This window comes from Phoenix dactylifera, unplaced genomic scaffold (genome assembly GCF_009389715.1).
Source record: "Phoenix dactylifera cultivar Barhee BC4 unplaced genomic scaffold, palm_55x_up_171113_PBpolish2nd_filt_p 000051F, whole genome shotgun sequence".
Taxonomy (NCBI): Eukaryota; Viridiplantae; Streptophyta; class Magnoliopsida; order Arecales; family Arecaceae; genus Phoenix; species Phoenix dactylifera.
The window spans coordinates 99,905-171,993 of NW_024067670.1; the positions used below are offsets into that span (position 1 = coordinate 99,905).

The window sequence follows — 72,089 nt, forward strand, 5'->3', positions numbered from 1 at the left end:
TGTATTCATCCTATGATCAATCAGTACCATTCAGTATGTGCACTGGAAATTGATTACAGAACCACTAATGGAGTTGAATTTGGTGAGACTAATCCATACAGATTAATATGCTTTTTGGGAAGGATACCTCCTAGAACTGGACTGCATATGCAAGAATCAAAAAAGGTACAACAAGAGATGGTTCATTTGTTGGACAAATGTTTATGATGGAAAAATGCCACTTTGATGATTTTTAGCCTTATAGTTTTGCATTATGTCTTGGAACAATAAGGATTAAGCAAACTCCTTTATTGTTTGACACATGGCCCATTTGCTTTTGTTAATTTAGACTAGTTAACAATTTAATAGTATCTCAAATACTAATTCATGACTAGTAGGTCCTTCTCTTTCCCAAGTTGGATTGTCCAGGAGTTCATCACCTATGCTAGGTTTGGCGTTCTTCACGGTTTCTCAAAACTTGATGTGATACTTTATTCCATAGAGTCGACCCCACAGAGAGGATAAATCTTGCTAATTAAGCTATTCTTTTGAGATTATTATTATGTAATGATACTAAGGAGATTATTGAAATGGATTTGTAGTTGATTGTTTCTGAATGACACTTTGGACATTCTTTAAAGAAGTTGAGCGAAACCCGAAACAAAAAATAAAAGGAATCGAACCTCTGTCGGGAGTCGGGACTCACCGGAGTCGGGAGTCAAGAGGCGGTGCTCGGAGGAGGAGGCCCTCGGAGCCGGAGGAGGGGCTCGGAGGAGGAGGCGCTAGGACGAGGCGGAGCTCGAAGGAGGGGCTCGGAGGAGGCGCTCGGAGGAGGAGGCGCTAGGACGAGGCGGAGCTCGAAGGAGGGGCTCGGAGGAGGCGCTCGGAGGAGGCGACGCCCGGAGGAGGGGCTCGGAGCAGGCGCTCGGAGGACGAAGAATGGCGATAGGGACTCGGGAGAAGAAAACTTTAGCGCTGTGCTTTTGACGTTTGGCGCTCCATTTCGGGTTCGGGTCGTGGGTCCAGGCCGCAGGGGAAAGTGCGGAATTTGGGGTTCGGATCGGGTCGGGTCGGATTGGATCCAGATCCAGTAAATTCAAATCCAACCTATAAAATGGTTCGGGTCTAATTTTAGACATTTTGTTTTTATTTTTTGTTTTTGTTAAACAAGAATTTATTTGACATGGGTGGGACATGTCAGCTTGTACGGGCAAAAACTGGCTCCAACTCGAAAAGAAACGGACAATGGAGGCCTCAATATATTTATGTAATTGGCATGAATTTAAATTTTAACAATTAAGCATTAAAACAACTATAGTCAAATTTCCTAAATACATTCAAGTGAAAGCAGTAATATTCACCAGCAGTTTGTTTCTGGTTGCTCCAAAAATTGCACTATTTCTAGCAGGACCAGAAAACCCATTAACAGGGGACATTAGTGCAGCTTTTACCATGATCTCCGTTCACCAAGATGGAGAATATTGATGGTGATCTTGGTGATATATTGCAATTTCGGGATGGGCAAAGATATCAATCTGTATTTGCAAAGACTAAGTCACCAATTAGTTCAGTTGGTAAAGTTATTCTGCTACGGTATCCAAAAACCTCAGTTCAACCCTACCTGCAGGAGGCTGGATGGACGTCGCCCCATCCCTTGGATACACACACACATGCATATGTTCTCATCTCCTTTTTTTTTTTTTTTGCTTAAAACGAATGCTTCATACAGTGCGTGTACGAATACACCCAATAAAGTCAAAATACAACTCATGGAGTGCCAATGGTAGCTCCCCCTCCCCCGACCAAAGGGCGTACCTTGAGTGGTAGGCCGCATAGGCAGCCACCCAATCGGCTGCCCCATTGGCTTTCTTAAATACATGCTTGGCCTGGATGGCCCCTCCATCTCTCATCATCATCCCTATGTCGCGAATCAAGGGGGTAGTCTGTGCTCTCACCCCTCGACCCTCTCTGAATCCACCTAATGACCGTGGTCGAGTCGCCCTCCAGAATGATCGAACTGGCCTACAGCACCACCCGCGCATCTCGAAGATCCGCCCAGGCAGCTCGCAGCTCTGCTCCCGGAACCGACGTGTCAAACAGCTGGTAGCCACCTACTGCCACTGCCCTGGGTGCGGGCCTCGTATGACAAAGCCTGCACCGCCCCGCATACCACCATCCAACATTGACTCGTCGAAATTGATCTTCAGGAAACTCGGGGGTGGGGACTCCCATGTGACAAACACCGTCTGAGGAGCTGCCATAGCAGAGAGGGAACTCTAGGTGTTCCGAGCTGTCAAAGGTCTATCTGAAGAAGGGATGGGCCTGATCTCCATGGCCTGTGCTCGTATGTTCTCATCTTGCTGGAACTTTGATATCACACGTAATTAGAAGCTTCCTATAAACACATGCCCAGAAATTGAACACATGGTGAATCACAGGCTACAAGGTATAAGTAACTAGTACTCGATGAATATGCCATTAGTTACTGTGTCAATCTTTGATACATTGTGCTAAAACTGCTGGCAAACAGCTATTTTCATTTATTAAGAAGACAACCAAAGTGTGAATTACATACCCCCTGAACATGAAATGTTCGATAGTTTCTGAACAAACTGATCAGACAAAAGACCAAATTTAACAAAGCACCTTATATAACCATGAATGGAGTTCACCGGCGCTGACCAACATTCCAGCCACGAGGCTGGCCGCCACCTGCACCACTACCACCACCTCCTTGTTGATCTTGCATCTGTGCAGCCTTTTCAGCTTTCATGTTTCGCGCAATCTCAAGTATCTTGAGATTAAAGAAACGATCATGAACATATTTCTTCTCCTCTGCTTGTATCTCTTTGATGGCACTTGGGTATTGTTAGAATAAGTGGCTCATATTAAGTGGTATTCTTATTTGAGTGGTACACTGGTATTCTAACGGAGCGGAGTGAAGCGACGAGATATATTTATTTTTGGGATAATTATGTAATATTTTATCTTACCAGAGATGCTGATAGGGATTGGGACTCCAGGGTTAGGGTTTAGCTATAAATATCTTGTAACCCTTGTTACTTTGGTGACAGAAGAAAAGTTACGGCCGTTTCGCTCCCGTGGACGTAGGCATATTGCCGAACCACGTAAATCCCTGTGTTCTCTTCTTCTTCCTCTTCTTCTCTTAATTCTGTGCATTGTTCTGTTCGCCATTTGGATCCTGTATTTTCGCAACAATTGGTATCAGAGCCTTAGGTGATATTTCCTGCGGCTGTGGGCGGTGTTCTTCCCGTGGGGAGATTAGAGGCGTCTTCTCCCAAGCCGAGAAAACGCAAAGAAATTTTCCTCCCGTGGGTGGTCTTTTCCGTGCCAGGTTGGTTTCACAGGAGGGGTTGCTTCTTGAAGGCCGTGAAGAGAGGGAAAGGGGAGATCAGTCGTGGAAGGTTTTGCTTCAACGTGAAGGTAGGAGATTTTCCTTTCACGTCGGAGGGGTTTTTTGAGGGTTTTGTGTCCTCTCTCCCAAGCACAGGGAATACAATTCTTCACGTGGGCGTTCCTGCTTCACGTGGAGGGGGGGCTCGTGGGTTTCTTCTTCCCAACCGAAACCCCATTGTTCTCTGGTTCGTCGTGGCTCCCGTGGAGAAAAGAAAACCCCATCGCAGAGAGCATCTTTCCCCGAGCACGCCGTCAACCCCGCAGCCTCCTTCCCGTCGTGCTCTTCAACGGGAAGCAGGAGATCAAGGAGGAGAGGAGCGCTGTCCGAGCAAGGAAGCCCAAACCCCCATCGTCGACCGACGCAAGCGAGGAGAGGAAGAACTTCCCGTCATCCGCGCGCCACCACCGCCGTCCGTGGCGGGATCCAGTGGAGAAAGAGGCCATCGCTAGCGCTCCGCCCGCCGGTCCTCTCGTCGCGAGGAGGGGGGTTCTGCCGTTGCTAGCGTGCATTCTGACCTAGGAGAAGAGGGGCGTTTCTGGTATTTTAATTTTTCAACAGATCCTATTTTTTCTCTATTTTATTTTGCAAAAAAATAAGATTGTAGGGATGTCTTCTGCAAAGTTCGATGTGATAAAGTTCGATGGAACTGGGAATTTCGGGCTATGGCAGAGGAGGGTGAAGGATCTGTTAGTATCACAGGGTATGGTGAAGGCCTTGTATGGAAAGAAACCAGATGATATGGGTAATACAGAGTGGAAGGAATTGGAGACTAAGGCTGTTTCAAATATACGACTTTGTCTGGCTGATGACGTGATGTATCATGTCATGGACGAGGAATCACCGGCAGCAATTTGGTCAAAATTGGAGAGTCGGTACATGTCCAAGTCGTTGACGAACAAGCTCTATCTTAAGCAGAAATTGTACGGTCTTAAGATGACAGAGGGTGCTGATTTAAGCCAACATATCAACGTGTTCAATCAGATTATCAGTAATCTGCAGCGAGTTGATGTGAAGTTCGAAGACGAAGACAAAGCGTTGATGTTATTGCATTCTTTACCTGCTTCTCCTACGTACGAAAATTTGGTTACAACTCTGACGTGGGGAAAGGAGACCCTAGAGTTAGAGGACGTCATTGGAGCCTTGTTAGGTTTTCATCAGAGGAAGAAAGCCAGTGCTGAGAGTTCTCAAGGAGAAGGCTTAGTGGTGAAGGGTAACCAGGAGCGTGGAAGAAGCAACACAAGGAATGGATCAAATCGCAGTAAATCTCGGTCTAAATCCAGAAAAAAGAAGAGCATAACGTGCTACAAGTGTGGAAAACAAGATCACATAAAGCAGAATTGTCCTGAGAAAAAGAAGGATAAAGATGATGACAGATCTGAAGGGTCCAAGTCTGCAAATATAGTGAAAGAAGACACAGAGAGCAGTGATGGTGATATACTTTCAGTTTCGTCCAGTTCAAATCATCTCGCGGATTCTTGGATTCTAGATTCAGCATGTTCCTATCACATGACGCCCAATAAAGATTGGTTTGACACCTACAGGTTAGTTAATTCTGGTTCTGTTTTGATGGGTAATGATGCATCTTGCAAAGTCATTGGAATAGGTAATATCAGAATTACTATGTTTGATGGTGTGGTTAGAACGTTGTGTGATGTTAGACATGTTCCAGATTTGAGAAAGAATCTAATTTCATTGGGTACCTTAGACTCTAACGGGTTTTGTTACAAGTCTCAAGGTGGAGTAATGAAGGTTAGTAGAGGTGCTATGACAGTGATGAAGGGGCAGAAAGTAGCAGGGAACATCTACAGGTTGATAGGAACTACTGTTGTAGGTGGAGTTGCTGCTGCAGAGTCTGAGTCTGATAATACAGTCTTGTGGCATATGCGTTTGGGTCATATGAGTGAACGTGGTATGCTGGAACTGCATAAAAGAAATTTCCTGAAGGGTATTAAAACTTGCAAACTGGATTTCTGCAAGTATTGTGTTCTTGGAAAACAGAACAAGGTTCAATTCAGGACTGCCACGCACAAGACAGAGGGTATTCTTGATTATGTTCATACAGATGTTTGGGGACCAGTCAGAGTAGCATCACGGGGTGGACATACATATTTCGTAACTTTTATTGATGATTTCTCGAGAAAGGTCTGGGTGTACTTCATGCAGCACAAGTCAGAAACGTTTGCCAAGTTCAAGTTGTGGAAAGCTGAAGTAGAAAATCAGACAGGGAGAAAGATCAAATGCCTCAGGTCAGACAATGGGACTGAGTACACAGATTCAAAGTTCATTGAGTTTTGTGAGCAGCATGGGATTAAGAGACACTTCACAGTACGCAAGACACCTCAGCAGAACGGTGTGGCGGAAAGGACGAACAGGACTATAGCTGAAAGAGCACGGTGTCTCAGGTTAAATGCAGGGCTTGCAAAGAACTTCTGGGCAGAGGCAGTGAATATGGCATGCTTTTTGATTAACAGGTCACCTAGGGCAGCACTAGATGGTAAGGTTGCAGAGGAGGTATGGACAGGTAATGAGGTAGACTAATCAAGTTTGAGAGTATTTGGATGTCCTGCCTATGTGCATATTCCTAGTGAGGAGAGGTCAAAGCTAGACCCGAAGTCTAGACAGTGTATCTTTCTGGGGTATCAGAAAGGGGTGAAAGGGTACAAGCTTTGGGATTCGAAGGCAAACAAGGTGGTGATCAGCAGAGATGTGGTTTTTGATGAGAAAGCCATGTTGAAAAGTACTCAAGAAGAAGAGAAGCAGATGCCAGAAAGTTGCACCAGCAATAAGCAGGTGATGCAGGTGGAGTTAGAGAGTTCTGTCAAGGAAAATAATGTTCAGGGTACAGAGACTTCTACCTCAGCCGATCAAGAGCAACATAATATAATCACAGACAGACCCAAGCGTACTATCAAGCCACCAACTAGGTATGGTTTTGAAAATTTGGTTTCCTATGCATTAATCACTAGCAGTGGAGATCCTACTACTTTTCAGGAGGCAGTACATAGCTAGGAGAAGAGTAAATGGATGGGTGCTATGATGGAGGAGATGGAATCTTTGAATAAAAATCAGACATGGAAGTTGGTGGAGCTTCCAAAGGGGAAGAGAGCGATAGGATGCAAGTGGGTGTTCAAGAAAAAGGAAGCAGTATCAGAAAAAGAAGGGGAAAAGTTCAAGGCACGTCTGGTAGCAAAGGGATACTCACAGAGAGCTGGGATTGATTATGATGAGATTTTCTCCCCAGTGGTCAGACACACTTCCATCAGGGTAGTGTTGGCATTGGTAGCACATTACAATATGGAGTTAGAGCAGATGGATGTAAAGACAGCTTTTCTTCATGGTGAGTTGGAGGAGCAGATTTACATGCAGCAGCCAGAAGGGTTTTCAGAACCTGGACAGGAGCACTTAGTCTGTAAATTGAGGAAGTCACTTTATGGGCTAAAGCAATCTCCGAGGCAGTGGTACAAGCGTTTTGACTCCTACATGATTCGGATTGGCTACAAGAGATGTGAGTATGACTATTGTGTTTATGTGAGGAGCCTTGATGATGGTTCTTTTATTTTTCTGTTACTTTATGTGGATGATATGTTGATTGCTGCAAAGAGTATGAATGAAGTCAACAAGTTGAAGACTTTGTTGAGTAGAGAGTTTGACATGAAAGATTTGGGCGCGGCCAAGAAGATTCTTGGGATGGAGATTCGCAGGGACAGAGATTCCAGGAAATTGTGGTTATCTCAGGATAGTTATATACAAAAGGTGTTGGAGAGGTTCAGCATGAGTAATGCGAAGCCAGTGAGCACACCTTTAGCGAATCATTTCAGATTGTCTACCTCACAGTGCCCAAAGACAGAAAAAGAAATTGAAGACATGTCAAAGGTTCCATATGCTAGTGCAGTGGGGTGTCTGATGTATGCTATGGTTTGTACTAGGCCGGATTTAGCGCATGCAGTTAGTGCAGTGAGCAAGTTATATGGCGAATCCAGGAAGACAGCATTGGGATGCAGTCAAGTGGATTTTCAGATACTTGAGGAGTACTACAGACCATGGTATCATGTTTGTCAGACAGCAGGATGATCCTTCAGTCGTGGGGTATGTTGATGCAGATTATGCAGGGGACTTGGATGACAGGAGGTCGACTACAGGCTATGTATTCACTCTTGCAGGAGGGCCTATCAGTTGGAGGTCCATGGTTCAGTCTCTAGTTGCACTATCTACGACTGAGTCCGAGTATATGGCAGTGGCTGAGGCTGCCAAGGAAGCATTGTGGTTGACGGGATTAGTCAAAGAGCTGGGTGTTCAGCAAGGTGGAGTTCAGTTGCATTGTGACAGTCAGAGTGCGATCTATTTGGCGAAGAATCAGGTATATCATGCGAGAACCAAGCACATAGATGTAAGGTATCACAAGATCAGGGAGTTGGTTTCTTCCGGTGACATATTGCTCGAGAAAGTTCACACTTCTGAAAATGCAGCAGACATGTTGACAAAACCCGTTACTGCAGATAAGTTCAAGCATTGCTTGGACTTGGTTAACATCTCTAGGTGCTAGAGAGGATGTGTTCCAACCTATCAGCGTCAGGTGGTATCCCAGGTTATTTTTCTCCTAAGGGGTGAATATTCGCCAAGGTGGAGATTGTTAGAATAAGTGGCTCATATTAAGTGGTATTCTTATTTGAGTGGTACACTGGTATTCTAACGGAGCGGAGCGAAGCGACGAGATATATTTATCTTTGGGATAATTATGTAATATTTTATCTTACCAGGGATGCTGATAGGGATTGGGACTCCAGGGTTAGGGTTTAGCTATAAATATCTTGTAACCCTTGTTATTTTGTGACAGAAGAAAAGTTACGACCGTTTCGCTCCCGTGGACGTAGGCATATTGCCGAACCACGTAAATCCCTGTGTTCTCTTCTTCTTCCTCTTCTTCTCTTAATTCTGTGCATTATTCTGTTCGCCGTTTGGATCCTGTATTTTCCGCAACAGGTATGGGTTTGGAGGTGGTGCCTTCCCCTGGCGGCGTGCAATTTGCTTCAACTCGGCGTATGCCTTCTTCATTGCTTTCTTCTCAGCCCGATATTCCATCTAACAAAAAAGGAAAATTGTTAAGACAAGGATATGAAGATTCAGTGAAGTAAATCCAAGCAAAGTTCCTGGTCATAAGAGCTAATGGACTTGTAAAAATGGAAGGATATGGGGGTAGATTAATGTTTCAACTTTTGACCATGTGCTCCTGAAAAAAAAAATTATGAAGAATCAAAAGAAACGGGGATATACATCAGCTACAGCCATGGCCTCCTCTTCACAGACACCCGGTCCTTTTAGTTCCAGCACGCGCCAAGCAAAAACTCGTGCAGGAGGGGGATCAAATCCACTTATCCTGATGAAAATGAAAAATTCATTATTCTGACTTCCCAAGGCACCAAATTCACTCGTGATACAAAGTAGTTAGGGAAAAAAAATGGTCAAGACTAATAATTATTAATATGATTTTATTTGAATGATACCAATTTAAAAAGGCAAAAACTGTGAAAGCTGGTCCGACTAGATGAAGGATTTAAGTAAAAGCCTGTACAAGAGATGACAAGGTTTCTGACTTTAAGATTTCAGTTTCATCTCGACTGAAATGCAACACCGATGAAAGTTTAACCAAGAATCTGAATGTCTTGGACGATGGAAAACAACCCGGAGATGAATTTATCAGTCAATATAGTATGTGATCCAACAATCAAATGAAGGCACTTGTACACAATTATTGATCAGCCATTATCTAGTGATATTTCAGATTATCAACCAAGACATCCAGGGCTACTTTTCTGAGCATTGTAAGGAATGAATAGCATAATATTTTTTTAAAAACAAATATGATTGACATTATATTTTGTAATACCATAATTTGTAATGCATTTAAGACAGATATAACATCCCATATAATAACATAATGTAGCAGATTCGCGGAGATGTTACTGCCCACCTCCAAAGATACATTTAATGTATTGCAAAACATGGAATTCTCGGATTTTACATAAGTTTTAAAATTGCATATAATGATTTTATAATACCAGGTGTTTCCTTGTGCCATGAAATTACATAAAATCCCTATAGGGTCATATACCTCTACAACACTTCACCATAAGAATATTGCCTCATTTCAGGCATGCGCTCATCTACAGGATAAGATGTGACTCAGTAATATCTAAAGAATATGGAGATTTCCGCATTGAAAGAAAGCGAGGATCTCTGTCCCAAACAATTATGTGGATCCTGCATAATTTTCAAGAGAATTCCACCTGAAGTCCCCTCTAACAAATATTAAGTAGATAACACCCTACCATAAGAAGGATAAATCAAATTCTTGTTCAAAAGAAAGGTGAAAAGTAAATATTATCAAGCATATGCGCTGTAGACTAAAACCACTATATCCTATCTCTGTGTCTATCAGTCTCTCGTTCCTAAAGATTTGTACTAATGCTAATCATTACCTCTCATTGAATGTGTTGCTGGAAATTGGACCCGGGGGTGACCACTGGCTGAGAAGGTGGAGCTCCGGCAGGTGGTGTGTCTGCGGGATGCGTCCTCCGGAGGATCTGCAAAAAGCTGATGGCCGGGGTTTCCGGCGCCGGCCTAGCTGTTGCTGGAAATTGGACCCGGGGGTGACCACTAGTTGAGAAGATGGAGCTCCGGCGGGTGGTGCGTCGGCGGGCTGCGTCCTCTGGAGGACCTGCAAAAAGCCAATGGCCGGAGTTTCCGGCGCCGGCCCTTCGATGCTTAAGTCAGAGGGGAACTTTTGTGGAGAAAGGAGATGACTTGTAAGTAGAAGTCAGAGCCAAAAATCAGAATCTTCCTTCAAGAGGAAGCGATTCTCCTTTTATAGGAGGGATACATGGTTATCTGTGACGTGACTGGACGAATTAAATGAGTTACTGTCATGATTGGGCATGATCGTGTGAATTAATGAACTGCCGTGGGTGACTGGATGGAGTTGAGTGAGTCAACTGGTTGCCGTGGATGGTCTGAGATTTTGAGTAAGCTGGAAGTCCGTGGAGATCGTGCACATTTAATGGCTGACAGTGGCTCAAGTAGAGATCATGGGATTGGGTCCCATATGAGGAGGGGAGAGTTTTGGTTCCCAGCAGGGTGAAGGAGTTTGCTTCGTCCTTTAACCGGGTCTTCTTTGGGGTTGAGGTCGATCGGGTTCAGCTTGGCCGAGACCAAGGCCGCGAGGCTGTGAGCTCTGAAGTCGGGGATGCCGAGGTCGGGCACTTCGAGGTCGGGCGCTTTGTGGTCGGAAACCTCTAAGGTCGGGCGTGTCCGCGGTTGGGCCCCCCTGAGGTCGGGCGCCTTGTGGTCGGGCACCTCGTGGTTGGGCGCCTCTAAGGTCGGGTGCCTCAGAGGTCGAGTGCCCTGAGGGTTGCTGCCGGGGCGTCTGTCATCACGTGCCGGCGAGGCATCTACGTGTTTCGGGGCAATCCATTTTTTTTCCAACACTATTCCCCAACTTTCGAGTTCGAGCCGTTCACGAGCTCGGGCGAAGGTAGTAGCTGCCTTTATTATGCTAATGGGGCCAAGCAGCTTTAAATTGTTCCACCATTCCGCACGCTTCGGGGTATTTTTAATGAGAGGCGACGGGGCGATGCCCTTCTGCTTTTCGAGGTTGCTTCGAGCCGTGGGCTCATGATGAGGCTCCAGGATTCGACGAGACGCCGCTTCGATTTTGCTTTAGAAGCGTCGATCCAGGTTGATATGTCGCTTCAGTTTTCGGGGCCGACATGTAGCGCGATCTAGGCGGAAGGCGGAATTTGGCTCTGTCGATCTGGACCGTCGGAAGGGTCTATATAAACCCCAGACCTGGCCCTAAAAGCTTCTATTTGGCCGCCGCTGCTGCTGCCTTCCCCTTTCTCCATTTTCTTTCTCTTCCTTCTCCTAGCCGTCGCCCAGTTCTTCCCGGCGGTGCCTCAAAGCGTTTTCTTCACCTTCGGCCGGCGGTATTTTTGGGGAAACTCGCAATAGGTCTTTCTCCCTCATTTGCTCGGAGGGTTTTTGCCCTTCTTCCTTTTTTTGTCTTCCTCCTTCTCTATTTTTTCTCTTGGGGATGGGTCGCGGTCTGGACGAAGTCGGGTCCGATTTGACCGAGGAGTTGGAGTTGATCCGCGGTTGGTTCTTCCCTCCATGCGGGTTTCGCCTTGAGCCCGCAGGGTCGGAAGACCGGATGACGAGACCTCCTCTAGGCCGGATCGGGATATACGTAGAGACACTCTGGGCCAGCCTGCGATTCCCCTCGCACGGGTTCATGAACGAGTTTCTGGCGGCGTACCAGCTCGTCCCAGCGCAGCCCGCTCCGAACTCGTAGAGGACCATTGTTGGTTTTTTATCCCTCTGCCTTGTGCATGGGACATCGACCTCGGTAAATGTCTTCCGCCGGTGTTTTATGTTGAAGTCCAACCTGGCGGATGGGGAATGGCTCTACCTCGCCCTTCGGGGCGGTAGGCCGTTCTTCCGAGGTGCTCCTTCCTCCATTTGTGGATGGAAGAAAAAATTTTTCTTTCTCTCCTTCAAGTGCACGTGGGGATTCGACCCAAGGTGGGGACATCCCCGGCTCAAAGCCGCCAACAAGCTCCCTAGACTTTCAGAGAGCGAGCAGAAGGCCCTCGATGCTGTCCACGGCCTCGAGGAGAATATTCTTCTGAACGACCTCCTGAGCGAGGAGGCTTTGGTGAACGTCAGCCTGAGCTCGGCGCGCCCCCGGGGTAAGGGCAGTTGCATTGTTCCTCTTGTGTTTTGTCGTCTCTTGTTTTACTTATTCTATTTCTTCTTTATCATTATTCTTTGGGGACGACCTGACACTTAGGCCTTTTTTCTTCAGATATTTCAAGGATGGTGACCAGCGACTCAGCTCTTTATGCCCGGTACAAGAAGAGGGCAGCTGAGGCTGGCGGGGCTCCACCCGAGCCCAGGAAGAAGGCTAGGTTGGCCTCAACTTCTGCTCTCGTCGAGATGGTGGGTCCTGAAGCTGGAACTTCCGGGTCCATCTGGAAGGAGGCTCCGTCCGCCGGGCATGCGAGCTCCCGCTCTAGGGGGCATTGCTGTTGGGAACCCGCCCATGCCGCAGAAAATTCAAAAAAAATTCAGATGGCAGCGGAATCAACATAAGCGGGATCGACATTCATCTCATGAACGTTGTTTCATGAACCGTTCGTAGATGGGTAAGGATTAAATACTTTTTAAAACATTAGAAGATCAGATCTTCACCTTGTGCGGGTAGATGATCACCGCAAACTGATGATCGTGGTTTTGGATGAAGGTTCGCTTGAAGCCGTTCAAGTGCCCGGCCTCTACGGGTATCCACACGAAGCAGGAACCGATCCAAGCTTTCTATCTCCCCGGGGTGCTAGCTCCCTTGCAGAGATAACTTTGATGGCTGATCTCCTCCCTTATAATCAACCCTTGATTGTGCTTAGGAGGAGGAGGAAGAAGGAGCAACCAAGGAAGAAGATCACCTGGCTTTTCAGCCTTTATCTTTTCCCTGCATTGGAAGAAGGAAGGGTGGACGAAGAAGGCCGCCAAGTCCTTCTTTTGTTCTTCCTTGCTTGCGGCTGAAACAAGGAGGGGAGAGGGGTGGCCACGGCTTGGAGGAAGAGAGCTTCACACATTTTAGGGCGCCGGCCCTTGCTCCTCTTTTAAAGCCATCTAGGGCTCCTACAATTTAGGAGCCCTAGATTAACTTCCTAAGAGGGGGCGCCGGCCCCCTCTCTTCATGCCACACCAAGAAAAGGAGAGGGGCTTATGCCCCTCTTATTTGGTTAACCTAATCCTCCTCCAAGGAGGATTAGGTGTCCCTCTCATGGTTTAGTCCTAATCTAATTAGGCTTGAATCAATTGGGTTCAATCAATGCTAGTCCTAATCCAATTAGGACTTGAATGAACCATGACTCAATTGAACCCTTCAATCCTAATCCAATTAGGAGTCATGTTGATCCATTAGATTAATAATTAATTAGGACTTAAGAAATCCTAATCCAATTAGGACTTATTTAATTTTAGTCCTAATCCAATTAGGACTCTTATTTGAATTCGAAGTCCTAATCCGATTAGGACTCTAGAAATCCTACTCCAAGTAGGAATCCAAATTTAATTCAAAACTCCTAATCTAATTAGGATTGTAGGAATCCTACTCCAAGTAGGAATCCCAGTCCTACTCCAAGTAGGACTCCCAGTCCTAATCCAATTAGGACTCCAGGAATTCTACTCCAAGTAGGATTCGTGTTTTAAGTCCAATTAATCAATTCCCATTCCTTCTTCAACTGAATATCAATCGAATTGATTACTTGTGATTCCTAATCACGATTCAACCATCGGATCGGTCAATACTTCTAGTGTGTGTGACCCCATAGGTTCTATTCTGACTGGTAGTGAGATATATTGTGATCTCTATCACAATATCATTGAAAACTCCTTTCAATGGGTCGGAACGATTCCAACTCTACTCATTAGGGTTAATCGATCATCGAGATAATCCCTGTGAGTCCCACCATCCACCAGTGACACCTAGCAGCATGTAGTGGCTACCCAGCAGAATAGAATGATGAACCTCTAGGTGCAGTTATCATGTGATACAGTCCTTCTATCGTGGATCCTTACAAGACGGAGGTCATGGATAACTCGTCAAACCCCTTCGTTTGTCATATGTCAAGATTTATTCGACTTAAGTTCGAGAGCGGAGAACTCTTTCTCTACTGTGCAATCTGCCCCGGCCGAGGTCTTATGAACTCAGTCTTATAAATCACATAGGATCTCTCCTTATCTATCAAGGTCGATAGATTCCTTATAGGTGCATACCCTACTCCTACAGTGAACCTACTGCAGCCAATCTACACTGCATGGACCCATATGGCTAGAGACCATGTATGTGTGCAGTCAAACTACAATAACCTCACTGTGAGTAGCCGAAGCATCGCAGGTCAAAGGACCAGTCACACTACTGCAACATCAAGCAAGTCACTGACGAGTGGATAGTCATCAAAGTGACTTCTTGTATTGGTCACGCTCAGTACCCTTGTTCTCTAACAAGCACCTGCACTATTACTTTAGTGTCTCCACACCGTGGACTCGAGTCTCGTCCATCCATAGGGAAAGTAATGTGTGCACTGATCTCATCGGATCGATCACCGTCCTCATGATGATCCATCGATCAGGAGCGTTTAGAAATTAATCACTAATGATACATGGCTTAAATTCTCAACTCTTGAGAATATGCATCATCATCTTATTAATTCCTTGGACGATTCATAGACACAATAACAATATGAATGAAAAAGATGCCTTTTATTTATTCAATAATAATAAAGTCAAATACAAATTATGTCCCAAAATTAATAATGTGTCAGCCAAAATTGGCTTCTAGGGCATACATCTAACAATCTCCCACTTGCACTAAAGCCAATCAGTCATATATCTTAGTCCCATCTTCTCAAGGTGGGCTTCAGTCTTTTGCTGACTTAGCTGTTTAGTGAACGGGTCTGCCACGTTGTCCGCGGAGTCTACTCTCTGCACTTCGACATACTTCTTCTCAACATAGTCGCGTATGAGGTGGAAGCGCCGCTCTATGTGCTTGGACTTCTGATGAGACCTTGACTCCTTAGCTAGAGCTATGGCGCCATTATTATCGCAGTAGAGTGTTATGGCATCTGATGTCATCACGTCTAATTCTGCAATGAATTTCTTGAACCAGAAGCCTTCCTTAGCAGCTTCAGATGCGGCGATGTATTCAGCTTCCATAGTAGAGTCAGCAATGATCGGTTGTTTAGAACTCTTCCAGTTCACCGTACCACCATTGCACAAGAACACATATCCAGATGTTGACTTTCTATCATCGACGTCAGTCATGAAGTCTGAATCTGTGTACCCTTCTACCTTCAACTCTGATGATCCTCCAAAGACCAAGAATAAATCTTTAGTTCTTCTCAAGTACTTAAGAATATTCTTCACAGCTGTCCAGTGTTCTTCACCTGGATTTGACTGAATCTGCTTGTGACACTCACAGCAAGAGCTATATCAGGTCGTGTACATAGCATGACATACATGAGGCTCCCTATTGCCGATGCATAGGGAATCTTGCTCATGCGTTGAATCTCTTCAGATGTGTTGGGGCACATCTTCTTGGAGAGATGAATTCCATGCCTAAAGGGTAAGAGACCCCTTTTGGAGTTTTCCATGCTGAACCTTTTCAGCACTTCCTCTATATACATTTTCTGTGATAGGCCAAGCATCCTTTTAGATCTATCTCTATAGACTTTTATTCCCAAAATATAGGATGCTTCCCCAAGGTCTTTTATGGAGAACTCTTTTGACAACCAGACCTTGACCGAGTTAGCATGGGAATATCATTCCCTATCAGGAGGATGTCGTCCACGTACAGTACGAGAAATACGACAGCGCTCCCACTAACCTTTTTGTAAATACACGGTTCCTCTTCGTTTTTGATGAATCAAACGTTTTGATTGCGTTATCGAAACGAGTGTTCCAACTCCGAGATGCTTGCTTTAGTACATAAATGGACCTTTGCAGCTTGCAGACCTTGTGATCTCCATCACTGGAAGTGAAACTCAGAGGCTGTTCCATATAGATATCTTCTTCAAGATATCCATTTTGAAAAGCAGTTTTCACATCCATCTGCCAGATTTCATAATCATGAAATGCTGCAATGGCAAGCAATGTTCGGATGGATTTCAGCATGGCTATAGGTGAAAAGGTCTCCTGATAGTCAATGCCTTCGCGTTGACTATACCCTTTCGCCACCAGCCTTGCCTTAAAGGTCTCTACCTTTCCATCCAAACCTATTTTCCTTTTGTAGATCCATTTGCATCCAATAGGTACAATACCTTCTGGTGGATCTACTAAGGTCCAGACTTGGTTGGAATGCATGGAGTCTAACTCTGACTTCATAGCTTCCAACCATTTCTCGGAATCGATATCAGATATCGCCTCGTTGTAGGTTTTGGGATCCTGTATGTGATCCCTATCTCCCACTAGGAACATTTTCTCGGTATCCTCTTCTAGTATACCTAAGTATCTATCGGGAGGATGGAAGACCCTACTGGATCTGCGAGGTGGTTGAGGGACAACGTGTACTGGCTCTGTATTAATGGGTTTTATAGGATCCATGACTCGTTGCTTTTCAGAGACTTTCTCTTCAAGCTCAATTTTTCTCCCACTGCCTCTATCAAGGATAAACTGGTTTTCCAAGAAGATGGCATGACGGCTCACAAACACATTGTGATCCTCTGAGACGTAAAAATTGTATCCTAATGACTCTTTAGGATATCCTATAAAACGAGCACTTATGGTCCTAGCCTCTAGTTTGTCCGTCTGTAGTCTTTTGACGTGGGCTGGACATCCCCAAATCTTGAGATGACCAAGACTTGGTTTCTTACCATGCCATATCTCATACGGTGTGGTAGGAACGGATTTAGAGGGAACTCTATTAAGTAGATATACTGCGGTAAGTAAGGCATCTCCCCAAAGAAACATCGGTAAATCAGTGAAGCTCATCATGGACCGGACCATATCCAATAGAGTCCGATTTCTCCTCTCTGACACTCCGTTGAGTTGAGGTGTACCCGGAGGAGTCCATTGTGAGACTATGCCATTGTCTTTGAGATAGTCCCGGAATTCTCCACTAAGGTATTCTCCTCCTCGATCTGATCGAAGAGCCTTAAGAGGTTTCCAGTTTGTTTTTCTACTTCATTTCTGAACTCTTTGAACTTTTCGAAAGATTCAAATTTATGTCTCATAAGATACACATACCCATACTGTGAATAATCATCGGTAAAGGTAATGAAGTACGAATAACGTCCCCTGGCTTGCACATCGAATGGGCCACACACATCTGAGTGTATCAGGGTAAGTATTTCAGTGGTCCTCTCCCCATGTCCTACAAAGGGCAATCTAGCCATTTTTCCTTAAAGACAGAACTCGCAAACTGGATATGACTCGGAAGTCAATGAGCCGAGAAGCCCATCTTTATCCATTTTGTTCATTCTGTCCTCTCCAATATGGCCAAGCCTGAGGTGCCACAAATATTTTTGGTTTATCTCATCCCTGGATCTCTTGGATCCTTTGGCATTCACTTCTTGCTCAGACACATTTACAGATACATCCATATGCAAATGATAGAGACTGTCAATCATAAAACCACGTGCGACTATTTTATTTCTGAAATAAATAGAACAGCAGTCTTTGTCAAATGTAAAAACATGACCTTCCTGTGCTAAACATGAAACAGAAATCAAATTTCTGCTAGCAGCAAGTACATAATAGCAGTCTCTAAGTAATAAACTAAAACCAGACGGTAGTTGCAGATGGTAGGTGCCCACAGCCACAGCAGCAACTTTTGCTCCGTTGCCAACCCGAAGGGTTACCGCACCTTCTGCCAGCCTTCTACTTTTCTTTAGACCCTGCATGGTAGTGCATAGATGAGCACTAGAACCAGAATCTATAACCCAACTAGAAGTAGAAGAAACCGTTAGATTAGTTTCAATTATGAGCAAGTCTATACCTTCTGAAGGTGTGTCACCTTTCTTGTTCTTCAGGCTCTCGAGGTATGAAGGACAGTTCCTCTTCCAGTGGCCGTCGACATTGCAGTGGAAACATTTTCCTTTGTCATTGGCCTTTTTCTTTTGAACTTCCTTCTTTGGCTTCTTGTCTTTCTTCTGCTTCTTCGCAGGCTTCTTTTTCTTCCAAGTAGACTTTTTCTTGGAACCAGAAGTCAACTCAGCAGCATGGACATTGCCCCTTGAACCTTTCAAGGCTCCCTCAGCAGTTACCAACATATTTATTAGTTCAGTCTTAGTGCATTCGATCTTATTCATGTGGTAGTTTACTATAAATTGTCCAAATGAATCAGAAAGGGATTGAAGGATCAGATCTACTTGCAATTCCTTGTGCATGTTCATACCGAGCTTCTTAAGCTCCTCAAGGTCCTTGATCATAGTCAGACTGTGATCATGGACGGACTGCCTCTCGCGCATCTTTGTTTTGAAGAGCCTCTTGGACACTTCAAAACGAGCTGTGCGACTCTGCTCACCATACAACTCTTGCAGGTGTGCCAGTATGTCCCTAGCAGTCTTCATATTTTCATGCTGGCATTGTAGTTCATTGGACATGGATGCCATGATATAGCACTTGACCCTAGTGTCATCGTCTGTCCACTTCTCATGCGTCGTACGCTGATCAGCGGTCGGACGTGCTGGTAATGCGGGGATGTCATTGTCGAGCACATAGCCTATTTTCTCGCAACTCAGAACAATTTTGAGATTCCTAAGCCAGTCTCTGTAATTGGTACCATTCAATCGGTTGGTCTCAAGAATACGGGTCAAAGGGTTTGAGGCTGACATTATGATCTGCAGAGAGTAAAGATTCTAGTTAGACTTTTGTACTTGATCCTTAATCTGTTCTAAGGACTTTTAGAACAAATGTAACTCCCACTATTTTCTCGAATTTCTCACACTCCCCTGGTAGGAAAACGGAAATCCTACGCGACTAGGATTTCTAGTAGGTATTGCGGTCTCACCAATCTATATAGCACCTCACCTAACAGTTATTGGTGACACATAGATGGATGAGTGTACAACTCTTGTACAATGCTTCTCAAGCATGTTGCAGTGCAACTTGGTCTTTAAGCCATGAAGACCTCACCTAACAGTTATTGGTCCCATTTCTTAGTTAAGTCAGACCCACCGTATAACCGTAGAAATAAAGTCGTCATTGGGTCCTCACCTAACAGTTATTGGTGCCCAACCCCATCTTTATCCCTACAACATCTCATGTCTATAGAGAGGTTCAGCCCCCCGATGCAACTTGCCCACTGTATCCAGCCGAGACAAATCAACATCAGAAAGACCTTAGCAGCTCTACTACAGTGGAAGACCTATTGACTTAATATTGGTTAATCAGGTCTTAGTGTTTGCAACTTGAGCTCTTCGTAAGAGGTAATCGAACAATTGACCAGGTAAGCAGGTGGGAGGCTCCCCTTACTCAGAGAGTAAGGTCCTAATTAAGTAACCACCTTTCATGCTTTCCTAGACACCAATTAGATCAATTAATCTAATATGACTTGCTCATGTCGGTTCACTCTCGACTTGATTGAGGAGGTTTTAGTTTAGGTCTCATTGGGTTTGCTACATCACATGTAAACCTATCTACCCGACTCTCATTCACATCACATGCAAACGGCACATTGCAGGCAGTTATAATCGCAGCATTAAGTAAAACTAAACTTTAAATAGGTGATGATCATGGATTCTAATTAGGTCATATTACAAGCATGTACGTCAATCGATCAAATGGTCTTCAACTTTTGAATTTGTTCCAAGCCTCCTTGATTCGATCCTTGACCAACTCTTGATCCAATCGCCATCAACCGCTTAGACCCCTGTTCATCTCATGCCTTGTCCTTAACTTGATCGTTGACGTACATCACATCACAGAAATACAACCAGATGTAAAATAAAAATAATAATAAATTACATCTTCTTTTAGGAGGCACGCAGGCCTCTCAAAACATCAAATAAGATGCATGCAACCATCTGAAAAATTACATGACATTGCAGATCACATCGCAGGTCTTTACATTTAATACCAAAAGGGTTTGAATCCTATGATCCCCATATGCAGCAATTATAATTTTCAGATCTGAGAATTAATTGATTATGTTATGACATAGGTTGCTGATCATGCTAATCATGATTCTAAACTTTGTAATCTCATTAACAATGCAATTAGAATCATCATCTTATCACATAAAAATTAGCATGCAAAAATTCAGCAACCCTGAAAAATCTGCATGCAGAAATTTTCAGCACACATAATCCTTCAATTTTTAGATCTAAGATGCCTTTAGATAATTAATTCTTACCTTAATCTGCGAAGCCTAGGCTCTGATACCACTGTTGGGAACCCGCCCATGCCGCAGAAAATTCAAAAAAATTCAGATGGCAGCGGAATCGACATAAGCGGGATCGACGTTCATCTCATGAACGTTGTTTCATGAACCGTTCGTAGATGGGTAAGGATTAAATACTTTTTAAAACATTAGAAGATCAGATCTTCACCTTGTGCGAGTAGATGATCACCGCAAACTGATGATCGTGGTTTTGGATGAAGGTTCGCTTGAAGCCGTTCAAGTGCCCGACCTCTACGGGTATCCACACGAAGCAAGAACCGATCCAAGCTTTCTATCTCCCCGGGGTGCTAGCTTCCTTGCAGAGATAACTTTGATGGCTGATCTCCTCCCTTATAATCAACCCTTGATTGTGCTTAGGAGGAGGAGGAAGAAGGAGCAACCAAGGAAGAAGATCACCTGGCTTTTCAGCCTTTATCTTTTCCCTGCGTTGGAAGAAGGAAGGGTGGAGGAAGAAGGCCGCCAAGTCCTTCTTTTGTTCTTCCTTGCTTGCGGCTGAAACAAGGAGGGGAGAGGGGTGGCCACGGCTTGGAGGAAGAGAGCTTCACACATTTTAGGGCGCCGGCCCTTGCTCCTACAATTTAGGAGCCCTAGATTAACTTCCTAAGAGGGGGCGCCGGCCCCCTCTCTTCATGCCGCACCAAGAAAAGGAGAGGGGCTCATGCCCCTCTTATTTGGTTAACCTAATCCTCCTCCAAGGAGGATTAGGTGTCCTTCTCATGGTTTAGTCCTAATCTAATTAGGCTTGAATCAATTGGGTTCAATCAATGCTAGTCCTAATCCAATTAGGACTTGAATGAACCATGACTCAATTGAACCCTTCAATCCTAATCCAATTAGGAGTCATGTTGATCCATTAGATTAATAATTAATTAGGACTTAAGAAATCCTAATCCAATTAGGACTTATTTAATTTTAGTCCTAATCCAATTAGGACTCTTATTTGAATTCGAAGTCCTAATCCGATTAGGACTCTAGAAATCCTACTCCAAGTAAGAATTCCAGTCCTACTCCAAGTAGGACTCCCAGTCCTAATCCAATTAGGACTCCAGGAATTCTACTCCAAGTAGGATTCGTGTTTTAAGTCCAATTAATCAATTCTCATTCCTTCTTCAACTGAATATCAATCGAATTGATTACTTGTGATTCCTAATCACGATTCAACCATCGGATCGGTCAATACTTCTAGTGTGTGTGACCCCATAGGTTCTATTCTGACTGGTAGTGAGATATATTGTGATCTCTATCACAATATCATTGAAAACTCCTTTCAATGGGTCGGAACGATTCCAACTCTACTCATTAGGGTTAATCGATCATCGAGATAATCCCTGTGAGTCCCACCATCCACCAGTAACACCTAGCAGCATGTAGTGGCTACCCAGCAGAATAGAATGATGAACCTCTAGGTGCAGTTATCATGTGATACAGTCCTTCTATCGTGGATCCCTACAAGACGGAGGTCATGGATAACTCGTCAAACCCCTTCGTCTATCATATGTCAAGATTTATTCGACTTAAGTTCGAGAGCGGAGAACTCTTTCTCTACTGTGCAATCTGCCCCGACCGAGGTCTTACGAACTCAGTCTTATAAATCACATAGGATCTCTCCTTATCTATCAAGGTCGATAAATTCCTTATAGGTGCATACCCTACTCCTACAGTGAACCTACTGCAGCCAATCTACACTGCATGGACCCATATGGCTAGAGACCATGTATGTGTGCAGTCAAATTACAATAACCTCACTGTGAGTAGCCGAAGCATCGCAGGTCAAAGGACCAGTCACACTACTGCTGAAAGAGTAGATGCCCTACAAGCCAATCGCAATATGTATTGCGAAAGGTTTTTTCTTTTGATTTGTCCAAATCATGTACATGACATTTAAATATGAATAAAGGCGTTATGTTTTATCATATGCTGTTGATTATATTTATGATAAACTCCTTAGTTTAGGGCAATGGTTTTAAGACTATGATGAGATCATACTAGTGAGACTTAAAATCCTAAAATCCTAATCTTAAATATTCCCAGTCATTGGTACATTGAGTCGGGGATCAATGATTACCGGAAAGACTGGCATGTCTTATGTATGCTCGATGCAGAGGATGATTGATCTCACAATTATTTGTGTGGAGACACTAATACAAAGATGTGGGTGCTCATTAGAGGAATGAGTTCACTGAATTGACCTACAAAGAGAAATCTTATGAAGTCTTACTTACATGTCAAAAGATGATTCTCTTAGTGGGAGTTGTGCAACTGATCCTATGACCTGAGATCACCATGGTATCTTGTGCACATGAACCCATATTTTGGTTTACACTCATTCATGACAATAAGTTATGTACGAGGTCTTCTGGATATGGTGAATTGTGTACGAAGATTATGAGTAGGTCAACAAGGAATTAATCACTTCTAGTAAGAGAAGATAGCATCCTATTTATTCTAATCATATGATAATTCAGGAAACCTTTGATCAAAGTAGAATGAAAATTAGAAAGAGTTTCTAATGTTTCATTATTTGAATTATCATTAAAAGATTGAGAAAAATATGAATATGAAATTGAGTTTGACATATATTCATACTCATATGCATATTTGGGATGCAGTTTGATTAAAGGATTGAATTGCATGGTAACTTGCCACTGAAGGGTATTTTTGGTATTTTCACCAAATTCCATATTTTTCGGGTAGACATGACACGTTGCTAGACGTCAATCTTGTTTTATAGGTTTGATCAAATTAAAGAGTTAATTCGATCACCAATTAGAAATGATTCTAATTGTTAAGTTCGGGTTCGCGCAGTTTGGACTTAAATCGATTAGAAGAGTTCTAATCAAGTTGGGTCAACTCGCACTCACACCTATTGCTGGCTAAGTATGGAACCCAATGGGTCACACACAAGAAAACTTATCAAGGGTCTAATTGGATTAGATCATGTTTGCAAGATAAACATCCTAGCAGGTGTTGCAAACCTTAGCTCCTAATTCGAATTGGATTCGAATCTGATTCGAATTAGATTCGAATCTGATTCTTAATTGATCTAATTTGATTAGATCATATTCTAATATGGGTTAGCCAAGAGTTGGCACCTAATTGGCTTGGTTTGAGTCTAATTGGATTAGATTTAATAAATCATTCAATCTAGACCGTTAGATCTTGATCTACCGTTGGATGAAGACATAATGGAGAGTTGGTTTAACCCAATTGGATTGGGTTAGAGGATGGCTACCATAATTGACCATTGGATCTTAATCCCACCATTGGATGAAGACATAATGGGTCAAGTGAATGGCGCCTTGCATTGGAGCCCTTGGATCATCATCATGAAAGATCAAGAGGTGAGGCGTGATGGACATGTGATTAGCATGTGATGTTGACTTGGTCAAAATATGGCACCACATGAAAGGACATATCATTTGATACACCTCCTCACTTGATCTGCACCTCCTCTTATTTGATATGGCCCTTTAGATGATGCCCTTTCATGAGAGGATGTGTGGATGGGATGCATCCCTTGGAGATGCATCCCTACACCTATTATAAATAGGTTAGCACTCCATGGGTTTCATCATTCCAATTCCACCCCACTCCTCTCTTCTTTCTTTCTTACATTAGTTTCTTTCTTTCTAGCATTGCTTCTAGTGTGTCCTAAGCCAAGACAAGGTGGTCTTCTTTAGGACAAAAGGATTAGAAGTGATTTTAGAAGGCTAAAGAAAAATAGAAAGGAAGGAAAGCAAGCCATTAGAGTTCTTTAGAAGAATTCTGCATTAAGGATCAAAAGTCTTTGGAGCTAAAGTCTTGATCAAGTTTTCGTGTGGATCACCATTGGAGGGCGGACACTTGGACGCCTCGTGGAGATTGTACACTTTGGATTAGCGTTTGAGGTATTCTACTAATTCTGCATTTATTTTATATCATTTGATTGTAATCATTAAGGTGATCTAGGCTTAAAAGGGTTTCATGTATAGGGACTTTATTATGAAATTTTTAAAATCCCTAGCTTCCGCTGCGCATTATAACATGCTAAAACCCTACAGTGGTATCAGAGCCATCCTTAATTGGTTCAATCAAATAATTATGTATGATGTATGATTATTAATTTACTATGAGATAGTAATGTCATATGCTTAGAGAAATGCTGAAATGTATGATTAATATATGATATGTTATGTAATAAAATATCATGATATGAAATTTTCCATTGAAAATATGTTGAAGCATGTTAATTAATTGCTTATGATTTATACATGCTATGAGATAGCCATGATGCATAATAGTTTATTATAGACATGTTAAATGTATGTTACAATTAAAGAATGTGCTAGAGACTAGTAAGCCCTCAATAAAAATTATATTAAGTCATAGTGTTGAAAAACTTTGAGCTAACCCATTCTAGAACAATTAATCTAATTGGTGTCTAAGGAAAGCACTAAAGGTGGTTACTTAATTAGGACCTTACTCTCTGAGTAAGGGGAGCCTCCCACCTGCTTACCTGGCCAATTATTTGATTGCCTATTATGGATAAGCTTAATATTGATATAACACTATTGATAGCCTTCCTTCATGCCTCGATATTATTATGTCAAGATCCATGCTAGTTTGTTGTGCTAACACAAGACTTGCAATGGGGACTGATGTTATACTGTCTTGGTGCATTAAGATGCTTATGGCATATTTTAATATATTGCCTTGTTTTGCAACCACAAGGGCAATATTATTCGAATATGACTATATGGAAATGAAGGGTTTGACTTAACTAAAATATTATTGTTTGTTGTGCTAACACAAGGCAATAAGTATTTTAAGAGGACAAGATAAAGTTGAGAATTGCATGAGATGCAATTGGAAAGAGTTTCCTACCTTTGAACTCATAAGAGTTTGTTGTGTAAACACAAGGCTTTTTATGATGAATTAGGATCTCAACCCTACTAAGAAAAATTATATTTTCACGTTTATCATAGGGGAGGGCTATGATATTCGATAAAAATAGTAGGAGACAAATTAGATTAAAGTCCTTATCTAGTTGCAAACATGTCATCATGATTGGTCTGCTTATATTAGTTTTGTTCTTGCATATGTAGAATTATTAAATGGCTTCTTCACTTTCACTAAGAGGCATCTTAGATGCCAACAAGTTGACCGGACCAAACTATGTGGACTGGTTGAGGAATTTAAAGATAGTACTCACTCAGGAAAAAATTTCCTATATACTTGAAACCCCTGATCTTGGAGATCTAGGGGATGATGCTATAGAAGAGGAGGTTGCCACACATAAGATGTGGAAAAATGACAGTGTGACTGTCAAATGTATCATACTTGCCTCTATGAACAATGAATTACAGAGGCAACATGAAGGCATGGACACTCAATCCATACTTCTCAATTTAAAAGAGTTGTATGGAGAACAAAGCAGGACTGCTAGGTATGAGATATCTAAGCAGTTGTTCCGTGCTAGAATGAATGAAGGAACTTCAGTGCAAAACCATGTTCTTATGGTTATAGACTTGATCACCAGATTAAGTCAATTAGGTTTTGCTATGGATAGTGAGCTCAGTCAGGATTTGATCCTGCAATCACTGCCTGATTCATTCTCTCAGTTTGTTGTGAACTTTCACATGAACAAACTGAACACCTCCCTGCCCGAGCTGTTAAATATGCTCAAAACAGCTGAAGGACATATTAAGAAGGATAAAGGTCCACTCCTTCTTATAAATAGCACCTCTATGAGGAAATCGGGAAATAAGGGTTCTAAGAAACGATTGAACCCCAAGAGTAGCATCAAAAAAAAAAAAGGAAAGAAAAACTCCGGATCAAGTACCTGTTTTCATTGCGGCAAAGCTGGCCACTGGAAAAGGAATTGCAAGAGTTTTCTTGCAAGTATGAAGACCGATGCAAGAGTTGCATCAAAAGGTATGTTTATGTTACATGCCAACTTGTCATTAAGTTCTTCAAATTCAAATTCATGGGTATTGGATACCGGCTGTGGTTTTCACATTTGCAAATCTTTGCATGGACTATAGAAAATTAAAATTTTGAAGAAAGGTGACTTCGAGCTGTATGGCGCTGGAGGAGAGTCCATCCAGGCTGAAGCTGTTGGAACCTACAATTTGGAATTGCCTTCGGAAAAGCTCCTACAATTAGAAGATTGTTATTATATGCCCAAAATTATTAGAAATGTAATTTCCATTCCTTTGTTGTTAAAGAAAGGTTTTGAAATTAATGGAAAGGGCAATGGTTGCTCTATTTATTTTTCTAATAAGCATCTTTGCAATGGCATTATGGAAAATGGTCTTCTAGTTTTATTACTTAATGATAATGTCTTTCATATTAATAAAAGCAATAAAAGAAAGAGAGAGGAAGTGAATAATACCCTCCTTTGGCATTGCCGACTTGGTCACATAAGTGAATCAAGAATTAACAAGTTATACAAAGAAGAGTTCTTTGATCCTTATGATTATGAATCATTAGGAACTTGTGAATCTTGTCTTATGGGAAAAATGACCAAGTCTCCATTCACTGGACATGGAGAAAGGGCAAGTGAGTTATTAGGACTTATACATACAGATGTATGTGGTCCTATGACAACTCCAGCTAGATGTGGATACTCTTACTTCATCACATTCACTGATGATTTATCAAGGTTCGGATTTGTGTATCTTATGAAACATAAATACGAAGCCTTTGATAAGTTTAAAGAGTATCAAAGTATGGTTGAAAAACAAACCGGAAAGTGTATTAAAATCCTTCGATCTGATCGAGGAGGTGAATACCTTTCTAGTGAATTTTTAAATCATCTTAAAGAAAAGGGCATTCTCTCTGAATGGACACCTCCGTATACGCCACAACTAAATGGTGTAGCTGAACGGAGGAATCGTACTCTATTAGATATGGTAAGGTCCATGATGTGCTTTACAGATCTTCCTATTTCCTTCTGGGGTTATGCCTTAGAAACTGCTACATATGTGCTAAACAGGATACCTTCAAAATCTGTATCTAGTACTCCATATGAGATATGGAGAGGTAGAAAGCCCAATCTTAAATATTTTAAAATATGGGGCTGCCAAGCATATGTCAAAAGAAATTTTGGACATAAGCTAAGTGCTAGATCAGATAAATGTACATTTATAGGTTATTCCAAAGAAAGTATTGGATATCTCTTCTATCACCCTACTGAACAAAAGGTATTTGTTAGTAGGCATGCCACTTTTTTAGAAAAAGAGTTTATCTTAGAAAAGGGCAGTGAAAGAAGAATTGAACTTAATGAAGTTCAAGACCTACAAATAGAAACACAAGAAATTCTTCAACCAAATGTACCCATTGATGAAGTACAACCACAACACACATCTCCTCTCCAAAGGTCAGATAGAGTGCGAAATGCACCTAAGAGGTATGGGTTTATCATTGAGAATGATGAAGCCCACATCATCGAAAATGATGATCCTCTGACCTATTCGGAAGCTATCATGAGTAATGACTCTAACAAATGGTTAGAAGCTATGAAATCCGAAATAGACTCTATGTATACCAACCAAGTATGGACTTTGGTTGATGCACCAAAAGGTGTTAACCCTATAGGTTGCAAATGGGTCTATAAGAAGAAGATTGGAGCAGATGGCCAAGTAGAAACCTACAAGGCTAGATTGGTGGCAAAAGGTTTCAGGCAAAAGCAAGGAATTGCTATGATGAAACTTTTTCACCAGTTGCCATGCTTAAATCTATTCGGATTTTGCTTGCAATAGCTGCATACTATGATTATGAAATTTGGCAGATGGATGTCAAAACCGCCTTCCTTAATGGTTATCTTGAGGAAGAGGTTTACATGACACAGCCAGAAGGATTTGTCTCAAGTGGGAGAGCAAATCAAGTATGCAAGCTTAAGAGATCCATTTATGGATTAAAGCAAGCATCGAGGAGTTGGAACATCCGTTTTGATACAACAGTCAAAGAGTTTGGTTTTATCAAAAATGTGGATGAACCATGTGTGTACAAGAAGACTAGTGGGAGTGCCGTTGTCTTCTTAATATTGTATGTAGATGACATACTAATCATTGGAAATGATATTCCAATGTTACAATCGGTCAAGACTTGGCTATCAAAAAGCTTTTCCATGAAAGACTTGGGAGAAGCATCCTATATACTTGGTATAAAGATCTATAGGGATAGATCTAAAAGGATGCTAGGCTTGTCCCAGTCTAAGTACATAGATCGTGTGCTAAAAAGATTCAGCATGGAAGGAAGTAAAAGAGGTTACTTACCTATGAGTCATGGCATACGTCTCTCTAAGAAGATGTCTCCTAAGACATCTGAAGAGAGGAATAGAATGAATTCTATTCCCTATGCTTCGGCAGTAGGATCAATTATGTATGCTATGCTATGTACTAGGCCTGATGTTGCTTATGCCTTAGGCATAACAAGCAGATTCCAGGCTGATCCAGGAGAAAATCATTGGATAGCTGTGAAAAATATTCTTAAGTACTTAAGAAGGACTAAAGATATTTTTCTAGTTTATGGAGGATCTGAGTTGAAACTAGAAGGATTTTCTGATTCTAGTTTTCAATCAGATCCAGATGATAGCAAGTCCACTTCAGGGTATGTCTTTATCCTAAATGGTGGTGCAGTGAGCTGGAAGAGTTCCAAGCAGCAAACTGTAGCTGACTCAACTACTGAGGCAGAATACATCGCTGTAAGTGAAGCCGCTAAGGAAGCTGTCTGGATGAAGAAGTTCATCGCTGAGTTGGGAGTAGTTCCTGAGATTGCTGGACCAGTTTCAGTTTATTGTGACAACACTGGAGCTGTTGCTCAAGCAAAGGAACCAAGATCTCATCACAAATCCAAGCACATTCTAAGACGCTTCCACCTCGTTCGAGAGATCGTCGAGAGACAAGACATAGTCATTGAACGAGTAGACACAAAGAACAACTTAGCAGACCCGTTCACTAAAGCTCTACCACAACAGCAGTTCGATCGCCACCTCGATTGTATGGGGATAAAATATAAGAGCGATTGGCTTTAGTGCAAGTGGGAGATTGAAAGAGTAGATGCCCTACAAGCTAATCGCAATATGTATTGCGAAAGGTTTTTTCTTTTGATTTGTCCAAATCATGTACATGACATTTAAATATGAATAAAGGCGTTATGTTTTATCATATGCTGTTGATTATATTTATGATAAACTCCTTAGTTTAGGGCAATGGTTTTAAGACTATGATGAGATCATACTAGTGAGACTTAAAATCCTAAAATCCTAATCTTAAATATTCCCAGTCATTGGTACATTGAGTCGGGGATCAATGATTACCGGAAAGACTGGCATGTCTTATGTATGTTCGATGCAGAGGATGATTGATCTCACAATTATTTGTGTGGAGACACTAATACAAAGATGTGGGTGCTCATTAGAGGAATGAGTTCACTGAATTGACCTACAAAGAGAAATCTTATGAAGTCTTACTTACATGTCAAAAGATGATTCTCTTAGTGGGAGTTGTGCAACTGATCCTATGACCTGAGATCACCATGGTATCTTGTGCACATGAACCCATATTTTGGTTTACACTCATTCATGACAATAAGTTATGTACGAGGTCTTCTGGATATGGTGAATTGTGTACGAAGATTATGAGTAGGTCAACAAGGAATTAATCACTTCTAGTAAGAGAAGATAGCATCCTATTTATTCTAATCATATGATAATTCAGGAAACCTTTGATCAAAGTAGAATGAAAATTAGAAAGAGTTTCTAATGTTTCATTATTTGAATTATCATTAAAAGATTGAGAAAAATATGAATATGAAATTGAGTTTGACATATATTCATACTCATATGCATATTTGGGATGCAGTTTGATTAAAGGATTGAATTGCATGGTAACTTGCCACTGAAGGGTATTTTTGGTATTTTCACCAAATTCCATATTTTCCGGGTAGACATGACACGTTGCTAGACGTCAATCTTGTTTTATAGGTTTGATCAAATTAAAGAGTTAATTCGATCACCAATTAGAAATGATTCTAATTGTTAAGTTCGGGTTCGCGCAGTTTGGACTTAAATCGATTAGAAGAGTTCTAATCAAGTTGGGTCAACTCGCACTCACACCTATTGCTGGCTAAGTATGGAACCCAATGGGTCACACATAAGAAAACTTATCAAGGGTCTAATTGGATTAGATCATGTTTGCAAGATAAACATCCTAGCAGGTGTTGCAAACCTTAGCTCCTAATTCGAATTGGATTCGAATCTGATTCGAATTGGATTCGAATCTGATTCTTAATTGATCTAATTTGATTAGATCATATTCTAATATGGGTTAGCCAAGAGTTGGCACCTAATTGGCTTGGTTTGAGTCTAATTGGATTAGATTTAATAAATCATTCAATCTAGACCGTTAGATCTTGATCTACCGTTGGATGAAGACATAATGGAGAGTTGGTTTAACCCAATTGGATTGGGTTAGAGGATGGCTACCATAATTGACCATTGGATCTTAATCCCACCATTGGATGAAGACATAATGGGTCAAGTGAATGGCGCCTTGCATTGGAGCCCTTGGATCATCATCATGAAAGATCAAGAGGTGAGGCGTGATGGACATGTGATTAGCATGTGATGTTGACTTGGTCAAAATATGGCACCACATGAAAGGACATATCATTTGATACACCTCCTCACTTGATCTGCACCTCCTCTTATTTGATATGGCCCTTTAGATGATGCCCTTTCATGAGAGGATGTGTGGATGGGATGCATCCCTTGGAGATGCATCCCTACACCTATTATAAATAGGTTAGCACTCCATGGGTTTCATCATTCCAATTCCACCCCACTCCTCTCTTCTTTCTTTCTTACATTAGTTTCTTTCTTTCTAGCATTGCTTCTAGTGTGTCCTAAGCCAAGACAAGGTGGTCTTCTTTAGGACAAAAGGATTAGAAGTGATTTTAGAAGGCTAAAGAAAAATAGAAAGGAAGAAAAGCAAGCCATTAGAGTTCTTTAGAAGAATTCTGCATTAAGGATCAAAAGTCTTTGGAGCTAAAGTCTTGATCAAGTTTTCGTGTGGATCACCATTGGAGGGCGGACACTTGGACGCCTCGTGGAGATTGTACACTTTGGATTAGCGTTTGAGGTATTCTACTAATTCTGCATTTATTTTATATCATTTGATTGTAATCATTAAGGTGATCTAGGCTTAAAAGGGTTTCATGTATAGGGACTTTATTATGAAATTTTTAAAATCCCTAGCTTCCGCTGCGCATTATAACATGCTAAAACCCTACAACTGCAACATCAAGCAAGTCACTGACGAGTGGATAGTCATCCAAGTGACTTCTTGTATTGGTCACGCTCAGTACTCTTGTTCTCTAACAAGCACCTGCACTATTACTTCAGTGTCTCCACACCGTGGACTCGAGTCTCGTCCATCCATAGGAAAAGTAATGTGTGCACTGATCTCATCGGATCGATCACCGTCCTCATGATGATCCATCGATCAGGAGCGTTTAGAAATTAATCACTAATGATACATGGCTCAAATTCTCAACTCTTGAGAAATGTATCATCATCTTATTAATTCCTTGGACGATTCATAGACACAATAACAATATGAATGAAAAAGATGCCTTTTATTTATTCAATAATAATAAAGTCAAATACAAATTATGTCCCAGAATTAATAATGTGTCAGCCAAAATTGGCTTCTAGGGCATACATCTAACAATTGCTGCATCTGATGCTGCCAAAGAAGCTGTCTAGTTACGGAAGTTCATTGCTGAGCTAGGAGTTGCACCCTCCGCTGATGGACCAGTCCCACTATACTGTGATAACACTGGGGCCATCGCTCAAGCTAAAGAACCAAAGGCACACCAGCGCACCAAGCACATTCTGCGCCGGTATCACCTTATTCGTGAGATAGTAGAACGAGGTGACGTTGATCTTCAAAAGATTGACGGGAAGGATAACTCAGCCGACCCCAGGCACAGAGGGCACCATAGGGAGCTGGGCCGTCTCGCACTCCACAGGTCGGTCGTCCCTCGCCGCTTGGATGGGCTCCAGGCCCTTTTTAGTGGGCCAAACCCATTCCCAATGCCCACCGGCCCCGAGCCTAGTTTTGTTCTGCGGGCTTGGGCCTGGCCCAAGTTCAGCCGCCCATCGGCCCGTCCTAAGGCGATGTTCGGACTTGGGCCCTTAGCCCACTTTGGCGCACGGATCGGGCTTGAGCCCATAGCTTGATTTAGGGCTGGGTCCAGGTCTGATCGAGTGTGACTCGGTGCCAACTCAACTGGTTTCGCTGGTGCCACCTCCACGCCCAACGCCGAGTTAACGGTCCTTGTGCTCTTCTCCAATGAGATGCGTCGGGCAATCTTCCTGGGCTTCTGCCAGCCCTCAGAATCTGGCTGCGAGTTAGGTTCCCTTGGCCCTCCCTTAGCCGAACTCGGCTCCAAGTCAGCTAAGATTGGTCCCCGAGTCAACTCATTGGGGGACTCGATCGTCTTCTTCTTCCTCGCACCAGACCTGGTGGCGTCGCCTCCCCGCTACAGCCGAACTCTGGTTGTGGTCATCCACGGGCCGTACACCATTCGCTTTCTCTCCCCCGGTGCCTCCACCTCCATGGCCTTCGGAGCTTTGCTAGACGCCTCGGTCTTCTTCGGCTTCGACCTCTTCTCCGCCTCGTGGAACCGGCACTTGCTCACCTGGTGTCCGATGCGAGCACAGAGGTAGCAAAAGCCCAGAAGGTCTTCATAGATGAAGTCCTGCCAAAACCTCTTCTTCACCCCTTAGCCAAAAGTGTCGGGCACCAAGGAAAGGCTAATGTCTACCTCAACTTTCGCCCGAGCATATCCGATCCGCCGCCGCTTGCTAGATACCCCGTCGATCTCCACCGCCCGCCCCACCACTACTACGACTTCCAGGATTGACGCCTTATCCCAGTATTCCAAGGGGGAGCCCTGGTAACCGGACCCAAACCATCATCTAATTCACGGTATGGATGCCCAGGATGAAGTCGGGCTGCCATTCTTCCATTGCTAATAGCTGGCCTCCAATCAACTATGGACCCGCTACCATAACCGTTGCTCGTTTCTCTCCAGATTCGAAGCGGATAGTTATGAGCCCCCCATCCATTGGGAATACCTCAACCGGGTGTTTAAGCTTACCCCTTCCCTTGAGCTCGCGCACAACCAGCTCTGCCGGAATGGGTCGCCCCAAGCTCCTGGCAATCACAGCCTTGTCGTCCCATTCACTTCGCGCCTGCAGCACCTACTCCTTCGACAAGACCACCACCCAAGGGATGAGGTGCTCAAGCTCCATTAGCTCCTCCTCGGTTAACCAGCAGCAGTGCATCTACGATCAGTGTGAGGACCCCTACGCCACCGTGGATCATAGAGGAGTGGCCTTGGCCACACCTGGCGCCGAGGCATCCCGTCGGTCCCTGCTGGATCCGCTCGGCTTGCTAGTTTTGGGGGCTACTATCCTACCTGCCCATCAGGTGTTCGATGAATTGCCCGCCCTCTGCACGAAAATTAATGCAGCGAGGGGCTAAGAAGAATGTTTTTCACTGCTTTCTTTTTGCAACACGGTGCTAGAAAGGAACAAGATGTTGAATAATATTGAAAAACTTCGAAGATGAAAAGGTCAAAATGTAGGAGGACAAGCACTCATAAAATAAATTGATTTGTAAGGTATTGCCATCCTGGAACAAGAAGGAAAACTATGATAACTACATGATGGAACGGGCACTAACAAATCAAACGAATAAAAATGCCAATAAATTAATTTCCAAATATTCAGATCCTTTGAGGTAATGAAGTTCTCTGTTTCTCATTGTTTGGTTCAAGATAACCATCATGACTTCTATCAAAAAGAATCTCTGAATACCACATCACTAAGAGGATTGCCAACAGATAAAGTTAACTCGGAAAACAGGCACTCCAAATATGCTTCTAATGAATATTGACTCAAGGGTTGGTCTTTGCAAAGCATATTGTATCAACTTCATCCATGTAGAAATTTATACCCATCAAATTTTCAAGAACAAGATCTTCCATGCCATCAATTCAATTGAAGACTTTCGAAAACATAAAATGCCTTGTAAATCTATAAAGAAACACCTCTCACCAAGACTATGTTTCGCCTAACAATTAAGAAACACAAAGTCAAATTATCCCACATTTAAAGTATATTTTGGGCAGTTACATATTGCCGAATGCAGAGGCATATACAGAAGTATAACCAAAATTTTGGTAAGTAATGTTCTACAAATAAGGACAATTGACAACCATACAAGAAATGTGGTGTTTAAGGATGCTTTTCTATCAATAAATTGTTGAAATAATCAAAATTCTTATATTTCTTGAATTACATCATGCAGGTATCTTCTTATGAGCATGCAAATTTTTATCCAAACTTCTTATATTGTAGTTTAGCTACATCAATTCAAATATTTGTCAATCATTATGAATCAAATATATTTATCATGTTAAACTTCCATGCATTATGACAAACATGACAAATAATAAGAATACACAAACAATATTTTTTTTAAAAAAAAAAAATAAAGCAGAGATGGCAATCAAGAATAATACTTTACGGCATCACGGTATAGAGAATCCGGATGTTTCTTGAAGAACCTCTTGACGTAAATATCCTCCGGCATCTCAATCTTCTTGATCTTTCCATCCGTACAAGGAAATGCCATGGGCGGTGCCCTGAGAAGCACAATCAAATGAAGGCATCCAATTTTTCCTGAGTAAAAGAATTATAATAAATAAGGAGAAGGAAAAATTTAGGAAGGGAAAGGCTCGTACTGTTCCATGGCCTTGAGCCAAATGGGGGTGGGCTTGGTGAGGCCCTTCACCAGCTTCCTCGTCCTTCCGATTTCACTTGCCATCGCCGCCACCGCTGTGCGTAGTAAAAGTTTAAAATGAGCACCGAAGAGTAAGCGGATCAAGTATCGCCGAACCTGGACAAAACCTGCAACATTTTTGGGTCTTTTTATTGGGCCCGTAGTTGATCCATCGATTGAATTAGGTTTGGGTGTAGAATGGCAGCCCGATCTATTTTTTCCCCTTTTTTCTACAACAGAAGAATATAGGTTTTTTAAAAGTTAAAAGACACTTGCACAAAAGCCTTCAACACTTGATAAAATTTGATGATTTTAATCCATTTGCTAGCTTGCTAGAATAACTTTCTCACTTTATAGCCAAAAAGAAAAAGTTCAACCACTAGAGGATGTATTTTAATGTTTGTATAAATAGAGTAGGTGCTTTAGCTCCAAATGAGTGCATGAAAGGGTATGCTATATCTAATCAAAAACTAGAAAAAAAATAATATTCATAAAGTGGATAGGTGGATCGACATTCACATTTGAAAGCATGCTCTATTTGTGCTTTCTTGATTGTAGGTGGGTTTGATTAGAAGCAAGCATGCAAAAATCAAATATTAGAGAATGTCGGATGACCAATCATGGGTTTCAAGTTCTATTATAGTTACATACTGAAGATTCATTTTGGACAAGTATCATGCAATTTTCTTGATGTATTTGAGTAATAGGCTTACTTGGTGATAATCTCAGGGCAATTGTTATAACTTTATCTAAGATCCACTTTAGGTCCACTTTAAAGTGGAAAGTAAGTGTTAAACTTTAATACAATAAAGTGTGTCAAAAACCACTAGTTCAATTAGTTGGCACTTCTCTATTGGGGATTGCTATAAAAAAAGAGGGAAGAGTGTTGGTGTATGGTAAATAGATTTTCTTTTTGGTGTATGAATGTTGCCCTTACATGAAATCATAAAATGCTTTAGTTGCTTTTCTTTTTGTTAATCATGAGAATCAGAATCCCTTTTGCTTGATAATCTACCACTTGAAGATTCTATGTTTACATTCTTCTCTTTTCATTCTCTTAGAGCCTTATATGTGCAATGCATATAACTTACATTAATCATGGGGAAAAAGAATGATAAAAAGGGTGAAAACAGATTGCAAGCCAAAGAAAGTTATCACATATCAAAGAAAGAAGATGGTGTCACCTGATGACTATGAAGGGAGACTTTAGAAAGAGTCCAAGAGGCTAGGTCCCATGATAGAGTTAAACAACGGAGCAGGGATCTGTCCCTAAAGTTCGCATTATAGTAGTAGAGATGTCTGAAGAAAGCCTTTTTTTTTTTTCCCCATTTACTTTTTTTTTACTCCTTTGCTCCTTCTAATTATTTGGCATTCTGTTCTTCCTTTGAGGGCCATCTTTGAATTTTACACTTAATTTCTATTGATTGAAAATTTTATTCCCATCCTTTGATTTTGATGGTCATTTTACATTTAATCATTCTTTTTATCAAATAAAATATCTATTCACATGCTTTAAGAATCATTTTTTTATCAATTCATCCTTCTTATATCATGGTTCTATTCTTTTTTCCCCTCTTAAAACTACAATCACTAAGAACTCTTACTTGTGTACTTCTTAAGCTTTATACCTCTCAATCCATGAATTACTCTATACAGTTTCCCATTTGAAACAATCCAATTTATCAAAACTTATGTTTATTGGAGAAACTAGAGAAGCCCACAACTCATAACATGGAACTAGGATATAGGGTTGTTTAACAAAGTGAGAAAGATAAGGTCAAATTAAGAATTGCCTAGCTCAAGGAAAGCTTGAATAAGCTTATTTTGCAGCTAAACAAATCAAACATGAAGTCAAAATTAATTTCAAACTGAGATGAAAGCTAACACAACTTGATCGGGGTCAATTTGATAAGACTTGATCAAAGCGATTCAAACTTAAATTGATTTCAACTCAATTTAGAATTATCAAACCGAACAATCAGACTCGTACTTTAAAATCAAACTCAAATTTGAGCTCAAAATAATAATAAACAATTCAGGTTTGATTTTAAAGTCTAAGCTTAAAATTAATATCAAATCAAGCGCCAGCCCTAACTCATGCATTATTTAAGTCGGCTTATAAAAGTTGGAGCTAATTTAGATAGCTGGGCTCCAGATGTAAGTCAGTTATGCCAAAATGAGCCCAGTATTTGGTCCGGTTGATGCTGGGGAAAAAAAAAAAAGTTTCTAGGTTCTTCGGGGACTAAAGCAGCAAGTGCGCCCCTTCAAAACAGGGCTTCTCCAAAGTCTCTCAATTCGTCTCGCCAGTTTCTTTTTGGATCTCTCTGTTCTCGTCATGGCCGTCATCTCGGAATTCCAGGAAGAAGAACAGCAGAAGCCCTCTTCCTCTTCTTCCACCTCAGGCCTCGATGCTGACGAGGAGGTTATGAGCTCGATTCTTGAGAGGAAGGGACCCATGCCCTTCCTCGAGATGGCGATCGATCTTGTAAGGCGGCGCTCGGACCTCTTCAAAGATGGGGCGGCGGCGAGCAAAATAACGGCCATGGTGGCCGCAGCCAAAGAGAAGTTGGACGCTGAGGAAAGGCTGAAGAAGAGGGCGGTAGAGGCGGAGAAGCGCCCCAAAGAGACGGCCACAAAGGTTCCAGAGAAGAAGGTGGAGGTGGATGCTCCCAAGCAGCTGCACCAGCCGGTCGAGGTTGGTGCATCCGACAAAGAACGGGCAGTGGAAGCTGACAAGGCCAATGGAAAAGAGGGTCCAATATGTGAGCTTTCTGCATCCCTTCTTTCCCTTGTTTTCTTCTAACCCTAGATTAGCACATGATTCTTTCCGGCTAACTCGTTTTTTTTGATTTGGTGCTCTCCTTGACTTTTGATTTTTTCCCCTTCTCTTGATTTCGTTTATAGCTTTGGCTGAGTGGATTGCATTAAATTTCAGAACATATTTGAATTAAATTATGAGACATCGCTTGCAATCTTTCTTCTTAATTAATTTCTCTTCGTATAATTTGGATTGATTTTCTTGAAATTCTTGATATTTTAGTGACTAGGAAATGAATTTTCAAATAATATAAGAATAAAAATACATTATGAAAGATGGAGGAAGAGAATATAAACAATGTTACATTTATTTTTATTTTGATTGCACTATATCATAAGGTTTCCATTGAACTCATTGATATATTCACTGAATAATTCTTCACTTAGTTATTGTTTATGTTTGTTCGGTTACCTTGATAGTTGCTTGGTGCTCATGAATCTTGCAGTGGATGAGCAAATTGAGATTCTTAGTGTAATTATTTTGAAGACTCGCATACTGTCATTTCACAGTTTTGGATGCTGTGCTTTTCTGTTATTTAGAGCACGATCATCCACAGACATTATTAACCAAGCATGAATTACGAGACACATAAGCATATTCAAGAACTCCAACTATTTACTACTTTTTTGCTTATCTTACAGTTTTGGACTTATGCTATTGTGCTTCCTTGTCCATGTTCAGTCAAGCAGTTTAAAGTTTGGTCAGCTTATATACACTAGTTGACGCTGATTTCTAATCCTAGTTATACTCTATTTGATTTAAATATAGAATTAAAGATCAAGAAGGCAAGGTCATGCAAGTCAAGGTGCAAAGAACAAAGAACTACAATTCAAATATTAGGTTGAGTTAGCTAAACAAGCAGAGTGATATCAGCAAGTGAAGGAAGAATGAAAAGTACAATTCTAAGGATAACCTTCTAAGTTCAAGCTAGCCACAACACATTTTAGGTAGAGAAGTGGCACAAGTTCCAAGTTTCATGATGTCCCAAAGTTTTTGACATTTCAATGTCAAAAACCCTAACAAATGGGCACTTCTATACAAATATGTACAGATAAAGATGTCTGCACATGTCAAAATGTCTTGACTACTAAACTAAGATAAGTGGTCAAAGATACTTTTTATTAAAAAAATATATTTATACTGTACTACATTAGAAAGAAAAATATGCATGACACTTAACTAGAACTATATAGACACTTAGGACTCATTTGGTTTGTGGGAAAAGAAGGGGGAAAATTTTAGTCAACGGAAAAATAAAGAAATGCCTTTTGTTTGGTTGGAGTTTTCAAAGAAGAGATATGGAAAAGTAACATTTCCATAGAAATAAGATTTTCATGTTTCATGAAAAAGAAAAACCCATGGTAGATATGGAAAAGCTACTTTTCTACCCGTTGGAAATTGGGTCCTTTTTTTTTCAAATGTATCCTTAAGCCTTTAAAATCCATTTGTAAGGTATTTTTCTTTATTATGGATAAGTAGGTATTTCATACAACTTTTTCAGAAAAGTAAATGCTCAACCAAACATAAACCACTCTACAATGTGCCACTTTCCATGATCAACCAACACATGCTAAAACCATTTTCTCAGGCATCATATTGTTAGGAATCATTTTTTCAGAAAAAAACATTCCGGTGAGAAAATTTTTTTTCCGTGAACCAAACGAGTCCTTAGAGAATTTTTGGATGTCGGAAGGAGTTATCGCTTTGATGCTCAAGGTGGGATGACCTCCAAAAAATGGTAAGATGATGAAGAAGGGTAAAGGATTGAAGGAGGTTGGGATCTCATTATCTCTGTATTTTAGGATACCATAGGCATGTATAATCGTAATATTTCTGCTAACTAGCTAAAGGTCCTCTTTTGTGTCCCCTCTTTTGCCCTATTTCTTTGTCAATTTCCTTCCAAGCATCGACGTTATGCTTGGATACTCTATCCTGTCATGAGCATTGCATGGAAACAAGACATTTTTTCCAAGTGTCCGACCCGATAAGAGGGAAAAAATATATATGGGGTTACATAGAAAAAACTAATTTAACTAAAAAATATATATTTAAATATCTTATAAAATTCTCTGAATTTTTTTTCAAATATAATATTAAGAGATATTATTTATCGAAGTCTTGCAATATGCTTTTTTTTTTTAGTTTCCTACTTAACTTTAGGATTTTAGAGCAAAATATCATTTTGGAAAGTTATTTTAGAGCATGCATTCTTAACCAATCTCTAAAAAGAATAAAAGTGCACTTATAACACATAGTTGGTTGAACTCATTGTTGGAGGTATACAATTACAAATTTTTAAGGCTAAAAAGTCTGATCAGTATCCAAGTGTATTATGTATCTAATTCTGATATATATCTGATTTCGATACAAATTCTAGGAGCTGAATGCAAGTGTTGGAGTAACACAGCCTGCGATAAAGAAAGACATTAAGGATGACAATATCTAGCACTTGAAAAAGAGGAGTATTATATTATCATGACTTGTATTGTGTGTCATATGAGAGTGTGACCCATAATCCAGACCAAGTGCTCACACGATGGTTTGATAACTGGGTGTAAAAGGGGAAATCCTTTTTCAAGCTTCTTGATGCATCATGTTATATCGTGTGGCCAAGCGCATTAAGCATAGGTACTACAGAGTTCCTAAGACAAAACATTCAAGATAACATAGTTTCAAACCAATTGCATATTCTTAATTCACAAATCACACAGATATTCTTAAACAGTAGCTTTTCACACAACTGCATTATGAACAGATTCTTTTATTTCTCTGTACTCCTCCCATTAAGTGATGAAAAAAGAAGCCCTACTTCCATATTTTGTTCCTGAAAGATAATGGAAGAATATAGATAAATTATTAGGCTAGGTCTAGTAATTGTTTAAAAAATAGTAAGAGTGGTTGGAAATGTTGCCAGCTGTTGATCTTGGTCATCATTTGAATTACAAAACAATGTTGTACTTTTGAAAGGTTGTTCTGGAGGTATAGCTGAAGTAAGTTCATGTTATTTCATTTTATGTTCTTTTTGAAGATAGTAAGATCCTTTATGCAGATCAGTTTTCTGGAGGTGCCAGCTTATTTAGATGGTAAAGTTTTTGGCAGTTGGACCATGTAATCTGGGATCAAATCCTGCCTTCAGCAGGGTTTGGGGATTAGGGGGTATTTTGGGGAGGGCTACTCCCATTGTGTAGCTCATTGCCTATGGGCCATTCCAACAAGAAAGTAGAAAAGATAAATGGCTAAAGAGGGTTGTAGACTAGATTTGCCTTTAAGTAATGAATAATGGTAGTTGAGGGTTAGGACATGACTTTGGGAAGAATAATAAGATGAGATGGGTGAAACATAGTGAAATACTTTAATGTGCTTCTGTAGACATTACTAATGAAGAAAATTAAGTGATGTTATCTAGTCGAGAATCTCTAGCTTGTTGTTTCCTGTTTGCACATTAATTTCACTGATTCTCCAACAAGGTTATAGTTTGAAAGTCATTTGGATACAAATCCAGCCTCGAATAGTCAATCAATAATGAAAAGAAAAGAAGAAATAGGATATACATAAGCCTCTTATAGTGGAGCAGTCTTTGTCTTGTCTCATTTTCCTCTTCGTGTCTCCAAAATTCTAGGATGCTCAATATACAAAAACGCGAATCTGATTTATCCAGTAATAGCATTTATCAAAATCAAACCCAAAATCAATTAATCTAATCTGATTTGTCCTGGTTGAACATTATGAAATTTTCTCTAGATGATCATGATCTGAGATTGCTTACGCCTCAATCTGAATGAGGAAATGTTGCTTCTAATATCTTAGGTTTGATATAGCTATTTTTCTACCTATCTTGCTTGTATTCATCCTATGATCAACCAGTACCATTCAGTATGTGCACTGGAAATTGATTACAGAACCACTAATGGAGTTGAATTTGGTGAGACTAATCCATACAGATTAATATACTTTTTGGGAAGGATACCTCCTAGGACTGCATTGCATATGCAAGAATCAAAAAAGGTACAACAAGAGATGGTTCATTTGTTGGACATATGTTTATGATGGAAAAATGTCACTTTGATGATTTTTAGCCTTATAGTTTTGCATGATGTCTTGGAACAATAATGATTAAGCAAACTCCTTTATTGTTCGACACATGGCCCATTTGCTTTTGTTAATTTAGACTAGTTAACAATTTAATAGTATCTCAAATACTAATTCATGACTAGTAGGTCCTTCTCTTTCCCAAGTTGGATTGTCTAGGAGTTCATCACCTATGCTAGGTTTAGCGTTCATCACGGTTTCTCAAAACTTGATGTGATGCTTTGATCCATAGAGTCGACCCCACAGAGAGGATAATTCTTGCTAATTAAGCTATTCCTTTGAGATTATTATTATGTAATGATACTGAGGAGATTATTGAAATGGATTTGTAGTGGATTGTTTCTGAATGACACTTTGGACATTCTTTAAAGAAGTTGAGTGAAATCTATTTTTGGTAACTTGACTGTGGACTAATGGTGGTGGATCCCATGAGTGGTAATGTGGATGCCTGGAAGTTATTTGATTGTAATCCCTTCATCTTGCAAAAACGTGTGATAGTTATTTGTGATATCAGCAGGCTGGATTCAATTAGAGTGGCATGCATCCCCTTTTCCTTTTTTGAGGCACTCTCAAACTGAACTTTGACAAATAGCCTTTTTGGTTCTCTGGACCCTATAGGATAGTTGGGGTGGTGACTGTCCATGATGACATGATACTCTTGGCAAGGTAGCTTGCATTCCATGCCATCAAGCTAATGTTTCATTATCTCTCTGGCAATCCAGTCTTCTTGCATAGGATGGTATTTTCACAGGAACTAGTGTAGAGGCTGTAACACTGATATTAGTTGCCGGATTGAATTGCCAAAATGAGAGAAAAGCCCACTATATAATGTTGGTTCCTATTCAGTGTAGTAGAGCTCTTAGATTTTGCCAAATGATGGTGTGTTTGATGTTGAGCTTTATCTTCTCGTATTATGTATGCTTTTAAGTCTTGTTATTTTGGGTTTGTTGTAAAGGTTTCATAACATTATATTTTGGAGATGTTCTTTTATAGGGTGCAATTTTTGCATGCTGAAATATTTAGCTTGACTTTTCTGAAATATGTGCAAATCATTTTCCTCTCTTTATGTGTGGATCACATCCTTTCTGAGCATTAACCCGGATTGCTAAAGCTTTTCTTCTCTATATCTTCTTATAGTGCCAAACTCTGGAAATGGTCTGGATCTGGATAAGTATTCTTGGACTCAAACGCTTCAAGAGGTTACTGTCAATATTCCAGTTCCTCAGGGAACTAAATCAAGGTTTGTGATGTGTGAAATAAAAAAGAACCATCTAAAGTTTGGGCTTAAGGGACAGCCTCCCATTATAGATGTAAGTAGCTTAATCTTTTGTTCTGCCACAAGTTTCCTATTCTATTGCTGTATAGGAGAATATTTTCTAGGATTTCATCTAAAAGACTACTTTTTTCCTTCATTAAATTTTGGTCACTCACCTGTATTTTTTGGGTATTGTGAATTATCCAGGGGGATCTGTATCAGTCAGTCAAAGCAGAGGATTGCTTCTGGAGTATAGGTATGTGTTGATTTTTGCATGTCTCCTGTGCTTTCGTTGTAGGATATTTTATGCTTTCATTGTATAATTATGATTCCCACATGTGACAGAGGATGGAAAATCCATCTCTATCCTTTTGACCAAGCAAAATCAAATGGAATGGTGGAAATGTTTGGTGAAAGGTGATCCTGAAATTGATACCCAGAAAGTAGAACCTGAGAACAGCAAGTTATCTGATTTGGATCCTGAAACTCGGCAAACTGTAGAGAAAATGATGGTAAATTCTTGATTTTGACTTTTCTTCCCGGCATTCAATTTATGGCAGGTTCCTGATGTCCTGTTTACGTTTCTTTTTCACAATGTGTATAGCCCACCAGAAAGTAACTTTTAGCTCTCACATGCACAGATGCATACCTTACCTTTCCTTTCAAGCTATTTTTCTTCTTTTTTATAATATTTATTCCTGCAGTTATGGTATGCTAAGTATGTTAATAGATTGATTTAGTTTTTTCTGTATTCATGGAATATTAGCATATAACTCATCACATTCTCTGAGATTTAAATTTCTAAGACAATAAGGCATTTTGGCATTGAGGCTTTTATATCTTTCTTTCCATGCCCTAACCTTGTCCGATTGCTTTGTTGCTTCCAGTTTGATCAGCGACAGAAAGCTATGGGTCTCCCTACAACTGATGAGATGCAGAAGCAAGAAATTCTCAAGAAATTCATGGCCCAGGTAAGCAACCTTTATCAATTTCCTCATGGTTTTGGGTGCAAATCTTTTTCTTTCTGAATCTTATTAGTGTCATGGTGTTTACTCCTGCAGCATCCAGAAATGGACTTTTCAAAAGCTAAAATAGCATAAGGATCGATGAGATGAAGGAATGCCAAGTGATAACTGGTTATAGTTCTTCTGGGGACTAATTAAGGCTGAGTTCTTTCTGTCAAGTGGGTCCTTCTTTGTGTTCACAATACTAGTTTAGATTTTTCATGTTTTTTAAGCAACTTTATTTGCATCACTTTGTTCTTTTTCTTCCTTTTCACACCCTTTGATCTGCTATCTTAAGTTATTTGGGCGCTTGGCCATGTTTTGTGAACCTAATGTTACCATTCGGAATGGAAACACTGTTGAAGAAAGGTTTGAGTTAATTATCTCAAGTTATATAACTAAAGAAGTTTTGAGATGTCTATCATTGATCATGGAGACCAGGCATGATGTGATGTCTTTTCTGGTTAGATCAGTATCACAAACCTTTTGTGTTGACAGGGACTTGCAGGATAGTATTTATTGTTTTCGAGCCTCCAAATAATGTTCCCGGGGTACCTCTTTAAAGATATTGTTCAAGCAGATTAGAAGATAAATTTTCCCTCTATGGTGTCATATTAAAGCACTATTACTTTGTCTTTTTTATTCCCCCCACCAGAAGCCGAAGGGGGCAATCCACCTCTCTATTTCAATGGGGGTTGACAACAAGATTGTTTCACATGGATGGTGAAGAAAAGTAGATTAATAAGCTTGTTCTACACTGATAGTGCGCAAAATGAGATTAGGCACCTGCATAAAAATTCTGTGAATTTATGTTCAGTACTGAATTTTTATACACAATGACAATCATGAGAGCATTTTTCCTACCAGGGCATTGTTTAGGTAGGTTATTGGAAATTCAAGTCTCTTCTGCAATACGCTGCTGGCTTTGAGAATCATTCAGGGGTGGGAGCAGTATCTGACTTAAATTGTGCCATTGTTTTCTAAAATTCTTCTCAGCTTTTCGTTCAGCGCGGTGTAGATCCTTTATAAAGCTTCCACTAGGTTACGTGCGATATATGATCAAATTTTGGGGCTGCCTGCTTGCCTAGATGCCTCCTAGGAATGTTAAATCCTGCATGTGTAATATTTGTTTGATTGTTTGCATTTGAAAATTGCAAATTGCAGTTTCTATGTTTGGTTGTTTATTGTGGGAGTGTAATCATGATATTGCTACATAATTATTTTTATAAAATTATATATTATTATATTGTAATATGTAATATTATTGTGTTATATTAATTACAAATAATACATAGTATAAGATAATAAGATGTTAACCATGAAATATGATGATACAATATATAGTATTAAAACCAAATATATAATATCATATTCCCTTATGTAATTATATAATATAATACAATATTAGTATTATAATATAATATGATATAATTAATATTTATAAATAAAATATATTATTATTTATAAATATTATTAATCAATATATTAATATATTTATAATATATTAATACAATTAATGTTAACTATATTAATGTATTTAGTATAATATTAATACAATATAAGTGAGGGTATTTTTGTCAAAAAAATGATATTTTTAGATTACCATTATTCGGTAATTCAGTATGAGAAAATAAATACCATTTTTTTTTATGATATTTGTTTTTGTTTTTTGTATGGATATCCTTCTAAATATTCAAATTTGCAGGTATATCCTCTTAAAATTGATATTTGTATCTATATTCTTATAAAACACTGTTATTATACAAATGTCCTAATCTAATGGTTATTCTAACACTGCTAAAAAAAGGTAATGACGATTTTATCCTCACTTTCTTTTTCCGCGGATCGGGAGGGAGACCAGCGGCTCTAATATGTTTGTGTGGCTGAAAAGTAAAGAGTGCCTTTCTTTTCCTTTGAATTGGATTGATGTATATCGACAGCTTTCTTGCATATATTATGGTTGGGACTATGAAACCCTGCTTCCACGCTTTCCTTCATCCACACAATGTTCTGACGTGTTCATGTTAAAAAAAACAAGCAGCAAACTAGAAATTATTGGAGCTTGTTGCAGTGATACTGGTTTTAGATATCTTGCAGGGTTGCAGTGATGGAGTGTAAACTCTCTTTATTTTGGTTTGACATTGCTTTCAGATAGGTCCACCACATCCTTCGTTTTGGTAGCAAAGTGATTTCCTTTGGGTCTTTCAGTGCTAGCAACCTAAATGGCTGTTGTTGCTGCAAATTAGAGCTGAATGGAACCATGGCAAATATTTATTCAGCAGTACCTCAAGGAAGTTGGAAAAATTAGTCTTCCTGACTGCTGAGACCTAAGGTCCTTAGGCTGCAAATATTAACCTGCCCATCTAAGAGGCAAGTTAAAACAATCGAGACACTCCCCACAACTGTGTTATTCTTAATGGACAAACTACCAAATGCATTTCATTTGGCTTTCTAAATCCTCCAACAAAAGAAAAAGAGATATTGTTTGAGCTTTGTTTTTCGATAGCCACGTTCTGCCAAGAATTTCCAGCTTCCCTGCTTTATTATGTGACATCAACTGAAGCTATTTTATTTTCCTCGGCATGATTTTTCTTACACGGCCAATTTCGCTCGTTAAAAGACCAACATCTATAATGTTCAAAGGATGAAACAATTAGAGAAATTTATTGAAGATTTGTGTCACATTCACAGAAAATAAATATTTTGTGCTATTTCCAAAAGGTAAAAGCTTATGAATATCGTCTTGATCATTGTAGAATAAAATAGATTGCTAGAGAAAAAAAACACAAATCCATATCCAACATAATCTCCACTGTTTCAGCAAAACATGCCATCAAATATGCAATTAGTAAAAATGAAAAAGAATAAGTATGAGAATTAACTCTATATTGACCAATAAATTATATTTAGTAATAATGCTATAAAAGTGATTGAAGTAACTTGAAAGCAAATAAGGTGCAAAAGTTGGAATAGGTATATCCAACATGTACGATCAAGATTGTGGGTAAGCACTTGTAATAACCCCCAAAAAAAAAATTTATATAAAGAAGGGTAGAATAGTCCTTAAATTTGATATAAGAGGTAAAATTGGAAGAAATCAAAAGATAATGGCATAATTGTAGATGCAATGAAGTGGCGAGGGCAAAATGAAAAATTTAGTATTGTGATGTGACTTAAATGGGGCGGTAGATTGGTGCTGTGGCGGTGGAGTTTAAACAGAGAGGGAGAAACACAGAGAGAAGGAAAAGAAAGAAAGAAAAGAAGAAGAAGAAGAAGGAAGAAGAAGGAAAGGGAGTTTGAGGTGGAAGGGAGCCCCGGTTGCACTGCCAGCTGAAGGAAAAAGCGTAGGTCTCCTTCCCCTCTACGCAAAGACCTCGATTTTTCAAAGAGAAAAAGGTAAATACCCATCCCTACCTAGTCTTCTAATGAAATTAGGCTATATAAAGAGTGGATGTGGTCTAGAGAGGTTCGATAAGGGTTGTAGAGGTGGTTAAAAGAGGAAGAATCGGATTTTGACAAGTTTTTCCGGCACTGCGGAAAAACTGTGTCGAAGTTCAACTTCGGTGAATTATTTCGGAGGACAATCGGCCTCCGATGATGATGTATCTTACCATTTTGGAAACCCCTATGAGTGTAGAACATTGGGTATAAATTTCATAAAAATTGGAGTTCGGAAAGTGGATCAAAATCGGGTGAAGTAACCCGCTGTCAGCCCGATTACTGTTCATCCGGATGAAGAAGATGAAAAAAAAAGATGATGTTGGGTCGACCCAAGGTTCAGTAAAATTTTGGATTTGAAGGGATTTGATCCTTTCGCACACCTTGACCCTATAGCATTGGTCTAAGGTGTGTGTGGGATACTCTTGCATCATGATTAATGTAAATTAAGGATTAATTAATAAGAATAAGGGAAAAAGAAAAGATGTTAATTAAGGGGGGGAGTTGTGTCAACTGAAACTTTTATGCTTACAATTAATACGTAGGTTATTGGGCCTTGATATAAGAATAAATGGGTTATTAATGCATGTTTCAGTTGGGCAAGGAACTAAGGATCAAGAGGAAGAAGTCCTCTATTGCCTTCCATAGAGTTTCGGAGGCGTATCGGGACCGTGCCGGATTGGCAAGTGAGTGGGAGTGTGTACTTTGCACCATGAGCACATTCCTTATTTATTTTCATGAATGTTGCCAAGTGTGACTTGATTCCACCTGAGCTTATTGATTGATTGTTGTGGTAGATTCCTCTATGTTTGTTCTCCATGCTTGATTATTCTGTACATGCATTTGGGAAAAATTGAGAGGAATTATAGGAGGAAAAAGAGTAATATGTTGAGTTACATTGCATCCCTTGACTCCTCACTCCCAACCCTGATGTTTAGTTATGATTGGGTCGTGATCGAGTGAGTGGTAGTCTTGATTATACTCCTTTCCAGTAGAATATTAGGAGGGTGCATTATGGTATTTATGCATGGCTTGGCAGTATCTTTAGGACACCTATAGTCGATGAAGTTAGACATCGGCCTGTATGCACATAGTAGCCTTCTGGGTGGGCGGAGCCCAGTCCCTTCCTAGGGGGGACACGGCCCTAGGCGTAGGATCGGCCGGTCCTGCGACTTATATATGGCTTGCCGCCGGGCAAAGTAAGACCCTGCGAGGTGCCGTTTAGTATGCAGATGTGAGATGTTTTTATGGATTTCTGTTCTAGATACTGGCCAGCATTTATATTATCAGTATGGTGTCTTATCCTGCATATACATGTGACAGTAGGGAGTTGTTGTGGTTCGCCTGGGGCGTAAGACCCACCTCCCGATAGCTGTCTAGTGATGACTTCGCATATTGATATCCGATTTGTATGTTCGAGCATTATGATCTGTTGAGCATATTCATGAGTAGCATATATGTTTACTTGATTATTTCATATGTGCTTCAGATGAGTTGATATTGATTATGGTGATATTGATGATTTACTCTATATTCTTTACGTTGAGTTCATGTTCATCTTGTTATTGATCACCATTCATATGCTCTTGAGATTTCATCTCGAGCCATGATTATATTTTGTCTCATATGCATAGTACTCTCTGTTGCCCAGTAGATACAACCCAAGAGGGGGGGTGAATTGGGTCTTTCAAAACTTTTATGCTACTTCTAAAACTTTTTGATTAACTATGCTAAGTTGTATAGATGCACAGTGAAAGTTAAACTTAGCAAGGGTTTGATGTATAGACTTCGACTTGATTAAATATGCTTGCAACTAAAGGATGTGCGGATAAGAATTAAGCAAGCAATTTATCTAAGTAAGTAAGTGTGTTAGTTAGACAATAACTAGAGGCATTACAAACACAAAGGACATATAGTGGTTCGGTGCACCCCAGCACCTACATCCACTCCCCAAGACCTCTTGGGAATTTCACTATAATCCTACCGATTACAGCCGGTTGTTTTACAAGCTCACAACCCAACTTGTTGTTTTACGAGCGCACAACGAACTCGGTCGGTTTTCCCAGGCTCACCGACTAGAACCACTCCGATTGTTTTCCCGGGATCACAATCGAACCCTACTCGTTGGTTTTACCCTCGGCTCACCAACAAACCTAACCCCTTGATTCAATCCCTTGATTGAATCAAGTTACAAGATATTAAAACAAAGTATAAAACAAAACAAAGCTTCTTAAACAAGCAAATATGACAATATAAACAAATAGAGTAAAGAGAAGCCCTCAAACGAGTTTTGAAGATGAAGGAGCTCGGCTTCTTCTTTACTTGACCCTCTTCTGATTTGGCACGAAGTAGAGGATCACCGAGGCAGCACACGGATGGAGAGGAAGCTTTGGGATTCACTTGGATGCTCTTCTTCTCTCTATTTTACTTTGAATGGCCCTTTTGTGCTTATGGGAGATTTCTCTTGTAATCTCTTTGGAATCTCTTTCCTAAATGATCTCTCCTACTTCCATAAGTTCTCCCCTAGCTCTCTTCTTGTTTTTATAGCTTTAGATGGCGTGGAAACAAGAATATAGCCGTTAGAGACAAAAGTAGAGCCGTTGGACACAGTCTGCACTTCCTGACAATATTACCGTTGGGATCGGAGTCGACTCGCGCGATCAGGAGTCGACTCGCCTGTTGCAGGAGTCGGCTCGTGCTTTACTGGAGACGACTCGGCCACTGTTCCAAATTTGAATTAAAGTGCATGCCTTGACTGGGAGTCGACTCGACTTAACCCGGAGTCGACTCGCCAACATCTGGAGCTGACTTGGCATCTTCGGAGTCGGCTCATCCCATGAATCCAGAGGACATACTTTCTGATTTTCTTCCTCGAGTCGACTCGGATTCTCTTGGAGTCGACTCGGCTCTCAGAGCCCGAAAACTGATCCTCTGCATTTTTGGGGTCGCGCTGCCTTGGAGTCGACTCGAACTGTCTGGGAGTCGACTCGAATCTCAGAGGCAGTAACTTGGTTTTCTGTCTGTTGATGGTCGCGGAGTCTCGGAGTCGACTCGTGCAATGCGGGAGTTGACTCGAATCTCAGAGTCCCAAAAATGCTCTCTGACTTTTTCCTTGTGTTCCGCTGAGAGTCGACTCTTGCTTTCTTTGGAGTCGACCTACCAACCATCGGAGTCGACTCGCGTTCCACTGGAGTCGACTCGAATCTCAGACCCGAAAACTGCTCTCTGACTTTTCTGCCTGTGACTCCTAGGAGTCGACTCATACTTCTCCGGAGTCGACTCGAATTCCACTGGAGTCGACTCGAAGACTGTTCTTTTGAATTTTTCTTTTGATTTTACTCCTCCAATTTGAATTCTTTGAACTTTAAACTTTGGGCCAATAAATTGTAGCTTTCTTCCAACTTGAGAGCTTTGGAGGCCTTCTTGTGTTCTTCCAACTTGCTATGTTCCTTGCAAAATAAATATCTTTCTCCTTGCAACATAAACATTAGTATTTATACTTCAAGGTTTTGTGATCATCAAAATCAATCTTTGGGTCATCAATCTCCCCCTTTTTGATGATGACAAAACTTGGAGTATATGCAATATAAAAGATATTATTTTCTAGAAGTAATACATAGCTGAGTTGCATGAAGTAGAAGACATGTATATTTAAAACATACTTCATGATAATGCTTTTAGATTTAATCAGCTTAACATAATCAACATAGTTCAATTTCAGCTTTGTAATACAATTCAAAAACACAACGCATTATGAGCATATACTTAAAGATTTCTCTCCCTTTTTGACAACATCAAAAAGATAGTGAAACATTAAGCACAAAGATCAGAATGCTCATATATTTCTTTTCCTTATTGTACTCTGATTTGCAAGTCAAATTATTGCAAGGATATGAATCATATAACTCAAGGCAATAATATTAGAATCAGATTAACTCAAGGCAATTTCAGAGCAGAACACATCGAATGTGATACCACAGATAGTTTTTTTAATCAAGTGTAGGTGGAATCTTCCTTAGGTTAATTCAAGAGGTACCACAAATGATATTCAAGGAAAAATATGAGTGGAAATCTAACCTCTCTTCACTAAGTATGAAAGCTTGTTCATTTAAGACCTTTTGCCCAATCTATTAAGTATTTTATCAACATGAGAGCAATTTAATTAATTTTCAGAGTAAAAGATCAAACCTTATATATTTGGAAAAACATATCATCATGTTGGATCATTAATTCTTAATGACTTCAAAGTTCTTTTATGATAATAAGAGCATTGGGGCACAAATACCAAAATATGAGTTTATGCAATTTTTGATACATCTTTGAGCTCTTTTAAAGACTTTCTTTTATTCCTTTAGAAAATAAGCACAATTTGATACATAAAATAATGAATTTGCACAAAATTGAGGTTCCAAAGAGCAAGCCAATTAGGACTCATTAGTGAAGTTCAAAATAGATTTTCTAAGAGATACTCAAGAAAATTTAATACATTGTTCTCCCCCTGTTTCATTAAATTAGAGGCTCTCAAGATTTGTAATTTGGTTCATGAGTGATGCATAAGATATACTAACCAAATAACACGCCTCAAGGTGTATCATAAAAATTTTCAGATTTAAGTTTCAGATGATACATATTGGAGAGTATTAGGATTACTTTTCATTTAGTATTCTTTCTCTCTCCTTTAGCTATAGATTTATGCAATTAAGTCCAATAAGACCTCTCCTTCTGAAATTTTCTTTCTCCCCCTCAATTGATTATTCCATTTAACAGTTTAGAGTTTGAAGATAATGTTCAATAAAATTGTCAATCTCAAAAATATGTTTTCCATAAGTTTCAGCTTATTTTCATAAGACTCAAGGTATGAGATAAGACAACCTTTATAGAACTCTTATCAAGGCATAAACTTATAATTAAAGCAAGTATTGCATTATAAGGAGGTTCATCAAAATCAATCCATAAAAATCAAGGTATGCTTCAAATTGAAGTAACTTTAGGATAAGATATCTAAAGCTCCCCCTCAAAAGATGCATACTTCTTTAATCATTCTTTTCTTTTGTTGAATTTCAGATTTTAATGTTAAACGTGAATAAACCTGAAACTTTATGATATCAAGAATGTAGAGTGATCTAGAATTATTCAAAATTTATAGTAATCACTCTTTCTAATCCTTTAAGAACAAGTTATGCTTTCTCCTAATCTTAGAGAAAACTGTATAGAAATATTAATCAGAAAATGATTCATTTGAAGCCCAATTTCTTTCAAAGGCATTTACATTTTCTTTCTTTTAGAATCATTCGAGTGAGCTGAAATATTTCTTGCTTTAAGATCATTCACTCTATTCTGTCTTTAATAATGTAGGAGAGAAAAACATATAGATGATCATTGAAGTATATATATTTATAGAACTCAATTTCTTAATTATAGTTTTTCAGCAATGTATACATGAAGCACAATAAATCTTTTTAACATCAAAATAAAATCATATATTTAAAATTATTTGCTTGCAATCAAGATCATTTAGACCAATATTAGTAGATTTTAATGATAAGAAAAGATATGTTTCGGATGCGTATCGGAGCAATCAGCCAAGGCATCAAAATTAATTCTGTTTTTCTTAAATTAAGATTTTATTTAGAAATCATATTGAGTTTAAGCTTTTATACAAAATCAGATTCTAAATTTTCATAAGAATTTCCAAGAAGGCTCTCAAAATTTGAGATATGTATCTTCTACTTTGTAGCTCATCTTAAATTACTAAGATTGAAAACACATATTTCAAACATATAAGAGCATATTCAGAATCTTTGTATTAAATGTTGAGTTTTGGTACGAATTTGAACATTATATACCAAATTTAGGCAAGTTGAAGGATAGAACAGAATCAATTTATTTTTCCTAAATAGAGATATCCTTCTCTTCTCCTTTATTCAACTTTCAGGTTTTAATGATGATTGTTAACAACCAATCTGAAAATTTCTTTTCAATAATGCCAAACAAAAATTTTATGTAATATTCCAAACATTCAATCAAGTTGTCCAAGCATGGAGCATTACAAAATATTGAGAACCCATAAATCAAGACATCATACCATATGCAAAATATATCATGTGTTGAGTCATGCATTAAAATACTAAGAACAAGCATGTCAAAAATCAAAATCTATTCCTTTTCAAATAAACTCCCCCTATTTATATATAATCTTGCACTGATTTCATCCTTAAAGTATGTTTTCAAGTGTTTAAAAAATTGACTTGATTCTTCTTATATACTTTTATTAACTTTGTCTTTCATTTTTACTTTCTTATGCTCTATACTCTATTTGCTCCCTATCCGGTGGAGTTGGGAAGGGGCACGAGGTACTACCACTAGCCTCCCTCTTGTGCCGTCCCTAATATGCCCTACACCGAATAGTTGGGTCAAATAGTGCCGGGTACTACTACTAGCCTCCCCATTGGCACCATCCCTATGATGAGCAATATAGAAAGGTTAAAATGTTCACTCCAAACTCTTCCTGTTTGAGTGTAATTAATTATAGATTTTATCCCTTCCAAATGTGCCGAATATATTATGCTTGTTTTGCTTTTCCTTAAGATTGAAGTACTTGCCTTTGCTCAGATTTTTCATCTCTCGAACAATGTCCATTTTCTTTTCTTTATCTCTCTCTCTTTTTGTCATTCTCAAGTAATTTACATGAAAGAGTAGAATAAAGAGATAATCTTATGTATTATATAGATGTATATTATGCAAACAACATTTTCATTGTGCTCAAGGATTCATAACTTCTCACAAGTTATTTTACATCAAAATTTTAAGCATATACTTGTGTATTTCATGGTTATGACATAGGCAAAGATATATTTTAGTTTGGGCAAACCATGAAATAATTTCTAAAAGTATAAGTCAGTCAATACACATATAGACATTGTTACGGGGGAAATAAGCCGCCATGCCCCACGTGACCGGCACGCGTGCCCAGGAAGACTACGGCTGCCCTTTGATCCAGCAATCCGACCCCGAGTCGGATATCCTCGGCTCCGCAGCCCGACCCCGAGTCGGCTGCCCTTTGATCCAGCAATCCGACCCCGAGTCGGATATCCTCGGCTCCGCAGCCCGACCCCGAGTCGGCTGCCCTTTGATCCAGCAATCCGACCCCGAGTCGGATATCCTCGGCTCCGCAGCCCGACCCCGAGTCGGCTGCCCTTTGATCCAGCAATCCGACCCCGAGTCGGAGATCTCTTGATAACGACAGGCTATTCCCCAGAGGCACGCCGCGGCCTCCTGCTCCACTACTCCCTGCAACGGCTGTATCTGATGCTGCTCCACGATCTCCTGCATCAGCCGTACAAAGCGGAGCCCCACTATGCCCTGACGTGGCCGTACCCGGTGCTGCTCCACGACGCCCTGTAACGGCCATGTCAGTGGCCACACCATCGTGCCCCACGATAACGAACCCCCCTGAGAGACCCTCCAGCCAGGTATATATGCGGCTGGGGGGAGAAAGGGGGGAGGTGAGCAATATCTCCCAGAGCACTCTCTTACTTGCGATTATCACCTCTCCTCCTCCTCCAATCTCCTCTGACTTGACCGTCGGAGGGCCATCACCACCCTGGTGGTGGTGCAAGGCTTGTTTGCAGGTTTCTTGGCGGAAGGTGGAGCGCAGCCAACACCAACCAAGACAACTCAGACGGAACCCCGTTCACACCGCAGTGCCAATCGTTCACGGTTTGGACCACCAGCAATAGTTGGCGCTAGAAGGAGGGCACCGAATCTTAGAACGATCGTAATGGCACGGCGAGGTGGTCGTGGAGCTTCCAATGCTTCCGGTCGCGGAGCCTCTCGCGCCTCCGGCCGAGAGGCTGCTGCGTCCCCAACGCACTCTCAGCAGCACTCCACCGCCCCTTCTCCCATTCAGACGGTCGAAGCTGCTCAGTTCGACCAGCTAGCCCAGCAGGTTCGCACCCTCGCGGAGGCAGTGCAGAATCTGCAGGGTGGGATCTCTCGGGTGCCGCAACGGGCTCAGGAGCCGCTGCCCCCCGAGCACTCGCCTCTTCCTCACAACCCGCGCTCCTTCCTCTCCCATGGAGAGGAGCGCCGGCGCGAGGAGGATTCTCGAGTACGGTCCATTCTGCCAGGACCTTCTCATCGGAGCTGTGCGGGGTACGAGAGGCGGACCCGGGCGCGTTCTCAGACACCCCAGTCCTCGAGGGGCCCGCACTCCAGTCGGTCCCCCTCGCGCCGCTCCTTGTCCCCCACCCACCGGTCGCGCTCTCTGGACCGGCGGGTGGACGATCTCCACAGACAACTCCAGGTCCTGAAGGGCCACTCCAAAGATCCCTTCGCTGACTTGGAGATCTCCTCCCAGCCGGCGCTTGCCTCGAGGATCCTGCGGACCCCGAACCCGCCGGGGTTCAAAATGCCGGCGATCGAACCCTACGACGGGGCGGCGGACCCGCGGGACCACGTGGAGAGTTTCAGGACTCTTATGCTCCTCCATGGAGCATCGGATCCGCTCCTCTGCAAAGCCTTCCCGGCGACCCTCCGTGGCCCGGCAAGGGCATGGTTCGCCGGCCTGGAGGCTAACTCCATCCAGTCCTTCGACCAGTTCACCCGCTTCTTCATCAGCCATTTCGCCGTTAGTAGCAGGCGGCGACTGGTCTCCGACTCCCTCTTTGATGTCCGGCAAAACGAGGGAGAAAGCCTGCGGGATTATCTCACCCGCTTCAACAAGGCTACACTGGAGGTCCGGAACCTGAGCCAGGAAGTGGCTCTCTCAGCCCTGAAGCGTGGCTTCCGGAAGGGCAGACTCACCTTCTCCCTGGACAAACGCCTGCCGCGGAGCTTCCCGGAGCTGTTATCTCGGGCAAACCAGTATGCAGACGCCGAGGAGGCAGCATCCCACCGGAACAAGGAGGCCGCCGAGGCCCCTCTAAAGCCCGGGAAGAAAAGGCGAAAAGAGGCACCCCAGAGGAGGAGCCCGACGCCTCAACGCCGGCGCAGAAGCCCGTCACCAGCAAGGAACCACGGCGCCACACGCCCTCGTTCTCCGCACCGACGCTTCAACCGGTACACCCCACTCCTGGCCCCCCGGGCCCAGATCCTCATGGAGGTCAAGGGGCGGGAGGACCTCCCGGTCCCGAGGCAGATGAAGAAGATCCCTGGGAGGAGGCCTTCTCGGGCGTACTGTGAGTACCACCGAGACCACGGCCACGATACCGAAGACTGCTTCCAGCTTCGGGACGAGATCGAGGCTCTCATTCGCCGAGGGCGTCTCGGTCGATATGTAAACGACCGACGTCCCCCGGCAGGCCCGCGTCCGGTCGACCCGGCCCCTCAGGAGCCTCGGGAGCAGAATCGACCCGTTGCGGGAGTGATCCACACCATCACTGGGGGCTGCTCTCGGCCCGTGAGGAACGCAGGGGGCTCGGCGGAAGCATCAGGAGTGGCCGTCGCGAAGAGGCAGCGGGTCGGAAATGTAATCACTTTTTGCGATGAAGATGTAAAGGGGGTTCAGACTCCCCACGATGACGCCATGGTGATCTCTCTCACTATGGCGAACTATGATGTAAGGCGTGTTCTTGTGGATAGTGGAAGCTCAGCTGATATTTTGTATTACGAGGCCTTCCAAAAGATGAGCTTGTCCCGACAATTGTTGCACAAAACATCCACCCCCCTTATAGGATTCACTGGAGACGCTATCTCGGCCGAAGGTGTCATTGAGCTGCCTGTGACTGCGGGCGTTGCACCCGCAGAAGCCACGGTGCGACTCGGGTTCTTGGTCGTCCGTGTCCCCTCGGCCTACAACGCTATCCTCGGACGACCCGGACTGAACGCCCTTCGCGCGGTGGTTTCTACCTACCATTTGCTCATGCGGTTCCCCACGGCGGCCGGGATTGGAGAGGTCCGAGGTGACCAACCAACCGCACGGCAGTGTTTCCTAGCAACTCTCAAAGGGAAGAAGCCCATGGAGGCCCTAAGCGTCGAGTCCCTTGACGCCAGAGACGAAGTGGCCTTGCGGCACGGGGAGCCGGCCGAGGGCGTAATCGAAGTTCCCCTCGAAGAAGGCCGCCCGGACCGCACGGTCCGGGTCGGTGCCAACCTCGACTTGGAAGCTCGGCTCCGGTTAGTGGAATTCCTCCGAGCCAATGCTGATGTGTTTGCCTGGTCGGCGGCCGATGTACCTGGGATCGACCCGGAGGTCATTTCTCACGCCCTCAACGTCGACCCGACCCACCGACCAGTAAAGCAAAAGAAGAGACACTGTGCCCCGGATCGGATCCGGGTGGTCGACCAGGAGGTAGACAAACTCTTGGAGGCAGGTTTCATAAGGGAAGTGAGCTACCCCGAGTGGCTGGCAAACGTCGTACTTGTCCGGAAGGCGAGCGGGAAGTGGAGGATGTGCGTCGACTACACCGACCTGAACAAGGCGTGCCCCAAGGATAGCTTTCCGCTCCCGCGAATAGACCAACTGGTCGACGCGACTTCCGGATATCAGCTGCTGTCTTTCATGGACGCCTTCTCCGGCTACAACCAAATAATGATGGCTTCACAGGACGAGGAGAAAACGGCCTTCATAACAGACAGGGGGCTGTACTGTTACAAGGTAATGCCCTTCGGTCTGAAGAACGCTGGCGCTACTTACCAGCGCCTCGTCAATAAAATCTTCAAGGAGCAGATCGGCCGGAACATGGAGGTGTACGTGGACGATATGCTGGTAAAGAGCCGCCATGCGGATCAGCACATTGCGGATCTGGAGGAGACCTTCGCCACCTTGCGGAAGTTTCGTATGAAGCTAAACCCAGCGAAGTGCGCCTTTGGTGCTTCGGCCGGGAGGTTCCTCGGCTTCATTGTCAACCAGCGGGGGATCGAGGCCAACCCGGACAAAATCAAGGCCATCCAAGATATGTCCCCTCCGACCAAAGTGAAGGAGGTTCAGGAGCTCGCTGGGAGGGTCGCCGCGCTCGGACGATTTGTGGCAAAATCGGCCGAACGCTGCCAACCGTTCTTCAAGGTGTTGAAGCGCCCGAAAGACTTCCTCTGGACGGCTGAATGTCAAGTGGCGTTCGACCAGCTCAAGGAGTACATGGCGTCTCCTCCCCTGCTGTCCAAGCCGCAAGAGGGGGAGATGCTCTACCTTTACCTGGCGGTCTTCCCAACCGCAGTCAGCGCAGTACTGGTTCGAGAAGAGGCAAAACTTCAGAAGCCCGTGTACTACACCAGCCGAGTCCTCCGGGATGCCGAGACGTGGTACACGAAGGCTGAAAAGATCGCCTTCGCGCTGCTGACTGCAACCAGGAGGCTTCGCCCCTATTTCCAGGCTCATTCTGTCACCCTTTTGACCGATCAACCACTGCGGCAGATCCTCAGCAATCCTGAGAATGCGGGACGGCTGGTGAAGTGGGCAGTAGAACTTGGTGAGTTCGACATCCGCTACCAGCCCCGGCCCGCCATCAAGGCCCAGGTGCTCGCGGACTTTCTCGCTGAGTGCACTGTGCAGGAGACGGAACCTAGGCCGCCGGAAACACCCAGCCTCGATCTCCCGATCTGGACGCTCCACATTGACGGGTCGTCGAACCCTGAAGGTGGAGGGGCTGGGCTGGTCCTTACCAATCCCGATGGAGTGATAGCCGAGTATGCCTTGAGGTTCGGATTTCCAGTGACCAACAATGAGGCGGAGTACGAGGCCCTAGTCACGGGACTCAAACTCGCCAAGGAGCTCGGCATCCGGCGTCTGAAGGTCTTCACCGACTCCCAGCTGGTGGTCGGGCAGGTTCGAGGGGAGTTCGAGGCACGGAGCCCGACCATGCAGAGCTACGTCCGGAAGGTGCAAGCACTCATTCCCGACCTCGGCAGTATTGACATTCAGCAGGTCCCAAGGAGCGAAAATGCTAGGGCCGACAGGTTGTCCCGCTTGGTGGGCGCTGAGGCACACAACTTGTCAAGGGCGATATACCTGAAGACCCTAGATGCCCCGAGCATCGGCGAGGCTGAAGCGGTAATGGCAATTGATCCGGAACCATCTTGGATGGACCCGCTTGTAGCTTACCTCGCCGAAGGGATCCTCCCCGAAGATGAAGATCAAGCTCGGCGACTTGTTATGAAGTCCGCCCACTACGTACTCTACGAAGGGAGGCTGTATCGGACCTCGTTCACCGCCCCCCTCTTAAGGTGCCTCCGCCCTTCGGAAGCGGCTTACGCCCTCAGCGAAGTCCACGAAGGCATCTGCGGATCGCACCTGGGGGCTAGGTCCCTGGCACATAAGATCATGAGGCAAGGCTACTATTGGCCGACCTTATTGGAAGACTCAAAGGATCACGTACGGAAATGCGACGCCTGCCAGCGCCACGCCAACATCCAGAGAGTCCCCTCTGTTCCCTTGGCGCCAATCACCGCCCCCTGGCCCTTTGCACAGTGGGGAATGGATATCCTCGGACCATTCCCCATCGCTTCGGCCCAGCGGAAATTTTTGATTGTCGCCATCGACTACTTCACCAAGTGGGTGGAGGCAGAGCCACTGGCCACCATCACGGAGGCGCAAGTCCGGAAGTTCGTAAAGAAGAACATCATCGTCCGATTTGGGGTACCTCGGGTCCTCATCTCGGATAACGGTCGACAGTTTGATAACAAGCATTTCCGAGACTTCTGCGAGGAGTTCGGGATCGAACATCGGTTCACGTCCGTGTCGCATCCCCAAACCAACGGCGAGGCCGAGGTCACAAATCGGACAATCCTCCAAGGTATCAAAGCGCGGATCGGACGGACGGGGCAAGCTTGGGTCGAGGAACTCGAGAATGTCCTTTGGGCGTATCGGACCACGCATCGGACTCCTACCGGGGAGACGCCTTTCAGCCTAACCTATGGCACGGAAGCCGTTGTCCCCGTAGAGCTCGGACTTCCCTCACCTCGGGTAGCCGCACACCGACCCGAGGCCAACTCGGAGCAACTCCGAGGGAACCTGGATCTCTTGGAAGAAGCAAGGGAAATGGCGCAGGTTCGGATGGCAATGTATCAGCGGAGGGTGGCCCGATATTACAACTCCAAAGTCCGACCGAAGCTTTTCAGAATTGGAGATCTGGTGCTGAGGCGAGCTAAGGCATCTCAACCTACGGAAGGTGGGAAGCTAGCGCCGAATTGGGAAGGCCCGTATAAAGTTCGTTGGGTAAACCGACCTGGCTCCTACCAGTTGGAAGCCCTAGACGGCCGAGAAATTCCAAGGGGCTGGAATTCCGCTAACCTGCGGATGTATTACCAATAGAACAACAAGGCCAGAAAGACAATTTGAAAAGGTGCAACACTTTTCATTTCAATAATTTCTGGTTACAATGGCGTGCTCGTGTGATTACAAGGAATTCCCAGAGGGGAATTAGGGAGTAAAGAAAGCAAAGAAGAGGTGGAGAATCTGTGGAGCTGAGGACCGAGGATCCCAAACCCTCAACCCAAAGCAGCTGCAATCCCACCGGAAGTGGGTGCTTCTAACCGGAGGCGCCATCCAGCACCTCACCAAAAAGACGAGGAGCCGCCGCAGAAGAAGCTCCCGCTGCCCCCAGGGGAACGCCGCCTCCAAAGGATATTCCCATCCTCCCCAGTGGTAGGAAAGAGAAGGAATACGAGGGGGAAGAGCATATGGAGGCGCGGTCCCGGACTGAGCGTCTGGTGCAGAGCTCAATCGGGAGGCTGAACTTCAAGGAGGGGAGATCTGATCCCGGATGAAACGCCTAGAGCGGAGCTCCGCCGGGAAGACCCTCCTTGTTGATCCCAGATGAAACGGCTAGTTGGCTGAAGTCGCAAGGGGAGCGTCTCCCCTTTCCTTCAACAGGAGTCTCTCAGTCATATGCCAAGGAGGAGGTCCGCGATCCATGGCAACCTGAACAGCTCCGGCTTGGCAAACTCCATCGTACCTGCACCTGTATTTATAGCCGAAACTGCGGCCCCCTGGTCGTTCCGATGCGGGTGGCTCCAATAAATGCAGGCGCATTGAAACCGGAGCCGTTCCGACTCCCGAGGCGTATCTCCCCGCGATTTCCTAAGCGTCATTCTCCTTAAACCGCATTCTTTGTGCAGGACAATCCGGGTGTCATGTACCCCTAGGTCCACATATCTCCGCTCGCGCCCAGGCCGTATCCTCCTCGAAGAACCCGCGTATCGCGGCCGCTCAACTAACACTCCTCGCAAGCAGCAGCTGGTGATCCGATTTCCCAGGTAACGCATTAATTAGCGTTTAATGCCCTTCTCGTGTTCCCCCAGGCAACGCTTAGAGAAAAGGAGAAACATGATCGCGGCTGGCCACGGAGAAACCCCGTCGTGCAGCGAGCGACAAGCGCACGACCAGCGAGCGGAATTTTCCGAGGCACGGCCCTCGGATGCCTGGCTAGCCCGATGATCATCCCGGGAGCAGACTAGCCGGAAGCCCCGACCGGTCGCCTCGGCTTGCGCCAGCCTTGGCCGACCAACGAGTGGAATGCCCCGAGGCTCGGCCCTCGGATGCCTGGCTAGCCCGATGATCATCCCGGGAGCAGACTAGCCGGAAGCCCCGACCGGTCGCCTCGGCTTGCGCCAGCCTTGGCCGACCAACGAGTGGAATGCCCCGAGGCTCGGCCCTCGGATGCCAGGCTAACCCGATGATCATCCCGGGAGCAGACTAGCCTGAAGCCCCGACCGGTCGCCTCGGCTTGCGCCAGCCTTGGCCGACCAACGAGCGGAATGCCCCGAGGCTCGGCCCTCGGATGCCAGGCTAACCCGATGATCATCCCGGGAGCAGACTAGCCTGAAGCCCCGACCGGTCGCCTCGGCTTGCGCCAGCCTTGGCCGACCAACGAGCGGAATTTCCTGAGGCTTGACAACCCTCGGATGCCAGGCTAACCCGACGATCATCCCGGGAGCAGACTAGCCTGAAGCCCCGACCGGTCGCCTCGGCTTGCGCCAGCCTTGGCCGACCAACGAGCGGAATTTCCTGAGGATTGACAACCCTCGGATGCCAGGCTAACCCGACGATCATCCCGGGAGCAGACTAGCCTGAAGCCCCGACCGGTCGCCTCGGCTTGCGCCAGCCTTGGCCGACCAACGAGCGGAATTTCCTGAGGCTTGACGGCCCTCGGATGCCTGGCTAGCCCGATGATCATCCCGGGAGCAGACTAGCCGGAAGCCCCGACCGGTCGCCTCGGCTTGCGCCAGCCTTGGCCGACCAACGAGTGGAAGGTCCCGAGGCTCGGCCCTCGGATGCCAGGCTAACCCGATGACCATCCCGGGAGCAGACTAGCCTGAAGCCCCGACCAGTTGCCTCGGCATGCGCCAGCCTTGGTCGACCAACGAGTGGAATTTCCTGAGGCCTAACCCTCGGATGCCTGGCTTGGCGCCGGAAAGATTTCCTGAGGCCTAACCCTCGGATGCCTGGCTTAGCGCCGGAAGAATTTCCTGAGGCCTAACCCTCGGATGCCTGGCTTAGCGCCGGAAGAGTTTCCTGAGGCCTAACCCTCGGATGCCTGGCTTAGCGCCGGAAGAGTTTCCTGAGGCCTAACCCTCGGATGCCTGGCTTAGCGCCGGAAGAATTTCCTGAGGCCTAACCCTCGGATGCCTGGCTTAGCGCCGGAAGAGTTTCCTGAGGCCTAACCCTCGGATGCCTGGCTTAGCGCCGGAAGAATTTCCTGAGGCCTAACCCTCGGATGCCTGGCTTAGCGCCGGAAGAGTTTCCTGAGGCCTAACCCTCGGATGCCTGGCTTAGCGCCGGAAGAATTTCCCGAGGCCTAACCCTCGGATGCCTGGCTTAGCGCCGGAAGAATTTCCCGAGGCCTAACCCTCGGATGCCTGGCTTAGCGCCGGAAGAGTTTCCTGAGGCCTAACCCTCGGATGCCTGGCTTAGCGCCGGAAGAATTTCCCGAGGCCTAACCCTCGGATGCCTGGCTTAGCGCCGGAAGAATTTCCCGAGGCCCAACCCTCGGATGCCTGGCTTAGCGCCGGAAGAGTTTCCTGAGGCCTAACCCTCGGATGCCTGGCCTAGCGCCGGAAGAATTTCGGGAGCCAGGAGTCAGCAAGACGCTACCGAGAGTTAAAAGAAAAAGAAGGACGAAGGCGAGATGAAGAAACATTCAACTTGCATTAATTTTCATTGTTTCAAGGCCGAGGCCCATACAATTTGGCAAAACCCCGGTATACAAAAAAAAAGAGAAGACAACGAAAGGTACAAGAGGTCAGCTTGGAGGAACTCCCGGGTCGGGAACGTCGGGCTCGTCCGCAGGAGGTAGGGAAGCAGCAGGAGAACCAGCAGGCAATGGCGCCGGAGAGGAGTCGAGAAGGGAAATCTCGCTCAGGTCAACTTCGGGGTACTTAACCGACACCCTTGCCAGGCCCTCCTCGAAGCCTAAGATAAAGGCTTCGGCCCCCGCGTCCGACGCGTCACGGACAAACTCGTCGGACTGACGATAGGTCTGTACTGCCTCCGACATATCATGAGCGAACTCGGCGGACTGGCGATAAGCCTCTACCGCCTGACGCCCGATTTCCGCACTCCTCTCGGCCAGTGCCGCCTCTGCCCGCTCCATAATCTGGGCTTTCGCCTCCAAGACCTTCGCCACAATCCGGCCTTCCGCCTCGGTGGAGACCCTCAGCAGCTCAGCCCGAGCCTCCTTGTGCTTCGCTTCGGCAGCAATGCGAGCAGCCTCAGCCTCCGTCAGGCGCGAATGAAGCTCCTGATCGCTCGCACGGGACTTCTCCAAGGCCGACTCCAATTCGCCCAGCTTAGCTTCAAGAGACCGAATTCGGTTGCGGGCGTCGTCGGGTGACCGCTGGGCCTTCTCCCACCTCTCCCGGTAGTCGGCAGCCTTCCGGGACTGCTTCTCGGCCCGCTCATCCGCCTTCTTGACCTCGCCCTCGAGACCTGAGGCAAGCTCCTGAGCCTCCAACAGCTGCCTCTCGAGGGCAGCAAAGCCGAGTGCCCGCTCTTCGGCCTCCCGGAGCCTCGCCTCGAAGTCCCCGGTTGTCCTGCCTGCCACAGCCTGGCCTCCCTTTTCCACTGCTTTCAGCCGGTCCTCGGCCTTCGCCAGAAGCCCCGCCTGTTCCTTGTAGCACTCCTCCAGACGGATCATGTACTGGGAGAGCTAAGAAATAGGAAAAATAAGGGAGTCAGGCGGAGAACAACAGAGCCAATAAATGGTGAAAAGCGGCCAGAAGAACACTCACCGACATAAGACAGACACAGCTGGCAGCCCCAACGTCAGAGACCTCCAACTCCCGGACCCGCCGACGGTCCTTCTCCAGCAGCACTGTTTCGATGAGATTTCGGGCGCCATCGGTAGTGAAGGCAGACCCCGATTTCTCCCCAGAGCCGGACGGTGGTTCTGCAGCCTTACCCCTATCCATCGCCTGGGGAAGAGTCCGGCCGATCGCGCTCGGGGCGGGGGTCACCCCAGGAATTGATAGGGTCCCGCTCGGTCGGGGCCTCGGCGCGTCCCTCCTCGAGTCATCAGGAGCCGACCGAGTCGAAGGCCGGGTCGGAGACCGATCACGTCCGACCCGTCCGTCTCGGGCAGGCTCGGATGATACCTCCGGAGTAGCGGCAATCTTACCACCGGAGGGCTGATACAGCGTCAGCTGCCGGTCCGTGCCCACGACGTCTCCCTGATCGGTGGGCCCGGACTCGTCGGTCGGCGTCGGAGGCACCTCCTTACGGGACTTCTTCGCCGGTGGGGCCCCGCTCGGAAGAGCTCGTTTCCTCCTCTGGGCTGCTTCCAGCAGGGACGCCCTACCAACAGCCTTTGTCTTCACCGACCGCATGACGTCGTCGATCTCTGCAAAAAGGACGGGATAGTCGGAGACGGAGAAACCAAAGGAAAGAACGGGATGAAAGAAGGGAAAAAGTCAAGAAAGAATCGGTGGCGGACTCACGGTCGGTGGGGACCGAGCTCAGACCGACATTCACCAAAGTATCCTCGGAAATAAGGCGGGCCACCGGGGGGAGCTGGCCCTCGGCAGCCAACCCCTTCAAGGCGGCCAAGCCATCGGACTCCTCCCTTGACAGTCTCGATAGGCCGATCGGAGACTTCATCGGGGTCTCCCAGGTCGCCCTGATTTCCCAAGAGGGATCTGCATCAACAAAAAAGAAGCGCTCCTTCCATTTGTGAATGGAGGTAGGAGCCTCCTTGACAAGGCCGCATCCTCGCCGCGCTGCGAAGCACCACCACCCTTTGTCCTGGGGGTGGCCGCTCAGGCTGTAGAACTCCCAAAAAACATTCAAGGTGGCGGAGATCTCGTGCATACGGCAGAGAACCTGGAAGACCGTCAGGGCCCGCCACGAGTTCGGCACCAGTTGCGTCGGTGCCACTCTTAAACCCCGTAGCACCTGCATGACCAAGTCCGAAGGGGGAAAGCGGAACCCGGCCTGGAGAATGCCCTCATTGATGGCGATCTTCCCTGGAGGAGGATGGGACATCCTCTCCTCAGGCCTCGGGAGCGTGGCGTTGCAGGCCTCGGGAAGGTGGTACCGAGCCACGAGTCTGTCTAAGTCTGTGGCGACCAGCTCCGACTTAATTTGGTCTGCCCTCACTTCGCCCATTCCTAATGGCCAATAAACCTACGGTCAGGACGGGGACAGGAAGGGGGGAAAGACCGGAGCGACTGGAGTACACTAGTATAAGAGGGGAAAGTATGGAGAGCCCTAAGCTGAAGAATGGGGAAAACTCACCGGAAAAGAGGTAAGAGCGGCTCCGAGAGCGCCAAAGGAGAAACGAGCGAACAGTCCGACGGCAGCAACAGCGGCGCAAAGGGGAAACTTGAAAATATCTGTAAAGAAGAAGACGGACGGGGAAAGGCCCCCGATTAAATAGGCGGAAAGGCAAGTGACGCCTCAATGACGCCAGAGGACGCCTGGCTGCCGAAGGGTCGCTCGCGCCCCAAAGGCGAATCGACACCATTAAGGAAGGATGTCCGCCGAAATCCTCAGACTGCCGGGTCAGCAATAACCGCCATACGCCATAAAAAGGGCGGGCAGCTCGAAGCGCGCGCGCCTCTCCGAGGAACGGCGGCAATCCCGAAACATCACTCCCTTCACCTGTTCCCCTTCTGGTTCCAGGCTCGGAAGTGGGGGGCTACTGTTACGGGGGAAATAAGCCGCCATGCCCCACGTGACCGGCACGCGCGCCCAGGAAGACTACGGCTGCCCTTTGATCCAGCAATCCGACCCCGAGTCGGATATCCTCGGCTCCGCAGCCCGACCCCGAGTCGGCTGCCCTTTGATCCAGCAATCCGACCCCGAGTCGGATATCCTCGGCTCCGCAGCCCGACCCCGAGTCGGCTGCCCTTTGATCCAGCAATCCGACCCCGAGTCGGATATCCTCGGCTCCGCAGCCCGACCCCGAGTCGGCTGCCCTTTGATCCAGCAATCCGACCCCGAGTCGGAGATCTCTTGATAACGACAGGCTATTCCCCAGAGGCACGCCGCGGCCTCCTGCTCCACTACTCCCTGCAACGGCTGTATCTGATGCTGCTCCACGATCTCCTGCATCAGCTGTACAAAGCGGAGCCCCACTATGCCCTGACGTGGCCGTACCCGGTGCTGCTCCACGACGCCCTGTAACGGCCATGTCAGTGGCCACACCATCATGCCCCACGATAACGAACCCCCCTGAGAGACCCCCCAGCCAGGTATATATGCGGCTGGGGGGAGAAAGGGGGGAGGTGAGCAATATCTCCCAGAGCACTCTCTTACTTGCGATTATCACCTCTCCTCCTCCTCCAATCTCCTCTGACTTGACCGTCGGAGGGCCATCACCACCCTGGTGGTGGTGCAAGGCTTGTTTGCAGGTTTCTTGGCGGAAGGTGGAGCGCAGCCAACACCAACCAAGACAACTCAGACGGAACCCCGTTCACACCGCAGTGCCAATCGTTCACGGTTTGGACCACCAGCAACAGACATGATATCAAAAATTAATAATTAAAGAATTTAATCATGCCATAATAAGGTTTAAGTTACTGACTTTGCTCAACTAATTTGTGAGAAAGGTATCTAAATTACCTATTCATTATATGTTCTTCAAGCCAAACTAGATTTCTTATGTGTGAACTTTTGGCTGAAGAAGATCCTCTCTCTTGTTTGCATGTGAATCTTTAGTGTATCTTACATGAAGATATCCTTCAAGTTGAAATTTCTCATTTTTCTTTCTTGAAGGAAGGTCATTAGTTTCTTTAAGATACAAAGCATTCAACCAACATATATATTTTTAACTAGATGACTCAATATAAGATATGACAATAGTTGCATGTTGAGTCACTTTACTCAAGAGATTGCCTAAATATAAGCAAGCACATATCACTTGAACTAAAGAGATAGATTCATTAACCAAGATAGTTCAAGGACAAGCATGTGAGGCAATAGACAGATTTATCAAGGTCAAATCAATTTAGTTTAGATTCTATTTGCTTAAGATAATTATCAATAAGATGTGTTAACTAAGTTTTAATCAACTTATCTTAAACGTTTGTTTCTATCAAAATTCAGATTATGACGTATTTGTTATCAATAAAATATGATTAATTAAAGTTAGATTGAAGTCTTGCACAAGGTCACATAATGAGCATACAATCTGGTCTACTAGCTGTATGATAAAATAATTATTCTATCATGCTTTAATACAGCTTTAAACAATAGATCTACTTTGCTCATCCTTTACAATTTCTACAAGATGGGGTCATAGATATACCTTCTTCACGCCAATCTTCCATAAGAGTTTTCTTGTGGACTAACGTTGGTCAATGAAGATCCCCTTTCCTGTTTGTCTTAATTTGGAGTTTGAGAGAAGATGTTAATTCATTCATCATATTTCAAACTCACCTTGCAACATAACTATTCATATAAATTTTCATTGGTAGAACAAAAATGATGCCATCAATGTGTGCTATGAGCAAGCAAGATATCATAGATTCTTCTTTTTGATGCATAGATTTATCACTATTACTTTCTATCAACAAGGTTACCTAAGCTTTTATATATCAAGCTTTTGATGCTTGTTTTAAATCACATATTGCTTTATCATATATGTAATGTGTAATTTTTAAATATGGTGGTTATTTGACATAGATCTACTTTTTAATGAAATAACCACATAGGAGTGAATTCTACACATTCATTTGACAGAATATAAAGCTCATGAGTCAAGCAAATGATAGTGGTGATCTTTACTTTTAATCATGCAAGAATCAAGATCTATTTCATCTTTTCTTGATTCAGTCTTTTAGTAGTTATCAATTTTTCTTCATTAAGTGCATTTCTGAAAAACTCAATTTTGTTATAATTATTAACAAGTTTTCAGATTGTTATATGTAAAAGATTAACCATATATAATTTGATCTTAGTATCTTGACAATAAGTCATTAGTCTCATAGAGAATAAGACGACTTGATATTTTTGCAACTAAAATCTTTTCATTGAATATTCTATATGCATTGCTTGATGAATGATATCCAAGGATAGACATATCTCTATCAGATTTGGCATTATTTTTCATAAGAACATATCAAGCATAACATGTATGACTGAAAAATATGAAAGATATGCAATGGTTCATTTTCCATTTTTCAGAAGATCAAAAGGAGTTTTCATCAAAAATAGATCTAATAGAAATCATATGTATGACAAGCAGTGATGATAGCTTTTTTTAAAAAATCATTTAAGTAGATGACTATCATACACAATTGTCTTTTTTCATTTCTTCAAAAATTCTATTAATCCTATTTTACTTAAGGTGTCCTTGGTGCTGAAAATATTATTTTTCTGTGCACAACTTAACACAAAATTGGTTTTCAATTACTATGCCATGATTTCATAGTTTGCAAACCTTTATCATTTGATCGCTTTTTGTGAGTTTGTGCCAATGCAGAAAATATTTTAATTTGAGAGCCAAGAACAAGGCTAATGTAAGCTTTTAAAAAATTAGTGTTGGAAACAACATCTCTAGATTTAGAAATTATTTTTGTTTGTTTCCTTAGTTAGCATGCATAGTAAAACTTTGACCTTTAAGAGGATAATCTAAGTAAGCCTATGGCAAGGTCTTTTGAGATTAAGTACATACTAGCATGAGCTGATTTCATATGCCAAATATGGTTTCTTTAATCTTGGTATTCATAGTGCATATATTCAAAAGCATACCAAGTACACATTATCATATCTATGATCAATAAACAATAATGCCATAGATAAAAACTCTCAATCAAGCATATAGAGAATTCATAGAGTTATTCTTAATAAGTTGATTAATCATTTAGCACCTTATCCATTAGTGAGTAAAATGAAATGATTTGATTATATTTCCAAAAGTATTTTCTATATCACAAAATTGATCACTACTAGCAAATCATATCAAATACTAAAGCACAAATAATGATGAGATGCAAGAATTACTGATTTCTTTATTATTTTTTTTGTTAATAACTTTTTAAGTTTCTTTATGTTCCATGGGTACCTTGGTACACCTATGTGTACATCCTCATTTTCTCATTTTGGGTACCCAAGCTTGCTTGAGTCCTTGAGAGTTAGGACATATGGTTCCTTTTGGAACCCATATCTGTTTAATAGTAATAACTTTACCATTTGATTTAATTATACTAGAACGATAGGTAAAGTTGTTATTCCCATCCTTTTCATTTTTGAAATAAGTTATCTTATTTAATGGTTTGCTTGGTAAATTGATAACCTTCTTCTCTAGAGATTTATGGCTAAGTGAAGGAGTCAAGCTAAATTTTGATTTATCAAAATCAGCATGTTGGCTTTCAAACATCATTTTTAATCTTTCTGAGCTTACGGTGAATTTGTTAATGCAAGATTTTAATTGATTAATTTCTTCGCTTAAGTTTTGATTTTCTTTAATTAAATTCTGATTTTTCTGGATCAATTGTTCTAAATTTAACCTTAAGCTTTTATTTTCAGAATCTTGTATTTCATCATTAGGATTTCTTTCTTTTGAAATTTTCAGATTTAGTTTCTTAAGATTTTTATTCTTCACAGCTAATTTTCTATATTCACTATACAAATCATGAAACGCATTTAATAATTCATCATAAGAGAATTCTTCTTGAAAATCATTTGAGGTAAAAGTAGATTCAGATTTTACCTTGTCTTCTTGTGCCATAAAGCACAAGTCAGTTACCTCTTGTAGTTTCTTGGAGCTAATATCATCATTGTTGCTCCTAATCTTTATTTTTTGGCTTGACTCTTTCTTGGTCAAGGCTTTCTTCCTTTTTATCTCTTTCTTCCTTTCTTCTTGCTTCCTCTTTTTCCTTGTCTTTAGGAAGCTGATTTGCCTCGGAGTCGACTCGGACCTTATTGGAGTCGACTCGGCTAGCTTGGGAGTCGACTCGGAACTACTTGGAGTCGACTCGTTCACAGGGTCTTCAAGACTGTGTCTCTGCCTTTCAGACTGTTCTTCTCTAGGAGTCGACTCGGACGAACTGGGAGTCGACTCGGCTACTGTGGAGGATTCTGCAATCTCATTGTTAGTACGCAATTGAAGCACATGTGAGCTAATCTGAGATTTATCATAAATAGTTTCTAAAGTATCCCAGATCTCCTTAGCAGATAAGCATGCAGAAATTTCATTAAACTTCGTTTCATGAATAGCACAATATAATATGTTCATAGCATTAGCATTCAATTGTGCTAAGTCCTTTTCATTAATAGTTTTAGAGAGTGTATGAAGGTCATTTATTATGATTTTCCATAAATAATAGTTTTGTGATTGAATAAAAATGCGCATGCGTGCTTTCCAATATGTGTAGTCTATGCCATTAAACAGTGGAGGCCTATCAATTAACTGTCCTTCTCCTAGAAAACTATCTATTTGAGTTGTCATGATCTTTGGCTCTTGATCGTGAGATCAATAATTAATCTTAGAGCACCTGCTCTGATACCACTTATTGCCCAGTAGATACAACCCAAGAGGGGGGGTGAATTGGGTCTTTCAAAACTTTTATGCTACTTCTAAAACTTTTTGATTAACTATGCTAAGTTGTATAGATGCACAGTGAAAGTTAAACTTAGCAAGGGTTTGATGTATAGACTTCGACTTGATTAAATATGCTTGCAACTAAAGGATGTGCGGATAAGAATTAAGCAAGCAATTTATCTAAGTAAGTAAGTGTGTTAGTTAGACAATAACTAGAGGCATTACAAACACAACAAACATATAGTGGTTCGGTGCACCCCAGCACCTACATCCACTCCCCAAGACCTCTTGGGAATTTCACTATAATCCTACCGATTACAGCCGGTTGTTTTACAAGCTCACAACCCAACTTGTTGTTTTACGAGCGCACAACGAACTC

The 72,089-nt window shown here is 43.1% G+C and overlaps 3 protein-coding genes across 4 annotated transcripts in view; 1 reads left to right on the forward strand and 2 right to left on the reverse strand.

The window, feature by feature from the left end:
• Nucleotides 1-975, reverse strand: part of LOC103705748 — a 13,267-nt gene extending 12,292 nt beyond the window's left edge. Inside the window, exon 1 of one of the 2 annotated variants that reach the window (XM_008789590.3) lies at nucleotides 686-975. The gene's annotated coding sequence lies outside the window, so the exon portion shown is untranslated. Of the gene's footprint in view, nucleotides 1-662 lie in introns of both variants that reach the window. The other variant, XM_008789591.3, reaches the window with a different exon arrangement.
• A 7,348-nt stretch (nucleotides 976-8,323) lies between these two features.
• LOC120104625 lies at nucleotides 8,324-35,233 on the reverse strand. Its single transcript, XM_039116108.1, has 4 exons — nucleotides 35,151-35,233; nucleotides 34,929-35,051; nucleotides 8,669-8,771; nucleotides 8,324-8,476 (listed from the first exon to the last, which is right to left on the reverse strand). Exons 1-4 carry the CDS (start codon nucleotides 35,231-35,233, stop codon nucleotides 8,324-8,326), a joined length of 462 nt encoding a protein of 153 aa, XP_038972036.1.
• Nucleotides 35,234-37,399: 2,166 nt separating this feature from the next.
• On the forward strand, nucleotides 37,400-44,773 carry LOC103721229 (protein BOBBER 1-like). The gene is made up of 6 exons (XM_008811347.4): nucleotides 37,400-37,950; nucleotides 43,233-43,405; nucleotides 43,558-43,606; nucleotides 43,696-43,862; nucleotides 44,238-44,321; nucleotides 44,412-44,773. Exons 1-6 carry the CDS (start codon nucleotides 37,524-37,526, stop codon nucleotides 44,448-44,450), a joined length of 939 nt encoding a protein of 312 aa, XP_008809569.2. The 5' UTR covers nucleotides 37,400-37,523; the 3' UTR covers nucleotides 44,451-44,773.
• The last annotated feature ends 27,316 nt before the right edge of the window (nucleotides 44,774-72,089 follow it).

Coding starts and splice junctions, on each gene's coding strand:
- LOC120104625 (XM_039116108.1), bottom strand. CDS start 35,233: ATGGCAAGTGAAATCGGAAGGACGAGGAAGCTGGTGAAGGGCCTCACC. Junction 35,052..35,150: donor TGGCTCAAGGCCATGGAACA/GTACGAGCCTTT, acceptor TGTGCTTCTCAG/GGCACCGCCCATGGCATTTC. Junction 8,772..34,928: donor CTATACCGTGATGCCGTAAA/GTATTATTCTTG, acceptor CATTTTCATCAG/GATAAGTGGATTTGATCCCC.
- LOC103721229 (XM_008811347.4), top strand. CDS start 37,524: ATGGCCGTCATCTCGGAATTCCAGGAAGAAGAACAGCAGAAGCCCTCT. Junction 43,607..43,695: donor GGATTGCTTCTGGAGTATAG/GTATGTGTTGAT, acceptor CACATGTGACAG/AGGATGGAAAATCCATCTCT. Junction 43,863..44,237: donor AAACTGTAGAGAAAATGATG/GTAAATTCTTGA, acceptor TGTTGCTTCCAG/TTTGATCAGCGACAGAAAGC.